The 61354-nt window shown below is 29.4% G+C and overlaps 1 protein-coding gene and 1 long non-coding RNA gene across 2 annotated transcripts; both read right to left on the minus strand.

Moving 5' to 3' along the window:
• Positions 1-42344: 42344 nt before the first annotated feature.
• LOC137836900 (zinc-finger homeodomain protein 9) lies at positions 42345-43923 on the minus strand. The gene has a single exon (XM_068645681.1). It carries the CDS (start codon positions 43654-43656, stop codon positions 42625-42627), a length of 1032 nt encoding a protein of 343 aa, XP_068501782.1. The 5' UTR covers positions 43657-43923; the 3' UTR covers positions 42345-42624.
• Positions 43924-51105: 7182 nt separating this feature from the next.
• Positions 51106-53326, minus strand: LOC137836901 (uncharacterized). The gene is made up of 3 exons (XR_011085350.1): positions 52935-53326; positions 52380-52554; positions 51106-51837 (listed from the first exon to the last, which is right to left on the minus strand). It is a non-coding gene; the product is annotated as an uncharacterized lncRNA (long non-coding RNA).
• Between the last annotated feature and the right edge of the window lie 8028 nt (positions 53327-61354).

Here is a 61354-nt window from a genome sequence, read left to right on the forward strand (position 1 = left end):
TGTTTGGTGAGTTTTTTTTATCCGTGTATAAAAATAATTTATAAATATAAGAGTACACATTACAATAAAAATGACTTTAGAAAATAAAAAAATTGTTGTCTAAATTGTAAAAGTTATTTAAATTTTAGGTAACGAATGGACAACGAATTTGTCTAGACAACTATTTTTTAGTGTAAACAACAAAATTTGAAAAATCATTGTGTAAAATATGATAATAGACAACACTTTTAGAAGTACTTTTAGATAACAAGTTTTTGGTGTTGGTTATCACTTTAAGCAATGATTTTTTTTTTTTACTTATCATTTTATGCTTATTCTTATATGCTATATTTTTTAAGTGTGAATTAAAAATGTGAAAATTTAGAAATACAACCATTTAAATAAATTTTACTATATTATTTTAAATTTTGTCCATACATTTAATGATCCTATTTTAAATCATTAAATTATAATATATGGTTTATAAAAGAAAATATGTTTTAGGTACTTTAGTTTATTATATGGTTGAATAAAAATGCTAAAAAAATTAAAATATTATCCGTAGACACACAGAAAAACAAGAAAGAATATGATATTCCATATAATATAAATTGCCTAGTTAATTATAATAAACCTTGCTTTGCCTAGTTAAAATAGTTAAAAGAAAATGAAGTAACAAGTGGTAATAATTATTCATTCATCTGAATATCAAACATAAAGGAGTGAATACAATCTCCAACACATGACAATTTCAAACTGATATTAAATTTTAGTTTTGGGATGAGTAAAAAAAGTCAAAGTGTATTACTTCATGAATTTAAATTTTTTACCTATTTTGTGATTATAATACGAAAAAGAACAATTTATTTATAAATTTGTGTTAATTTCATGATTCTAGGGCAAATGGAAGATGAAATGGCTAAAGAAGAATAGATAAGATGAAAATGAAAAGTTGGAACATTAAAAATTCGTCCAAGCACGCTCACTTCAAAGGAACTCACTCAAAACTCATCCAAGGCTCGCCCAGGCAAGTTCACTCCAGTGAAGTTGGGCTTTTCCTCGCCAAACTCGCCCAAACATGTAATAATTTGCCTAGGTGAGCTATCACTTAGCCCAACCCCAATTAGGTTAAATATGAGGCGTGAGACATAACCCTAGATATCATTGGGAGAATAGAAGAAGATAGAAAATCCTACAGGAGGCTGATGTCAAGGAGAAACATCTTGAATTTTCTTTTCTTGGTTTCCATGCTTGTAAATGCCAACATGAGTGGCTAATTCTTCCATTTGGGATTGAGAGTAATCTATTCAAACTTTTATGTATTGAGGTGATATTTATCTATAATATTTTAGTTCTTGATTAATAATTGGTATTATCATTTTATTCTCAAAGCTTGAATTATTCATGATTTCGACCCTTAGATTTGACAGGAAAGTACTTATAAGAATTTGACCTAAATGATAATGCTTACAATATTTAAATGATAGGAACAGATTTGAAATGTACAAATGTTACATGGACTAATACATACTTACAAACTCACTTAATTGACTTAAATGCATTAATATTCTACTATGATCACATAAAACATAAAACACTTACATATGAAATAGTCTAGGAACACATGAAGGAATCATACTAAAATAAGACCCACAATTCACTTTAAACTGGAACGAAATCTAACAAAAGTCAACCAAGATATAATAGTTGACCATTGTTGTCCCTTATCCAACTCATAAACGAGAGGTTAAAGTTTCGATAGTCGAGAAAGCACCACAAAGACCTTCCTATATACACTCAGATCCATAACCATTACTCCTTATATATCTTAAATTACCATGCATAACTTGGATTTTCACATTGTTATAAATGCTTGGACTTTTCATACATATGTCTACACTAACTTAGATTTCACACTACTAAATCATTGTTTAGAATTCTCACAACACACAAAATACACGAACTTGCATTCATATATTCCATATATACCTTCAAACAAACCATAACAACTCAAACAACACAACATCTCATAACTTGTAACTATGTAAGTTCATCCACACATATGATTTAATTCCCATATTTTCATAACACAACATACCATTCATCATCACAAGTTTCAAGATATATTTTTCCTTACATATACGCATACGATTTACACATGTAAAGTCATCACAATATCTCTTTATGACCTTTCTTAGAAGTTAAAAGTATATTCACCCTTTAAAGTTGATTCTTATCTAGTTTAAAATATAATATAATTATCTACAACTTTTATGTAAGTCATGGATTGGATTTTTTAAAATCTAAATTCAATAAAATTGTATTTAAAACCCATATCCATTTTAACTAGATCAAATTTATTTGGATTTTTTCAAATCCATTTAAAATAGATTAAATCTAGATTAAACCCACTTTGTCAATTAGAATAAATTCATCTCGATTTGGGCTCAGACTGACTCAGTTTGGCATGGGTCCGAGCCCACTCAGCTCAACATGGACTTTGGCCCACTCAGCTCGACAGGGAAACTAGTCGACTCGGCTCGACCTAAACCTAGGTCGACTTGGCTCTACATGGGCCCGGTACTAACTAGACTTTGTTTGGGTGCCGACTCGACTTGGGCTCTAGCCCACTCGACTCAACTTGGGCCCAAGTTGACTCAGCTCGACTTTGACTTGGGTCGACTCAACTTGACTTGGGCTCAGACCGATTCGACTCAACTTGGGTCCAGACCGACTCGGCTCGACTTTGGCTCGGACTGACTCAACTCAACTTGGACCCTGGTCGACTTGGGCTTGGGTCGACTCAACTCGACATGGGCTCGGGATGACTTAGCTCAACATGAACCCAGATTGACTAGGCTCAATTTGGGCCCAGACCAACTAAAAATCCAACCCAAAATTCATTTTGGATAATCCAAAAATGTATTCAATTTATATCTAATCCATATCCAATTAAATGAATTTTACTTAAAATTCAAAAATATGAATTTGGATTTAGATCTAACAATGAAATAAACCCTTCAAAATATCTTCCACACTATTGTGATTATCCTCACACTTGTGTGCGTAAACCTCTTATGTAATTTTTCTTCCAATAGGTCTTTCACGTTCTTTTGGATGAAGTCACATTGAATAAAACTTTAATGTAATTTTTATAGCATTGCATTTCTCACACCTATGTAAGGAGTAGCCACACATGTATAACGTACTTTAAAATTACTATTATAAATTTTTAATTTTATTTTCAATCAAATATAATTATTGCATATATTTCAATAATAAATTTAAATTAAAAAATCCTAATTTCTTCAAATATTTCAAAGATAATAATATACATAAATAAGTTGGTACATTAATTGATATCCCAATGCTCTTTAAATGCAACAGTTTTGTGACATATGAGTGAACTCTCAATTCTAATGCATTAGTTATATCACTAACATACTCAAATAAATCAAATCAATTAATGTAATATGGTATGAATAATGATCCACACATAAGATATCAATTGAAATATTTCACTTGAATTTCAAAATCCTATGATCAATATAAATCTTACGAGTACATAGATCCTAAAACACACTCTTACATAATAAATCAATAACAAAACAATCAAATTAATGAGTATTCTCTTTGTAAGTGTTCATAGAACTTAAATCCTTATTAAACAGTTTTTTTTTATCCTTAGAATATTCATAACTTTAAAAGCACATATAGCATTAAATAAAAATTTTATAACACATTTTTCACTCTTCTCCATTTCAACTCTTCACTATACAAATCATTAACAAAAGATTTTCCAGACTCTTCTCATGTTGTTTCTCCTAAAGTTATTTCAAATTACATATTTTAGATTTTTTTTAATGTCTTATCTAAAGTTATGTGTATAATATTTATTTTACATAATTTTGCAATGTAGATTTTGTAATGTCGTTTACTAAAGTTATTTTACATGCATAATTTGAAATATATTTGATTCTATTTTAGATTATGTATTAAAAAATACTCATTATTTCATTATTTGTCATTCGAAAATTTCCCTTCTTTTCTAACATATGTAGAATAGTAAAAAATAATGAAAGTATCATTCTATTTTGAAATGTGTTTTTTAAAATTATGTAAATGTTTTTTATTTTATATAATTTCAGATTATAAATTCTGAAATGTCTTTTATTATTATCCTGGAATTATTATTTTGAACATGTTTCTCTCTATTTTAAAAATGTATAAACTATATTTGATATATTTTTATTATATATTTCGGATTATCCTTTATTTACTATCTGAAAGGTGTAATTTAGAAAAAAAATTATACTTTCAAATAACATTTTCTTTAACATATACTAGGAATTTCAAAATTGTGTTATTTTTCATCAAATATATTTATGGGGTGCAGGAAGAAAAGTACGTGTAGAGAGAAAACCTCATTCATTGGTTATGCAAACTTCACGGGCCTTTTGTCTCATTAGAAAAGCAGTGCTTTGGGCTCTAGCCTTTCTTTGGAGGCTATTTTTTTCTTCACCCCATGATGTACTCATACACCTATAGGAGGTGTGGAAAAGTCTAAATTATCCATAATTAAGATTTTCAGATTATAAAATATAGAAACGTTTTCTACAATTCTAAATGTATTTTTGGATTTCTAAATTTAAAAATTTATTCTTTATTACATAATTTATAGTACATTTCTAAATCCAAAAATATATATTAACTATTATACAATCTAAAATACATTTTTAAATTGATATAATCTTAAACTTAGTAAAGGACAAAAAAATAGAAACAAATAGTTTTCAAAGTTATATACGTTAAAAAGAAACTAACAGCTTACTATTTATTCATTATAGTTTTAATTTGTTTTTATTTACAATCAACATAAATAGTAGGGCTTAAATATATGCCTATGTTAAAAATTAATTCAATTTAATTTTTTGTACTTTAAAAAATTATTCAATTGCTAATTTTATTAAATATACAATTTTATAATTAATTTTGTTCCACTAAATAATGATATGATAAATAAATCATTCACATTAGACATAATCTGATTATGTTAGGTCTTCACTCATAAAAAAAAAACTAAACTAAAAATAAGTTCTTTAATTAAATCATAGGTCAAAAAAATATTTACAAAAAAATAAAATTCATTTTTAAAGAATATTTAACACTAATCATTTGGATATGTTTGTCGGTTTTAGCGAATTTTAGTCCTAACCAAGTCATATGATACTCCTTATTGAAAAAGTAATTACTCCTTGTAGTTAATTCAGTTTTTCATGTGTTATTCGTATTTAAATTCCTTGATTTATTAAATGTATACTTTTTAAAATGATTATTAAAAAGCACAATAAATCTATCACACATGACAAAAATAGATTCTCTCAAATGGGATTTTTTTAAATATTATTTTAAAGTTAGAATATGCCACAAACTCTTAATAATAATATTAATAAATGGGTAATCAATACAAAAATGTTAGAAAAAATAAAGTTAAATTTTGGTTCTATACAGTACAAGAAAATTATCAAATAAAAATCAATTTTAGAAACCAAAATAATTAGTTATCAATTTTAGAAACCAAAATAATTAGTTGCAATAATAACTAAAGTAGAGATCATTTTAAAAACTAAAAAAAAATGTTTATAAATTAGTTTCTATTATGGTTAAATAGTTTATAATTTGGTATCTAATTAGCTATCAAGGTTTTAACTACCAATTATTTAGATTCTAAATTTGGTAGCAAAAACTTTGGTTGCTAATTAGATACCAATTTAGAAACCATTTAAGAATAATAAAAACTAATTTAGAAACGAAAAATTTATTTAGTCCCTAAAATAGTTTCTAATTTAGTCACTATATAGAAACTAATTATTTTTTGTCTCAAAAATTAGTTTCTATTTCATGATTTTCTTGTAACAATTTTGAAATAAATCCTTATATAAAGTTACTAAATAATTGAATCCTTTAAATATATTATATTAGGGATTCCATTATTAACTTGTTATATAAAAAAATAAATTTACTAAAATAAGTAGAAATAAGTTTTAATAAAAACTTATATTAATGACTAAACCGTATTCGAATGCTGGTAACTGAGAAAAGAAAAACTTCTATATTAATAATTTTTTGCTAAATTATATAAACTTATTGTTAATATAGATATAGAGCTCAATGGCATACAAGTAATACAATTAAATAGCTACTTAAACTTTATCTTTTTCTAAACAAGGTCGTTGTAATTTAACAAATAATAATGAGATTTAATCAATATTTTCCACAAATACAAGAGTTCTGATTTGAAGTATGTTGAGAGAACATCAATATGGTCAATCACCACAACCGAGATATTATTCGCTTTTAGAACTTAAAATTTCATCACGGTCTTGTTTTCAAAAGATGTTTCAATGAATTTAGAAAAGAATGTGTATATAAAATATCATTAATCAACTATTAAGCTGTGTGAGACTACATTGGATTGGACGTACCAGAACAATAAAAAGTTTTATAAAAAATGTTATTGACATAAAATTGTTAAACATTTTGTCACTTTTGGTAATAGTTTTTTTAACACAATAAATAACAGAGTCATTTCCCAAATAAACATATTTATTTTTGTGCAGTAATCTGATTTTTTTATAAAATTTTAAAGAGCTTTTTGGAAAACATTGAATCACTTATTGTGCTTGATCTTACCACCTTGATTAGGCATATAGGGTAGGTCATGAAGCAAAAGGCAATCTTAAACTCACTCTAACCTATATACAAGATCACCTAACTACACATTACAACCTTCAAAGCAAACTAGTTATTTTCTTCATCAAACACACACTAAGACTTGGCAGAGAAGAAACTTCATCCATCTTCAACAATCTATTAAATACTATTATAATATGAAAAAATATATAGTAATTACTACAAAGATAAATGATAAAGAAAATTTTTTAAATAATGAATTTGTGTACATAATATTATTAATCACAAACTTATTAAGTATATCATCATTTCAGGTATTTGACTTACTCCATCGAATCAGATATTTGACTTACTCCATTGAAGTCAAACACAACATACCCAATTCAATTCATTTATGTATGCATATGCATATCAAGTAAGTTGTTTGAATAGAAATATGTTGTGTAAGTCACTCTTACTTTATTTGGGCGACATTCATAAAAAAAGAGGAAATTTTACTAACCCTACCTTGCTCAAGTTATGACTCTCTTTATTAAGCAATATTCTATGTAGTTTGAGCATTACGTTAAAGATGTTTTCTTTGTTGAAAAAAAAGATAACAAATTCAGTCTCTTCCTCACTTTAATTATGAGTATGTCCCTTGAGCAATAATCTATACTACTTAAGTGAAAGAGGTAATACTTCTCTTTTTTTAAATAAAATAAGATTATTTTAAAATATTTTTTTAATATAAACTCATAAAATATTTATTCTTAAAGTATAATCCAAATAAGATTTCATAACAAAATATAAGTATAAATAAATTTATTATTCTAAAAAATAAATTCAAATAAGTTGCACCACAAAGTATAATTTTTTTAAAAAATAATCTATTTAAAAACAACTTTAGTTTCATAAATGTAAATAAAAAATATAAATATATAAAATCAAATTCTTTAAACAATTATTAATTGTTAATATTTCTCTCCCCAATACTTTTGTCACTTGATTTTATCCATTACATATTTTACTTGCAGGTATGTAATTTGATCATTCCAAATTTTAAAGAAAATAAATTATTTCAATATCTCTCATTCAAACTTTAATTCATTCCAAGTGGATGTTAGAACAATAATGCTCAACATCTAAAAGGAATAGTTATTAGTTTCTTTCAAGCTATAATATTGACAAAAAATGACATATATATAATAAAAGAATACATTTCACATAACAATTTTCCAAATCCAATTTTGACAATTTTATCCATTCTATAAGGTTTATAATTTTTAATACATTTTCACAATGCTTGGGTACAAAACTTATTTACTACAAGTAATCTTATTAAAGTTCACCATTCAAACCAAGATTTTGACTTTGCAAACAAAAGACAACATTATTAACCCAATAAATCCAAATATCTCAAATTATAATCTAAATAATTTAAAAAAATAGAGTCTTCTACATATTAAATATGCAATACCCATAACTAAATTCATCTATAGTTCAAAAGTAGCTTTCCTTATCCAATATTAGTTTGTTTTCCAAAAATAGAAATTGTAAGGTAGAATGAAGAGTTAAAAACACACCAAAATTTTGAACAATTTAAAGAAATATCACTTAATCAATAAAACACTTATTAGAAGATGAATTAGTTGAAATATGAACTTTCTTAATTGACTAGAGACATGTGAAACTTTAAAACCGTAAAAAGGTAAGATAAAGGAGTTAAAGAAGTAAAAGATAAATTTACTCTAAATCCAATTCTAAATTGTAAAATATGAAAAACTAAGTATGCAATTGATTTAGTTAATTTTACAGGCACAAAGTTATTCACAAACTAAATGGACAAAAAAATGATTTAGACTTCAATTTCTTTGTTAAAAAAAGACCAAATAGATAGATTAAGCAATCAAATTAATAATTTAGCATTTAATTTTCCATAATTGACAATAGATACAACATAAAAATCATTCATGGATTCAAACTATCATCAATAGAAAACTATAAATTTTCAAACATAGCTCTCATACTACAACATGCAAACTTTTATACACAAACCATTAATTAATTAACGATCTTAAGAAGTTGTGTGAAAATTTGAATTTTCAAATAGAGATTATTTTATGTCTTTTATATTATTTCCATAATCAATTAAGATATATTTTGCACACAAAAGTTGTGATACATTCAAGGACAAGTCATTATCTTCTTCAATATTCCAATGTTCTTTTAAAAGATTTCAATATATACACAAACCTAAGTTATGGTTTATGAAATTTGAAAATGAAATAGAAATAATTCACTTTCTTTTTTTATTAAAGTGGAATAAAATTATATGGATGGTCTCTATCATGTGATGGGTGGCTAAGGTTTTTTTCTTCCTTCCTTTCTTTTCAAACTTTAATACAACAAAACATAGTCGGACTTACTAGAGCTATGTTTCTTCCACATGTTTAGCCATTCATATAAATAGAAAAAACTAAACTAAAACATGAAACATGTGATTCAATTATAATTTCTTATTTCAAAATAAGTACCATGAGTAATTGAATTTTCATTTGGAATAACAAATTTTACCAAAAGTCATCATCTAAATTCCTTCACAAAATAGTTACTAATTACAACCATTCTATATCCTAAACACATGTTATTATTATCAATTCATAAGAAAGAAAATATAGAAATTATTTTTTTCATAAGTTTAAATTAATCCATGTACAAAATAACTTGCAAAAGTTTCAAATTTTTAATTTTTATTTTGAACTTGTACAAAAACTAATTTTGAATTATGGGAAAAGGAGAAATGTTAAAAAATCACATTATTTGAATTCTAAATTGAAATAATAGACATAATGTACTTGTTAATTTAAGAAAAATATTTTCAAAAAAAATTAATATATACACACTTTTCTGAGTTTTTTTATTTTATTTTCATGAAATTAATATGAAAAACAATATACGGGTCACTTTAGTAGTTTAATGATTTGAATTATTCCTTAAATCCTAAACCCTAAAATTTAAACACTTAAATTCGAACCTCTAAGCACGAAAAAGAGAGTTAAAAATTCATTAAAAAGGTATTTCAAAAAGGGAAAAAATGGAAACAATACACAAGTAATTCCAAAGGTGTTTTACAATTTTTTGATAGGTAGAGTTGATGCAATATACCCACCAAAAAGAGGAATTAATGGAGCACAAATTTTGAATTGAGATGAGAAAAAGCATGGGAAGGGGTGTTGGTGTAATTGTGTAATCCAAAAGAGTGGCATGTGAAACAAAGAGTGAAGAGCCCATTTGTCTAACCTAATAGGGCAAACCATTATGCCTCTTGTTGATGTTCAGATGCTTCTTCCTTACTTTCATAGATTCATTAGGGACCATGTGACACTCTATAGGCCCATAAGGTGCCATTAATTGGGGTTCTAAAGCACTTTTTTTCCTTCTCACTCTTGAAACTTAAGGGAACCTTCACCCTCCCTTGCACTTTCCCACTCTTTAGAGAACCTTGCAAACCCACTTGCATCTTTTCATCATCCTTTCAATTACATAGCATTTTTTCAACAATCAAAGTCAAGTGAACAACTTCCCAACTAAGATTGCTTAATTGATTAGATGAATAATTTTCTAATTCTTATAGTTTTATTCTTTTTGGTTTAACAAGTCGTTGTAATTTTTGAAATTTTTTTTAGAAAATTTCTTATGTTTTTGTAAAATATTAATATTGAATAAGTTTCTATAAATTTAGCAAACAAGAGAAAAAAGATTCCTAACGACTATTGATGAATGAGGTCAATTCATTTAAAAACTACGCTTTGTTAAAAGTTCTTAATTCTTAATATTAGGAAAAATATTCATCCATGAAATTACACTTAGAATTGTAACCATGAAAATGTTTTTACAAAAATATTCTTAATTATGAAACTATTATTATGGTATAAGAAAGATTGTGGTGGCTAATAAATCCCATTTATTTTCCATTAATTGTGGATCTTTTTTATATTTCGTAATTTGAGTTGGACTTGATATGGGCATACTAGAATATTATATGGTTGACTCTGTTATTGGGTGGCTCTTTATCCTATTTGGATGTTGTAGTAAATTTTAGGGAAATTTATAAATTTGGTGTGGATTTTTTTTCTTTTCAAAAGAAATGAGTAAGTTTAAAAAAAAATTATAAAAATAAACAAGTCGTGTGTGAAAGAACGATTTAATTCAAAGAAATCGTGTCATTTCGAAGATTTTTTTTTTAAAAATCAGAAGTCATACTTTAAAAGATGATTTTAATTTTTTTTTTAACTGAAAGCATGATTTCTGTTTTTTTTTTAATTATTTTTTTAACTGACTATTTTTTTGGTTTTCTAATATATTTTTTTGTTTTCAAAAAATTTAGTTTTTAATTTTAATATATTATTATTAAATATGTATTTAAATTACAATAATTAATTAATTAATTAAATTAACTAAATATTTATCTAAATTAAAAAATAAATTATCCAAATTATATTTAATTATGAATAATTAAATACATAATTTCACAAATAAATTAATTTATTACTTAAACTAAATAAATATTTGTTTAAATTATAATACTAAATTATAAATATTTCAATGTGATTAAGTTATTTGATATTAATACTCGTAGTGACAAAGTTTTTCATTCTCTCTCGGTTAGATGAGAGTTTCCTTCACTAGGTTGAGTTAAAATTAATACTGATGGTGCTACTAGGGTTTCTTCTGGTTTTACTGCTTGTGGTGGTATTTATCTTGGGAGTATGAGGGAGTTTATTGGTGATTTTTCTGTTTTCCTTGATATTCAAACTGCTTTGGTTGCCGAGTTTTTTATGGAGTTATACATGCTATTGAAGAAGCTAAAAAGATGGGTCTTACTAGTTTATGGATTGAATGTGATTTTGTCTTACTTTGTGCTGCTTGTACTGGTAGAACTAATGTTCCTTGGATTCTTCCTAATAGGTGAAACACTTGCCTCGATTAATGTGGGAAAATCAAGTTTAGAATTTCTCACTTTCGTGAAGGGAATGCATGTGCTGACAAACTTATCAACTTAGGATTTATAAATAGAGAACAATTTCATTGATATAGATTACCTAAGTATCATTTTTCTTAGGTTTTTATATACGGGTTTTGGTCTAATCCCCACATATTTGCTTGTATTTTCTTTCTTTATTTCTTTTTTTTTTAATAATACTTTTTTCATGTGGTGGCAGATGATTGTTGAAAGTTGATAAAATTGTCCAAAAGAAAGTAAAATTGTTCTGGACATGTAAATTAATAAGAATGATTTTTTCAGAGGAGTGTGATAATTATAATGTAGTTAGAAAAGGCGGTACATAAAATTTTGATAACTAATTAAATATTAATTTAAAAACTATTTATTAATAATATAAATTAATTTAAATATCAATAATTTATTAGTTTCTAAAATAGTATTTAATTTAGTTAATATAACAATTAATTAGTTTTGATTTCTAAAATAAATTTCTATTTAATGTTTTTCTAGTAATTTAATATTATCATAATATTTTGTTTTACAAAGTTAAATTGTTCACTATTTAAGTTTTTGTATGTATTTATTTGTATATGTGATTTCTTATATTTGTAATCTTAAGTTGTATGTTTATTTGTATGATATATGGGTTTAGAGAGGTGCATAGTTTAATAATGAAGATCGAGTTGTGTTTCGTCCATAAGGTTAAACGGATTATTATATTATAATTAAAAATAAATAAGAATGTGATGGTGTGAACTTACTAAATAGTGCTATAGAAATCAAAAATAGAGAAAATATTTTCTTATTTTACAAAGAGACATCTCTATCTTCATTAAAACAAACTTTCTTCTTCTTTTTCTATCTTTCTTCATCTATTTTATTAAAGCAAAAATCTAAAATGAAAATCGTCATCTTCCTACAACGTTTTAACTTAGCTCAACACAAGTAAAATATTTCCTCAATTTAGAAAATAATGTCTTTAAGTAAGTTTCTTTCTTCTTACTTTCCTTTTTTGGAGTAACATGGATGAGGATATCGTTAAGAGATGGAGTTAGATTTAATTTATAGCATGATATTTTGTATTATTAGTTTTTTTTTGAATTTGGGAAAATAAATTGTTATTGGTGATTTTAATTCTATTTTCTTTTCAAAGATGACTTGTTCTTAGTTTTCAAGAAACTCTAAGTTAAAGAAACAAAAATTCTTTTTTAAATTTAATTTATTTCTACTTAAAGATTGGAGTTTTGACTTCGAGAAATTTAGAATTTTTTGTTACTACAAGAAAAAAAGATTTTAACGAGGGTTATTTAGCTGAGGTTTATATAACTCTAGAAATTGATTTAATTAACAGAGGTTCTTATAATTTTGTTAAGTTCCAAAGATTATTCAAAAACCTCAGCAAAATAATAGAGGTTTTTTTAATCTTTGTTAAATTTCAAATGTTTATTTTAAAACCTCACCAAAATAATGAATATTTTTTAACCTTCATTGAATTTCAAAAGTTTATTCTAAAATCTCAACAAAATAACGGAATTTATAAAGTGTGTAATTAATTTTTTTTATTAAATATTACTCAACAAATTAGAATTTTGTTCAACAGAGTTTAATTTTGTTAAAGAATTAAAAAAAATTAAAAATATTTGCATAGATTATTTAAATAATTTGTATACTCATAATTCTAATTTGATTTAATAAGTATATGAGTAAATTTTTTAAAGTTACATTTAATGCTTGAAGTTAGTTATTTAGTGATAATTGAATTTTAAAAAGTATTTGTGTTGGATTTACATGAATGACACTTACCTATTTAGGTGGTGGTAATGTAATTGACCTAAATGTGTAGTGTGTATTAAAGAGTCGAGTCATTAATGAAATGATATATTTATTTTTAACTAACTACACGATTATTTTGAGGACTTTGTAATTTTGGTGAACATGCTGATGATATGTTTTATATGTCGTCAAGTCCTAAGTTAACTTTAACTTGGAACCTTAAACTTTTGAGGACCTCTAACGAAGTTAGGAAAGTAATTGATAGACTGATTCATGATTGTGTGACTCATTTTATACCTTTTTTTTCATGCAATAATAAAATTGATATGAAAATTTTAAATATTATGTCTTATATTCTTATATTAACTTTAGATAATATGGATTATGTGGTAATATGTGAAATGTTAGGATAAGTAGTAGCTTGTCTTTTAAATACTAGTAGGATTATATGTTAATTTATAATATTTTGAAATACTATTAATATATCCACCATATATATATATATATATATATATATATATATATATATATATAATGCAACAATAGGGGTGATAAAGTGAGACTTGTCTTGTGGGACGAGTTGTCAATTCACCACAAGTCAGGGTTGGTGTTTTTAACCCGTCATTTCTCTATGTTTTGTCCCGCCCAACTCTCTAAACTGGCGGACCAGAGACATAACGGGTTGACCTGTTAGTCTATTTTTTTCTTGAGTAATCTTTTGAGTCTAGTGTTCCTCAAAATCATTGAACATGGATTGGACCATGTCAATTGTAGCAAACTGTGTGATTAAATCAACAACGATGATGGCCAATGGACCATTACCTTGTAACTCAAAAAATTAAATTATGGGTGAATTTTTATGAGTGTTTTTAGTCTCAACAAATTCTTTGACAAAGGCTTTTGCATTAGAATTTTCCTTAATATTTACTTCAACATCAAGTTTAGCTTTAGGTTTTGCTACTACCTTAGTGTCAGCTTCTAAATGAGCTTTAAACTCTTTCTTTTGGAAAGCAATTCCCTCTTATTAATCTTAAATTACCTCAACCCTTTGAAAAAGGAGGCAAAATGTCTTTAATGGAGGTGTTGGTGAGGTGATAGAAACATTTTAAGTCCAACTCTATAGGGACATATTCCTAGATAAGGCTTGTGAAACATATTTTTTGAATAATATTGCTACGATTGTAAGTGGGTTTAAAGAGGGTGGTCATTTTGGTTGGTGTTGGCATGGTGTGTTTAAAAATGACATTTAAATGTCCTTTGAGTGGTCTTTAGGTCAATGGTGATAAACATGGAGTAATCTAGTTTGAGTACCACCAAAAGGTAGTGGTTGGGCTAATGTCTTGTGTACAAAGATATGTAGTGGTTTGGTTTTTAAGATGGTTTTGGATGTGGAGTTTATAAAGGAGTTGAAAATTAACTAATGGTAAAATTGATTGGGGTTGGGGTATATCCATCTTCTTGGTTCATATGTGTGCCTTTTGCTTCAAGGTTAGCTTGACCAACTTTTCATTAAGCTCAATTACCTCAAACTACTCAAAGTAATTAGGGTTCATGTGAGGTGGCTTCAAAATGTTTAGTTAGTAATTGAAACAAGAGTGAGATCACAATTCAGATAAACACTCAATTGTTAAAACTTTAATCCTATGTGCATCAAACACATGTTGAGTTCTCAAAAAATTGGTTGTTTCACAATGTCACTTCCTTGGATGATAATCCTTTAATGAACAATGAGACTAAATCGGTTGAATAACTTATTTAGAATGTTTTTCCTTCACATCATCTTGGTCAACAACACTGAATAATACATTTTAATAGTTTCTTCCTCCCTTCCTCGAATGTTTTGATGGAAGTTCACATATAGAATATGAGAAAAGTTGAAGGGGATGTCAACCATGATATGATAGATTAATGAAGATGAATATTCCTTGTCTGATGTGATGCTTTAATGTAGCATACGTAATCGCACGTAATCGTAATGAAGAAAGAGAGGTTTTGATGAACCCTAATTGTAGAGAAAAATAAATATAAAAGAAACTTTTATTCACTTGTATATTAGAGAGTAAAATACATGGTGTATATATAAGAAAAAGATTAAGACCTAGCTGAAACAGAAAAAGGAAAGTTGGGTCAAACAAACAAAGCCCAATAATAATAAAAAATAGAAAATTAAATATATTAACACCCCCCTCAAGCTGGGGAGTAGATATTTGTCAGGCCCAGCTTGGATTTGAGAGTAGAGAATTGTGCGGAAGCAAGGGGCTTGGTGAATACGTCAGCAACTTGCATTGCAGAAGTAATGGGTAGTAGTTTGAGGAGACCAGAGTTAAGTTTTTCACGAACTAGGTGGCAATCAATTTCGATATGCTTGGTTCGTTCATGAAAAACTTGATTGGAAGCTATTTGAAGGGCAGATTTGTTGTCACAGTACAGGGTTGCAGGCTGGGAGAGAGGAAGATGTAAATCCTGAAGGAGGTAAGACAACCATTGTAACTCACATGTGGTGGCGGCAAGGGCTCTATACTCGGCTTCAGAGGAGCTGCGGGAGATAGTTGACTGCTTCTTTGATTTCCATGATATTAGGGAGTCTCCTAAGTAGATGGAATATCCGGTGACAAATTTGCGTGTGGTAGGACATGTTGCCCAGTCAGAGTCACTAAAACCACAAAGGTGAAGTGAACTAGTGTGAGAAAAATATAGTCCTTCACCAGGGGTGCCCTTGAGGTAACGCAAAAGACGTGAGACAGCTTGCTGATGATGAGTTGTGGGTGCAGATATGAATTGGCTTAAATTGTTAACAGCGAAGGCGATGTCTGGTCGCGTGTTGGTTAAGTAAATTAGACGTCCAAGGAGTCTTCTGTATTGAGAAGTGGCATCAGCATCGAGAGGTGAGCCTTGGTCAGGAGAGAGACGGGAGGTGTGAGTCATAGGAGTGGCCACAGGTGCAGAGTCAAGCATGCCAGTTTCTTGAAGGAGATCAAGAGTATACTTGCGTTGACTTAAATGAAGACCAGTACTGTTGCGAGCAATTTCCAGTCCCAAAAAGTAAGTGAGATTACCTAAATTTTTTATCTTGAAGTGATGGTGAAGGGATGCAGTAATTGTATTGATTTCCTCCGTGTCATCACCAGTTAAGAGCAAGTCATCAACATAAACAAGAATAACAGTGAGTTTATCATTATTATATTTAAGAAAAAGAGAGTGATCAGCAACAAAAATAGAGTAATTATTTGATAAAAGAAAAGTAGAAAATTTGGCGTACCATTGGCGACCAGCTTGACGAAGGTCATACAAAGACCGTTGAAGCTTGCAAACATGCTGGGGAGAAGGAAGAGAGAGGCCAGGTGGGGGGTCATGTATATCTCTTCATGGAGATCACCATGAAGAAATGCATTATTGACATCAAGTTGTTTTAAAATCCAATTTTTGGTAGTGGCAATAGCAAGCAGAAGGCGGAGGGTAGTGAGTTTAGCAACAGGTGCAAAAGTGTCTAAGAAATCAAGTCCTTCAAGTTGGGTAAACCCTTTGGCAACAACTCTAGCTTTGTGGCGCTCAACAGTGCCATCAGAATGGTATTTGATTTTATATACCCATTTACAACCAATAGTTTTCTTTCCTGGAGGGAGAGGGGTAAGTTGCCAAGTATTGTTAGCAGCAAGAGCTTGAAGCTCATCTTGCATGACAGATTGCCAAGAAGCATGTTTGGAGGCTTCGTTATATGTCCGAGGTTCAGGATGAGAATTGATAGAGGAAATAACATTTCTAAAATTGGAAGATAAGGAATTGTAAGACAAGTAATTATGAATATGATATCTACTACTTACAGTGTTGGTTGCATTGTGGAAATCTGCAAGATAGGCAGGTTGTCGGTGAGGACGAGCTGATCTTCTTGGAAATTGGGGTGAGATACTTCCTGGAGATGTAGGCGGTGATAATTCTGATGGAGGTGCAATGTTGGATGCAGGAGCAGAGGCACTATTTGTTGGAAGATCATAGGATAATGAGGCTGGTGGAGGAACAATATTGGGTGCAGGAGTAGAGGCACATGGCTCGACAGGAGGTGCAGTATCAGAAAAAAAATCAAAAGCAGAATTATATGCATTAGAAATAGGGAGAGATAAAGTGTTAGGGTCCTTAGGCAAGCCACTGTCCAATTTATATGGAAAGTGGTTTTCATGAAAGATTACATGTCTTGATATCTCTATGCTATGAAACTTTAAATTTAAGATAATATAACCTTTTGTATTTTGCGGGAAGCCAAGAAAAATACCTTTGATAGATCTATCATTTAATTTTTTTTCTATGTGCAGTAATGGTACTAGCATAACAAAGACAACCAAACACTTTTAGAAAGGAAATGTCATATGGTTTTCCAAACAACTTTTCATGAGGAGTGATGTTATCAAGTAATGGAGTAGGAATAACATTTATTAAGAAAACAGCATGATTTACAACAAATTCCCAAAAAATAGGAGGAAGATTTGCTTGAAAAAGTAAAGCCCGGGTTACATTTAGTATGTGTTGATGTTTACGTTCTACAATGCCATTTTGTTGTGGTGTTTCAACACAAGATTTTTTATGTATAATTCCCTTTGAAGCATAAAAATTTGACATAGCAAACTCAACACCATTGTCAGTACGAATCGTTTTGATATTAGTTTTGAAATGATTTTGAACGAAAACAGTGAAGTTAATGATGTTCTGACGCACTTCAGATTTGTTATGCAACAGAATAACCCAAGTATAACGCGAGTAATCATCAACAATAGTCAAGAAATAACGAAAACCTTGCATAGAAATTATGGAACATGATTCCCAAATATCAAAGTGTACAAGATCAAAAATAGCAGAGGTAACAGTATTACTTAAAGTGAAAGGAAGTTTTCTCTGTTTTGCATGACTACAAGTGTCACATACATGATGAGTATCAACAGTAATAAAAGAGTATTGTTTGCTTAAGACATGTAATCTTTCATGTGAAGGGTGTCCTAGTCTATAATGCCATAGTGTTTTGTCTGTGATATTACAATTAATAAAAGGAGCAAAACAATGCGGTTTAGATTGACTAGAAGCAGGCAAGGTAGTGACAAGATACAAGCCAGCAGTGTCTTTAACTGTACCAATCCTCTCTTGAGTGAGATTGTCTTGTATAATGCAGTGGGTTGAAGTGAAAGTTAAAGTGCATTTAAGTTGGTGTGTGAGTTTAGAAACAGATATTAAGTTTAATTGAAAATGAGGCACGTATAACACATCAGACAAATAAAACTGATCAGAAAAACGTACTAAACCAAAATATGTGGCATAAACAGTTTGGCCATTTAGAAGACTAATTAAGACAGGTTTAATTTTAGTATAAGTAGTAAAAACGTTTAAATTGTGACAAACATGATCAATGGCACCAGAATCAATAATCCAAGATTCTTTTATAGAAGATAGTGAAGAGAGAAACTTACCTGTTGAAGAATGCTCAGTATTGGGGATTTCATCCGTAGAGATGCTGCCGACTTGATTAATTTGAGTGTGAAAGGCAGGATCCTCAAGGTTTTGCTGACGCAAAATGTTGGTAAGGAATTGACACTGTTGTGATGTAAGTTGAATCCCCTTTACATCCTGTTCTTTAGGAAAAAGCTCAGAAAAAGTGTCAGTAGTAATCATATTATTGGCTTGGGATGTCCAATTGGTGAATTTGTAGCCAGGAGGGAACCCATGCTTTTTATAACAGGTGTCAACAATGTGGCCAAGACGATTACAAAAAGTGCAGACTTTTCTAGTAAAAGAAAACTTTGAGGTTTTAACATTACCAGGAAAACCCACTTTGTGAAAACAAACAGCCTCGGTATGACTATATTTACCACAAAAATTGCATGTAATAGTGTGACTACTATTAAGACTATGAAGACTAGGGTTTTCATTAAACATTGCCTAAAAGATTTTTAAAACCAATCAAGATTTTGAAAGATAACAGAAAAAAAAAAATAACCAAGAACAGCAAAGAGGGAAATAAAAATCAGAGAGAAGCGCAGCAGAACTCTTCATTCGAAGAGCTCTGATACCATATTACGAAGTGGACTTTAAGCCTAACTCAATCCCATAAAACCGGCTCAATGGGGTGAGGTTTGCACCCACTTATATACTATGAAAGGCTCTCATCTCTAGTCGATGTGGGATCTCCAACACACCCCCTCACGCCGAGACTACCAACTCGTGCGTGGGACTATATATTATGGGTGGTCCGATAGCGGCCCGATAGCGGGTGGCCTGATAAGCCCAACAATTACTCGCTAGGATAGGCTCAACCTGGCTCTGATACCATATTACAGTAAATGAAGATGAATATTCTTTGTCTGATGTGATGCTTTAATGTAGCGTACGTAATCGCACGTAATCGTAATAAAGAAAGAGAGGTTTTGATGAACCCTAATTGTAGAGAAAAATAAATATAAAAGAAACTTTTATTCACTTGTATATTAGAGAGTAAAATACATGGTGTATATATAAGAAAAAGATTAAGACCTAGCTGAAACAGAAAAAGGAAAGTTGGGTCAAACAAACAAAGCCCAATAATAATAAAAAATAGAAAATTAAATATATTAACAATAGTCCTTAGACCTTAGTACAGTAAGGACTTATTACAAATTTGTTATCATATCTTCATATCTAGTGTGTGCATCTTATATATCATTTTCTTGTTAGTGAGTTTGGGCTTGAGCTTCTCACCAAATAAGACTTTATCAAGAGTGTCGATTTGTAGATATCTTTACTCATAACCCTTATAGTAACCTTTTCACAACCAATGGCCTCAGAAATGACTACTTGGTTCACTATTAGAGTTTGCCATAAAAAGCTTGGATATGATGTTTATTTTCCTCATAACTCATGCATGCCTCTGAAACCTCTTTATTAGGGCCAAAAATACAGTTTGACTTTTACATTGTGTTTAGATTAGGGAGAGGACGTGTGAGGATTTAAGGAAGTGGATGTGTGAGGATTTGAGAAGAAAATGTGAATAAAGTGAGTGTGTTGGGATTTGGATATGTTAGAGAGAATATGTGAGAAAAGTTTATTGAAATTTGTGAGTGGTGTGATGGTTGTGAGGGATTTTTTAATTTTTTTTAAATGTCTAAAATGTAAGTTTACAAATTTACCCTTATATTTAAAAATATTTAAATAATAAAATATGAGATATTTTTGTGTATATTTGAGTTAATTAAAATATTGTAAATTATTTTTAGTAGTATTGAATAATTTATTTTGGTACCATTGAATAATTTATTTCGATACCGTTGAATAATTATTTTCAAAAAAATACGAGTTACTTGACATTGTCGAAACATGGAAAGAATCATAAAAATAATATTATCTAATTATTATTTTTATTTATACATTTTGAAAGTTTTTCTATTCATTGAATTAGATTGTACGTAGATACATAATCATGTAGATATTTTATAGGACATTTTATAATAAAAAATGTTATATGTAAAGTGAATTTACAAAAAAATTATTTATAAAGAAGAGAAAATATATAGAACAAAGTATGAAATATCATATAATATGATGAAAAAATAAAAATAAAAATGTATTATTATATATATTATTAAATGAATGACACATCTATTTTATAATAACCCTTCCTTTTAGCCTTTGTTGTGTCATCCCAACCTAATATATTATTATATTAGTTATTAATAATAAATACAACTTTTTTTAACATTCCAATTAGTTAGAATGTTTCCTTCTCAGACCTCAAATCGTCACCACTCCCTCTCACCCAATGGCTCAAAATCACCAAGACCTAAATCTGGTCCCTAAACTTGTTCCATGCAAAGCCAAAAATAAAAGATGGGAAAATACCACCATCCTACATGACTTTCCCCTCCAATTTTTATATTTGAGGGGGACAAGAGAAATCATTGTTCGCAGTGATCCATTCTCCCCCCTTTCATGCATATCCCTTGATCCAAACCATAGTCTCATATTCTTCTTCTTCAACAATAGAGCTTTTGAAGCAAACAGAGCCTTAGAGAAGAAACCTTTTATGTTGCACCAAGCTAGGGTTGCTATAAGAACGAGACCTCTGGAACCAAGGTCATTAACATCAACAAAAGCATTCAATATTGATATGAATTTGGTGGTCTTTAGTAGTGCAGAAGAAATTAGAGTTCATCTTGTTGGTGTAAGCCATGGAGTTTTAGAAAGCTTTACAAGTGTAGTTGATAGCAAAAACTAAGTGTTGATATAAACTTTGTTTAGTAGTTGACAATGTTATAGTCTTTTGCTTCTATATTGTCCATGAAATCAAGTTGCCTTCGATGAAGTGACATTTTCGTGGGTCAAATTAGAAACTCAAACACAAACATATAACAGACATTATGTTATACCTAAACAAAATAAGGTATATAAAAGTATATCAATCATTTGTTAATTGATGGTGTTGCCCATTTTTCTTGATACTTGATGGTGTTGTATACATTGCATCTACTTCTACTTCTAGTATTTATATCTTCTACTTCTAGTATTTATATCTTCTAGATTTTGTCTTATCTTCATTTAGTATATAGTCTTCATTAAGTCATACAATACATTTAATTTTATTGTGCTTCTAGAAATTTATGTGAACACTTCATCATAAACTTTGAAAACTAATTTGTTTGTTTTATTTTTTTAATACACATGAATAAACTTTGATTAACATCAACTAAAACTTTAATTTATATATATATATATCCATAATTCTTTTTATTAATTTCCAGCTAATTAACATCTAGAAAAGTAGCCCATGTAAACAATGACCTAGTTTGTTTTTTCATAGTAATGCTGATTCCTCTAGAGCCTGCCCCATTGGTTCTTTTTTCCTTTTTATCTTCTTTGGACACGAATTTCAATACAACAAAACTCTAATTAGGGTCCCCTCCATGCATGTAAGTAAACGAAGTAAAATATTCTCTTACGTGTGTTTAATTAGCAGAAAAATTAATTAACTAATTAATTAATTAATAATTGATGGCAATCTCAATCTGAAATATGTGCAAGACAGAGGAAAACCAAGAATGCTCACAAGAATATTGAAGATTGAGATCGTTAGAGATAAGACATAAAAAATATGATGGACCACCACAATAGTAATGCACTAATCTTTATGCTGTTAAATAATTGTGTGGTCCATTATTGACTCATAGCAATAAATGGTCCTTTCCTCATTTTGTTGCTTTTGCTTAACTATTATTTCTTTTAATCATTTTTTTCTTTCTATTATTCTTTTGAGTTTATAATCATCATAGGGTTTTATACAATGAATTTCTTAGTAATTAGGGTTAATGTGACTCTCTGAATATATTTAGTAGTTTGTATTAGATGATTTTGTAAAACGTTTTACACTAATAGTTTATAACTTTTTTTTAAAGGAAAACACTTTTTGCATTTAATCATAATGTATTCAATCTTAAATTAGCAGAATAAAATAAAATTAGCAGAACTACATCAACTCAAATTACAAGAGTATTAGTTTATGTACTGTGATTTTACCTGAACATGGAAAACCCTAGAATGAAAAAGAAAAAGGAAGAAAAAAACAAAAGGTAGTGCTTTGAAAGCTAAGGGTGATTTGAACTTTAGATAAAGTAAATCCTAAGCAAAATTAACCAAAACTGTTATTTGGTAAATAAAATGTTAGTTTCAATATGTTGTTGTGTGGAACCAATTTACTGCTACTAATGATGAAATTTTGATGAACTAATAAGCAATCTCATGCATCAAAATGGAATGTTAGGTATAATGTTAGTGGGGTTATTATTTGTAACGGTTACAACATCCGTGGCAGATGCAGGGGACAAGTGCCCTTAAACTAAAGGCCTTGCTTCAAAAATCCATTTTCAAGTTGGTACATTTATTTTAAGTGACCTAATTATCATACATTTCATTTTCTAATCAACAAGTTAAAAACCTTTCGTAATTAACACATTTGTGCAAAAACATCAATACATGCTATGTTTATCATTACTTTTAACAACAGCTTCATTTATTTATTTTTATTTACTATAAACTATATCTAAGTTTGGTTATCAACATCTTTTCTTGGTTAATTAAATCCTTCTAGTTTTTTATTTTATTTTATTTTATTTCAAGTAAAAAAATTAAAATTAAGAAAATAAGCTACTTAGGTTGTTCTAAAGATTTTTTTAATTAGACAAGTTCTTTTATTTGCAAAATTTAGGGTTTTCTTCCTTTTTTTTTCTTTTCTATTCAAATAATTCTTGAATAGACTAAATCTTCAACCTAAAGCTTACCCACCAAAACATTCTTTCTTGAAATAAAAAAAAAAAACTCACATTTTTTTCTTTTCAAACACTAATCTCATATATAAAAAAATCCATAAAATTCAGTCAATTTTATAAAAAAAATCTAAATCTCATATATCTAAGATTACTTTACCTTATATTTACCATAAATCTCCTAAATATTTAAATATAAAAAATAAGAACTCATCCACTCGAATCTACTTTTCTGATCTAACATATATTTATTTATTAGTGTTGTGTTTACAAATATCAACAACTAACAAAAATATTAATAACCAACAACTAACAAGAATATATAGATGAAAATTGACAAAAGAATCAAATTTACTTTTTTTGAGAAAGGTGTACTTAACTAACTAAAACAACTTTAAAAAAAACCTAAAATGACACACATAACTCAAACCATAATGAAAGTATAAAACACAATTAGAAAGAAAATGTGTGTAATGTTGTAGGGTTTTCCAAAGTTATAGGAACTTTCTTGAAAATGACTCCATGACATGCTAGATATATATATATATATATATATATATATATATATATATAAAAATAAAATAAAATAAAAAAACGAACCACATCACTAACATTCATATATGAGGCTAAATGAGAATCCAAGCTTGGCACAGCACTAGATATAGTGCATTTCCCTTGTAAAGGACACATAGTGACACAAAGCAGGGTACTAATTAAAGAGGGACACTGAGAATCCAATGAAAATGGCTAGCCATGGTTTGATGCATAGAGAGTGCGTGTGAGAGAGAGTTTGCATACCATTTTTGCTAATCTTTTCCTTTTACCAAAGCTTCCCTGCCAGAACTGTAATGGTTTATTTTTGGAAACTTGCCAACTTCTCTTAAATAGTCGCACATGGACCATGTTCTCTTGCAAACCACACTTCTGGCTCACCCTCCTACAACTTCATTCTCTTCACCAAATACAACATCACTTTTTGGAAAATTAGGTTAATGAGCAAAATGCCACACGACACCTTACAATGGTACATGTTAAGGTTTAGTCTTGGATCGTTTTAAAGATATCGTCAGTAAAATTTTCGTTCTCTGACTGGTGTCTAGAATTCTTGCTAAGTATATATTCGATTTAATGATTCTTCTTTAGTTAGTAGTGTTCGGAAAGACAGTAGAAAATTCTTTATGATTTTAAATGTGTAGGTGGAAATGTACTTTTGTTCATTCTTATCCACCTTGTATGAGAGTTGGACCACCTCTTAAAGTGGGCCGATTTATTTTAATTGTTTCTTGTTGATAAAAAAAAAAACCTAAAATTTCTTCTAACTTTTTCATGCCTATATTGTGGATTTTACGACTTCAAAATGCCAAATTATAAATATATATAAAATTCATGTATGTGGGTATAAAAAAAAATATGTATAGAAATAAATTAGTAGATTAGAGAAGTTAAATTTAGCAATGGGAGGACTTGGATGTAGTTTTTCTCAAAAAAACTATGTTATTAAATTTATTCATTAATAGTTTTTATATATAATTTATTAGTGCCACAAGAGATAATTCTTGAGTTTTCACACTAGTTTTCACATTTAAAATTATTTTGAATAACTTAAAAATATTATAATTTGTTTTTATTATATAAAATGTTTGGCTGTATATAAGAAAATATAATAAAATAAAAGGCATTACATCGGTTTGTTTGACTTTAATAATTTAACTTAATTTTTATTTAAGAAAATCATTATATCAAATGATTATTTAATTTTAATATAAAAATGAGTGTTAACGACACTAAGTTGATATCATATTAATTAAATAATATTTTAAAGGTCAGTGTAACTCATGCTAGTTTATAATATTGTTCTTGTTAAATTTTATAAAAATATATAAGTATTTAATATACATGTGCTAGAGTCTATGGTTTATTTGTTTTAAGTTAACCCAAAGTTTCTCATTTTTCTTATCAAAATGACTAAAATTTCTAATAAAATAATAATTTTTTAATCTTTAAAATATCTCTAATTTAATTATTATAATAATTAATTATTTTTTATCTTTAAAATTAATTTCTATTTAATAAATTTTTTTAGTTATATATAAATTCTCTTGAGTCAAAAAATAAAAGCAGTCGAAGGTGGACTTTATTTGGGTGATGCGAATTCCCCTCAAGAGTTGACTTTTACCACTTGGCGCTTCCCCGTACCACACACTACATGCTCATTAAATTTCTCATATTTATTCGTAATATCACTTGTTTAAGATATTTTACATATAGATTAAGAAAATTAATAAAATAAAATTACATTCTAATAATTAAAAAAATTCTATATTTATTAGAAAATGAATTTTAATTTTGATCAATCTCGTAAAGTTTGTTTATAAAATAAAATTTATATTTACTTAGTATAATTAGTTCTTGTTTCAATCTGAAATTCAAACCAAATTATTTATACACTGCAAGAATCATTAGTAGAAGCTAATTTTAGAGAAAAAAACAATTAATTGTTATAGTGATCAAATTAGATATTGTTTTAAAAATTAAAAAAAATTATTAATTTGTAAATTAATTTCTATTATTGATAAATAGTTTTTTTTATCTAATTAGTTATTAAAATTATATGAATCAATTACTAAACGTTTCATAAAGAAAATTCAAAAGATGATTATGGAATAGAAAAATCTTTAATAAAACTTTTTATGTTCTCTAAACAAGAATTAAGAAACTTAAAAATAAGAAGAGACACTTTCTCGACTCTAGAAAAAATAATTAAGAAGCTAGATGCCATTAAAATATCAAAAGTAAATACAATTCAAGAAGATGAAGAACAAGTAAATAAAATACAATGAGGAAAAATACTCAATTTCCAACAAATCAAAGTAGTAGTACTATGCAATAATATAAAGATAGAAAATAAAATTAAAAAAATTAAAGTAAAAAAATTAGAAAATTAGGAAATTTTTATAGTCAATATGGTTATGAAAAGAAGAGTCCACCATCAACAATTCAAAATGAAAAATGGAAAAAACTTCCACTCCTAACAAGCAACCCATACAAAAGACAAAAGAAATAAATTCACAAAATAAGACGAAAAATAGTTACTTAAAATTGTAAGTTTAAAGAAAATTAAATAAATTACAAATAAATGAAGAATTAAAAACACTAACTACAAAATCTATTTTTTAAATAACTTAAAATGAAGACGAAAACATAGAAATAGAAGAGGAAGTGAGCTCAAAAGAAAAAGAATGTCGTGAAGATCACTGCGATGCCAGAGAAAATTGTGACTACATATATAAGATATGAATTATTATCTTTATTAATATTATAATTACAAATTATTAAATTAATATTTTTATTATTAATATATACTAATATATAATAAAAAAATTAACATTACAATTATCATAAATTATTAATATTTTTATTATAATTATTAGCATGATTATTTTAATATTATTATTATTAACTAAAATATTATTACATTAATTTATTAAATTAATATTTTCTTTATGTTATATATTCATACAAAATAAAATTATTTGTATTATTATTAAAAATTATTATTAGAGTAGGAAAATTATTATTATTATTATCATAATTATTTTCATTAGTATTATTAATATTATTGACGAAATTGACGCTCAGTTATCGACAATATTAAGTTGTGTTCAATTACCAACAGATAAGAAATTAATATGTTTTTTTTATTTTTCATATCAGTCACTACAATTTGTAAGTAAAATTTATAAATAATTAAAAAATTATCGGCAAACACAAATTCTTTGTTAATTTTTCCTGGATAATACATTTTCCAATATTTTTCCATGTCTTATTAAAGTCTTTTCATAAATAATTTATTTGATATTATTCTTATATATTATGTCATGCATAATATAAACGTTTTATTCATAACAGTATGAATTAAAATCTTGGTAGTTATTTACTTACCAATTAGTTAATTAGATACTAACTTAAAAATTAGTTTATAAATTTAAAATTTATTTTAGATATTAATAATTTTTTTTTCTAAAATAGTATCTAATTTATTAAATATAGTAACTAATTATTTGTTTGTCTCTAAAATTGGTCATTTTATTGCAGTGAACAATTCAACATGGTTTCATCCAATATTTTCTAACTCGATTCAAAAGAACTTTAATTAACAATATAAATCAACACAACCCATCATCAAAAAATCTTCAATCACGCAACATCCCTACATAAAATATAAATAATGTGACCAAGACAAAATTAAGCATTCAAATTTTTTACCATAGGGTTTTATCAAACATTTAACTAATTACTCTTACCTGACAACAAGTTATTTCAGCTAAACTCCAATAAGTCATATTCAATATACCCAAACTTGTCCACTATAAGAACCTTAAACATCAAACCAAAGATATCACTATGACTTTATTTTTATCTCTGCATACGCCACATGCAACACGTCTCCCTAGGCATGTAAATCACTCACGTGCAAAGAATCCAAGGGAAAAAGGGATGGAGTGACTTACTCTAAACAAAATTTTGATCGAATAGATATCTTTTATTTTTTGTTAACTTTGCAAGGGTATGTTTTGAATCTTGAAAGAATGAATGATCAACCCAAAATCTTAGAGACAAGATAAAGAGTACAAGTTTTAGAGAGGCTTTTTTATAAAATGAAGTTAGAATAGTTATGTTCTTCTATTTATAAGTCTTTTAACTTAATTAATAAAATATTCATACTTCATCCTATTAAAATAACTTCTACTCTTAAACATAATTTATTTGGTCCTTATAGCAATTGCTTTATGAAAATGATTAAACAAGTTCTAAAAGACTCATCCACAAAATTAGGATGCTTGAGCATCCAATCAATGCTTAAGCACTCATGCAACAAGTCATTCACTATCACACATTCAAGATACATGTACAACACCTCTACCATGCATAAGTATTCAAAATAACTCTTAAGTCACATGTCATATCACTTTATGAGTGTTTTTTCCAATGCTTAAGCTATATGCTTCCAAAGGATAGAAAATCGTCTTAAGCTCAGCACATCACTTGAGTGACTAGCACATCGCTTAAGTGAATAAAATTGTTAATACAATGATTGCATAACACTTTAGACTCACAACAACATGTTGCTTGAGCGATATTTAACCCAAAAACAACGTAAACATGTATTACACATGAAATTCTCAACGTCGTTAACCTATCAAATTTATTCTTTCTCATCCATATTCAATATTTCTTCACTCTCATGTAGATAGATACTTCCTCCTTTTACAATCATATACTATATCATCAACAAATATCACTTATCAAAACTACCAAAATATGATTAAGACGAAGTATTTGTTTCCCTTTTTTTTATCGACAAGAAAAAATAAATAAAGATGAACCACTTTAGGGGTGACCCAACCCTTATACAAACTATAACACAACAATTCCCCAAATCCCTTCTAAACAACCTAACCCTCACAAACTTAGAACCACAAACAACCCAACCAAAGGAGTAAATCTTGATAGAATAGAATATTAAGAATAGAATATTTTGTCATTATTGCTTATAATTAGTCCCTTGTAATTAGGCTGTCATTATTGCTTATAATTAGTCCCTTGTAATTAGGCTGGACAATAATCCACAATAATTGTATATATGATATTCAAGATGAATGAGAAGGGACGTGGGGGGATTCGATTATCTTACATGGTATCAGACTTGAAACTGATCCTTCCCTAAACACCGCAACACGCGCAGCAAACGAGCCAACGCCGTCCCTGCACATCCGCGCCGTTCTGATCGTCCCTCCTCCTACGATCGTCTGAACCTGTTTCCGGTGACCTCACCGCGCCGCGATCATTCCGCGCCGCCCCACCTCTCCTCCTCGTCTCGTTCTTTTCCGCATTCATGTCTGACTCTGATTCTTCTCCTTCAAACGACACTTCCCCACCCAACATGAAGAAATCTGATTTTCATCCCGCTCTTGCTGTCTCCAATATTAGGAACAACATTCCTATTATTCTTGAGATGGAAAAAGATCAATACGGAACCTGGGCCGAGCTTTTCCGCATCCATGCTCGATCCCATCGCGTCTTGCATCACATCGTTCCATTCACAACAACACCACCGCCGGCTTCTACTAGCGCCGACTATGAACAATGGATCACTCTTGATGCCACCGTTCTTCAGTGGATCTATTCCACCATCTCTACTGATCTGCTGACGACCATTCTGGAACCTGATTCCACTGCAGCAGCAGCCTGGAACCGTTTGGCAGACATTTTCCAAGACAATCAGAACGCTCGTGCTGTCACTCTTGAGCAAGAATTCTCTACCACTCGTATGGAGGATTTCGCCAATGTATCTGCCTACTGTCAGCGCCTCAAGATGCTCTCGGACCAGTTGAGGAATGTCGGCTCTCCTATCAACAACCACCGTCTGGTCCTTCAACTGATATCTGGTCTTCCAGAAGCTTACCGCAGCGTTGCAACCGTGATTCGATAGAGTAATCCTCTACCAGCCTTCTATCAGGCTCGCTCTATGCTTACTTTGGAAGAAGCAGGTATGGCTAAAATGACAAGCACGGGCTCTCATACTGTCTTGCACACCACTCAGCAGCAACCCTCTACCGACACCTCTCAGCAGAACACCTGTCACTCTGGCAACCGCTCTCACCCTCGTGGCAACCAAGGCCGCGGAGGTAGGCGTGGTAACCGCAGTGCATCTCGGTCTGGCGCTTCCAATACTCCTCCATCATGGTCCTCTCCTCCTTGGCAGCAACAACAACAGTATCCAGCCTGGCACCAATGGGGTTGGTCTCCACCACCATGGACCATGCCTCCGTGCCCATATCCCACATCTCAGTGGACACGCCCTACCGGTCCTCCGAAGCCAGGCATCCTAGGACAGCGTCCTCAGGCATATATTGCTACTACATCTCCGACACTGACAGACATCGAGGCAGCTATGCACACCATGTCTCTCCAGACTCCTGACGCTCCGTGGAACATGGATACTGGCGCATCAACTCACACATCAGCATCACAAGGTAATCTCTCGTCTTATCTTCCTTTAAGTAATCTCTCGTCTTATCTTCCTTTAAGTAATTCAAATCAGAAAGTCATTGTTGGTAATGGCCATAGTATTCCAATTCACGGCACCGGACACACACAAATAGCCACCCCTTACAAACCTCTACACTTAAACAATGTCCTACATGCCCCGAATATTATTAAAAATTTAATTTCTGTTAGGCGACTCACCACTGACAACAATGTCTCTGTTTCCTTTGACCCTTTCGGTTTTACTGTCTCTGATTTTCAGACAGGGATGCCTCTCATGAGATGTGACAGCCTTGGCGATCTATATCCAGTCACCACCTCCCCAAGTTTTGTTGGTCTTACGTCTAGTCTCTGGCACGGTCGCCTTGGTCATCCTGGCGCCCACGCTTTAAATTCCCTTCGCAATAATAAGTTCATATGTTGTGAACCTTTTAATTCTTCTGTTATTTGTGACTCTTGTGTTTTAGGCAAGCAGGTTAAATTGCCATTTCTTAACTCTCAAACAATAACTTTGATGCCCTTTGATATTTTACATAGTGATTTGTGGACTTCTCCAATTTTAAGTTCTGCTGGTCATAAATATTATGTTCTCTTCTTAGATGATTTTACAAATTTGAAATGTTTCAGTCACTTACTAATCTTATTCAAACACAATTTTCGCTAAGTGTAAAATCTTTTCAGTGTGACAATGGCGGTGAATATAATAATGAGCTATTCCAACAATATTGCGCCAACCATGGTCTTGTTTTTCGCTTCTCTTGTCCTCACACATCCTCACAAAATGGGAAAGCCGAACGAAAAATAAGAACCATTAATAATATGATGCGCACCATGCTAGCCCATTCTTCTGTTCCCCAATCATTTTGGCATCATGCCCTTCACATGGCAACTTACCTGTTAAATATTCTTCCCTACAAAACACTTCAAAATACGTCACCTACACAACTCCTATACCATCGTGATCCCACCTACACACACTTACGAGTCTTTGGTTGCCTATGTTATCCGTTACTCCCGTCATCTACCATTCACAAGCTACAACCTCGCTCTACCCCGTGTGTCTTTTTGGGTTATCCTTCCAATCATAGAGGTTACAAATGCTTTGATTTGTCAAACAGAAAATTAATAATTTCGAGGCATGTCATCTTTGATGAAACTCAATTTCCCTTCACCAAGATACACTCACCCTCACCCCCCTCTTATCACTTTCTAAACGATGCCCCACACCCCTACCTCATCCATCAGTGGCAAAATCAAATACCACCACCAGCCACACATAACCAATTACCAACCATCACTGACCAGCCACCCCCATCAACTAACCTACAATCATCGACCTTTACCCCTCCAATCAACCCACCCACTACAATCTCCAACAGCTCACCCCCACCAATTCAACCACCACCTACACGTACTATCACCACCCGTAGTATGCAAGGCATTACCAAACCCCGTAAACTATTTAACTTATCAATTTCTCACTCAAACCACTCCATCTCTCCATTACCCAAAAATCACAAAATAGCCCTATCAGACCCCAATTGGAAATCCGCAATGAAATCTGAATTTGATGCTCTTATTAGAAATAAGACGTGGGATTTAGTTCCTCGTCCTTGTGATGCCAATCTCATTCGATGCATGTGGATTTTCAAACATAAGAAAAATTCTGATGGCTCCTTTGAGCGCTATAAGGCTCGCCTTGTTTGTGATGGCAGGTCACAGGTTGCAGGTGTGGATTGTGATGAGACTTTCAGCCCGGTGGTCAAACCAGCTACTATTAGAACAGTACTCACCATTGCTCTCTCTAAATCCTGGCCCATTCATCAACTGGATGTCCAGAACGCTTTTCTACATGGTGATCTTCATGAGACTGTTTATATGCATCAACCATTAGGTTTCCATGATTCTCATCATCCAGATTATGTTTGTCGTCTGAAGAAATCACTCTATGGTCTCAAGCAAGCACCTAGAGCATGGTACCAACGCTTTGCAGACTATGTAACTACCATTGGGTTTCGACATAGCACATCAGACCACTCTCTCTTCATCTATCGACAACACTCTGACATGGCCTACATTCTTCTTTATATGGACGACATCATTCTTATTACCTCTACTCATGTCCTTCGCAAATCAATTATGTCATTATTGGCTACTGAATTTGCAATGAAAGATCTTGGTCCGTTGAGTTACTTTCTGGGCATCGCTGTCTCTCGCCACCCTGGCGGCATTTTTCTCAGTCAAAGCACCTATGCTTCTAAAATCCTTGAACGTGCTGGCATGACATCCTGCAAACCGACTGCCACACCTGTCGATACCAAACAGAAACTCAGCACGTCATCTGGCACTCCTTATGAGGATCCCTCTCTCTATCGCAGTCTTGCAGGAGCCTTACAGTACCTCACATTCACTAGACCTGACATCTCATATGCGGTTCAGCAAATCTGTCTCCACATGCATGCACCCACGACAGAACACATGCTTGCTCTCAAACGCATCCTTCGGTATGTCCAGGGCACCATACACTTTGGTCTACATTTATCACCATCCCCCATTACAAAACTCATCTCCTACACTGACGCTGATTGGGGTGGATGTCCTGACACCAGACGCTCCACATCTGGGTACTGTGTTTTTATGGGTGACAACCTTATATCTTGGTCTTCCAAAAGACAGCCCACTCTCTCCCGTTCCAGTGCAGAAGCAGAATACAAAGGTGTTGCTAATGTTGTATCTGAGTCATGTTGGCTTCGCAATCTCTTACTAGAGCTCCATTTTCCTATTCCTCAGGCCACTTTGGTGTATTGTGACAATGTCAGTGCAATGTATCTCTCTGGTAATCCTGTTCAACATCAGCGTACCAAGCACATTGAAATGGACATTCACTTTGTACGGGAAAAAGTAGCTCGTGGTCAAGCACGCGTACTTCATGTTCCATCTCGACATCAGATTGCAGATATCTTCACCAAAGGACTTCATCGTATTCTCTTCGATGATTTCCGGACCAGTCTCAGCGTCCGTGAACCTCCCGCTTCGACTACGGGGGTGTGATAGAATAGAATATTAAGAATAGAATATTTTGTCATTATTGCTTATAATTAGTCCCTTGTAATTAGGCTGGACAATAATCCACAATAATTGTATATATGATATTCAAGATGAATGAGAAGGGACGTGGGGGGATTCGATTATCTTACAAATCTCACAAAAGCTCACTTGATTGAAAACATACAAGCCACATGATCAATGCACTACTCAGAGTAAGTAAAACGAGCAGAAATAGTTTTAGATGTTACCCAAAACCAAACCTTTAATTGTGCCAAAGTGAACAATTCTAAAAGGTCGATCACTCCACCTTGAAAAATATGTTTATTCAAGTTCTTTTAGATTTCACTAACTACAACAATCCAAACACTACTCCAAACAACATTTACCTGGACAAGAGCATTTAACAAATTAAAATGCAAGAAGTGAGAAACTAGATCAACATTATCAACTAACACTATCCCCATCCATGCATACCACTGATTCCAGACTAGCCAAGCAATCCTGTATTCAAAAAACATGTTTTATTGACTCCACTGCCATCCTGCAAAAACTATAAAGGTTGCTATCAACCAAAACCCCACGTCTTTCCCTTATTTGACTTGAAGTGTGTCCCTATCTAACAATCCTTTAAAAATCTCTTCAACAATCCATAATTCAGGTAATCTTTCAACAACAAAAAAAATCAATTATGCACTAGTAACATTCCCTCTTAACAAATTATTCCATAAAAGAAAGAAGAAAAGAACTTTAAACATCCACAAGGTTGAATAAACATACCAAAACTAGAATCTAGTTGGTCCAATACTATCTTACTCTTTCAACTCCTCGGAATCTCAATTTGGCCAGTATTCTACTATCATAATCTTATTTAAAGTTAGAAAGAATAGCAAGAGAAAAAAAATAAACTAAGGATTTAAAATGAATTAAGAAAAAAAAAACATATAATTCCTATTCATAAATTTCATTTTCTATTTATTTTAAATTTTATTATTAAAATATTTTAGATCTTACTTAAATTCTAGATAATTTGAGATAGATGTAATATAAAATACATTACATCTCTTATCAAAGATGATTTTATTGAAATGGGTAGTAGAAATCATGGAAAATGTCAAAATTTAGTGAAATGTTATTTTTATCTTAAAGTTGCTCTTAAATAAATTTTATTAATATTTATATTTAGAATAGATAAAATTAAGGTATTTATTGAGAGAGAGTGTGCCATTTTAATAAAATTATTACAATAAACAACATATTTATTTTTACTTTTGTATTGTTTATAAAACTTAAACAATAGTTATTTTCTAAAATAATAAAAATACTTCTGTAAAATTCAAATTTAAATTATTAACTAAATTTGAAATAATGCGTACCCTTTCTTTCTCATTTATTATAAAAAAAAATTCAAACATATTAAGAAAAATAGTTAATTGCATTAAATTTGATGTTATTTTTCTGAAATATCCTTCTCATTAAATATCAAGTGAAATATAATTGAAATTAAGATTTTGAAGAAAAATTATGATGTAAAATAATTTTAAAAAATTATATTTGAGAAAAAATATATACCTTTTTAATGAGAAGTGAAGGAGTATTCGAGTATTAATAGAATGTGACATTTATTGTATCCTTTTGTAGTGCAATAACTGTGGTGTCTCAACACCCAAGAGAGCACCAACAGAGATATTTTTCTTTGCTTGCAACTACCAAGAGATCATATTCTGCACTTTCACATTTATTTTATTTTCATCCACAATTAAATAAAAAATATTTAATAAAAAAAATACTTAAGAGATATTTCAAAATTTATATTAAAAAAATAAACCTAGTACCTAAAAAATACCATCACATAAGCTTGGAAAGTTTACTATAGGTTAATCTTTTTAGAACAGATAAACCTATCAGGTTTTAGAGCAGAAAAAAACAAATAACCTACCACAAGCTCAATTTTTTTTTTATCAGCAATAAAAAATCAATAAATGAGAACCACTTCAGGGGTGGTCCAACCCTTTTACAAACACACATACAATTTAACTCCTAAACACCCAAAACCGCCGGTCAAAAGACCAATCAAACCAAGCGCTAACTAGCTTTACCACAAGCTCAATAGAAACGTGAAATAAATCTTTAATACTAGAAAAATCATTAAACAAAAATAATTTAAAAATAATTATTATTATATTAACTAAATTAGATATTATTTATTTTAATGTTAAGCTAATCATTGATCTAGTTGGATATTTCGCATCGGCTAAAAATTATAATATTCCATAGTATATAAGTGGGTGCAAACTTCGTCTCATCAAAACCAGCTTATAACATATTACATAGGTATGTATAAAGGTTGAACCACTCTTTAAGTGGTTCCTGTTATTCAATTCTTATTACTGATAAAAAAAATGGGTGGTCTAATAATGATCTGATAGCGGGTGATCTGATAAGCTGAATAATCGTTAAAATATATTCAAAAATAACTCTAATACTATATTAAAAAGTAAACTTTAAACCTAACTCAACCTTATAAAATCGGCGAATCTTCGAACATCTTGATATAACTAAAATTGTATTAATTTTCCTTAGTAAAACACAACATATTATAAAATATTGTGATTATTTTGATATGAAGTGAATGAATTATTGACATAGGTAGTAAGAGATGGTAGGTAGCTACTTAGCTATGGTGTAGTTGTGAATGAAAATTGTACTAAAATTACTTTAGAAAGTTACATGTGCATCGAATAAAGATACTGACACCATATAATATATACTTCATTTACCTGTACAGTGCAGGTGAACTTTATATAAACCAATAAACTTCTACGTATAATTTTTTTCTCACTTTTTCATTCTTTGTCAGTGCATGTATATCACTCACTTCTTCTATGACAAATGTCACCTCTCACATTTCATATTTACAAAAAAAACTAACATTATGGTAATTTTTTTATCAATTAAACTATGCAAAAACTGCACAAGAAAAGATGGATACAGAACTGAGAAGAAATTCTTCTGTCTGTCTCCTGGATTCTCCAATCAGTTCAAGTTTCTGTAAATATTTTATTTTTTTAACTTTTCTTCAGTGTTTTAAGAGTTATTTTGTTTAGATTATTTAGGTTAATTAACTTCATACTGTGAATGACATAGGCTTTGAGGATATTGTTATAAGAAGAAAACTTTGAAAAGTTTTTAAATTGCTTAACTTTTCTTGATTTAAATAGTTTCATATGGTAAAAAAAAAATTATTATAATTTTATGATCTAATTATATTTTTAATCCTGAAATTTAGAACGTATATTATTTTAAAAACATCTTTCAATTTCTTTTAAAAAAATTAAAAAATACAGTTTTTACTAAAAAAAATCATTAACTGAAAATTAATTTTAGAAAAAAAATAATCAATTATTTACTAAATAAGAGATAATTTTGTAAATTAAAAAATATTTTATCTAAAATAGTTTCTATTATTAAAAAAATTATAAACTAATTTTTAAATTGGTATTTAAATATTAGTTATTAGTTTTTAAAGTTTTAGTTACTAATTATTTTATATTTTAAGTTAATCTCTATTAATTTTTTAGAAGTTAATTTAAAATCTAAAGTACTAGTAGTTAAAATCTAGATAGCTAATTTATATATCAATTTAAAAATAATTTTATAATTTTTTTATTAATAATAAAAATTACTTTAAATATAAATAATTATTTAACCTTTAAAATAATATCTAATTTAGTTAATATAATAATTAATATTTTTATTTTTAGATTTAGTTGTTATTTAATATATATTTTTAGTGTTTAACTTTTTTAAATTTACATTATAAATTAAAAACAGTTTTTGTTAATCAAATTCACTATTTAAGAAATAAAAATGTATTTTGAAAATTCAGAGGAATAAAATTGAAATTTCTTAAATTTTATAGACTAAGAATACAACTAATATCACGAGTCTAAAAAAATCAGTGTTAGTGAAATACCTAGTTAATGAACTGCCATTATTGGAAGATTTGTTCCAATTATGTTTTACAATTAAACTAAAAATCTTATTTAAAAAATTGAAAATTCGATTTCACTTTTTATGATCACTTGGTCTTATATGAACACATGTTTTGAATTTAAAATGTGTGTGAATAACATGAACTTCACTTGATTTGATTTGATTCCTGATTTGGGAACCCTAATTGTGCCTAATTAGTAGCTAAATGTGGGTAGCAAGGGTAGGTGTTTGAACCTAGAAAAACAACAGTGTCTGAGCACGTGTGAAAAGATTTAACGTGCAGGCACGTTAGAAGACAGAGAAGAAGAGTGAAAGAGAGAATAAGGTTACAGAAAGAGGCATTACAGTAATCACCATTTAGAAAGCAATAGTAATGTATGGTCCATGAAGTTAGAAGAGGAAGAACAAAACCCTAATTAATCAAGTCATTTAGATTTTGAAGGGTCACATCAACACTTCCCATAGGTAATTTTTCTAGGTAGGGACACAAACTTCCCTATCAACACCATCACAACTAGAGGGTTCATCTTAGTTTTCTTCACACTCCAAATAAAGTTTATTTTCCATTCTAAGAAAAAAAAATACATTACTAATATATATATATATATATATATATATGACTTATTCCCTTAATCAACACTCATCAATAAAGCAATGTGGGTTTTGTAAAAGTGAGTGAGAATTATTTTAAAGATTAAATATGTTATTTTATTTCCTAATTATAATTTTTTTTTCAAATTTTAAATTATTCAGGTATCTATAGTATAGAAATGATTGAAATATTTTTTTTTATGTGAGATATTTATAGTATTTTTTATCAACAAGAAACAACTAAAATAAATCGATCTCACTTAAGGGTGGTCAAACTCTCATACAAAGTAAGAATGAACAAAAGTACATTTCCACCTACACATTTAAAATTATAAAAAAATCTCTTACTGTTTTCCCCAACACTATCAACTAAAGAAGAATCATTAAATCCAATACAAGGGTTCTAGATACCCGTCAAAGATATCTATAGTATACAAATGATTGAAATAATTTTTTCTGTATCTGAGATGATTGTTAAATTTTTATAAAATTCATTATTATTTTAATTACAGACTAAAGCTCATTATAATTACTTCTAACAGATTTATGAATTACTTCTAACAGATTTATGAAGTGGAATCTCAAATTGAATCAATTTCATATACAAAATGGCATATTCCAATCATATTTATACTACAAGCACATTAATGGTTTAAAGTTTGAACCAAAGACAAAAATCAATTTCGTATCACAATATAGGAACGAAAAAATATATTTAATCCTAAGGTTAAAAATTTCAATTTTTTTATAGAACATTTTTTTTAATTACATTTTTTCATTTATAAAATTTGAATTTTATACTTATTTAAAAGGGTCAAATTTGGCTCTACTTTGGAATTACATCATTTGTTCATCTATTTTAAGATTTAGGGTTTTATTCTATTTTCACAATTATCGAACTTTTTAAATATTTCAATCAAATAAAAATAATAATAATAATAGTAATAGTAATAATAATACATGAGATAGGAATGAAATGACAGGTTTTGTGCATTTAATTATGAGAGAATGTTAATTGTTTTATTGAGGCACATGAAAATGCTAAGGTTACTATTGATAAAGACAGGAGAATAGGGAAAGAATCTTTCTGTACTACCAACCTTATCATTAGTGTTACGCCACAATTTTTTTGCTAAAACCATATTTACAAATTCTAATTATCTATCTATAAAATAATATATATACTACTTTTCTGTCGTATATAACAAATATTTGGAATTTACTAACCATATATAAAATAAGATCAATTATCTCATTTTTAATTTTTAAAATATTAAAATATGCTTTCTAGTTTCTTCTTTCATTGATTCTCCCTAAGATTATAGCTTCACATGGAAGCATATCTCATTATGCAGATTTTTTTCTTTTCAATATGATCTTCTATGGAGATTTTTTTTTTTTTTTTTATCTTATACATTAGTTTATGCAAAGTAAAAAAAAAATACAAATTATAACTCAACTCCCTTATGCACGAAAATTAAAATTTCATTTCGAAATTTCTAAAATTTATCATCAGAATATATGTTTCAACCCATGATTGTTCTTCATGAAATTATTTCATCAAGAAGTTGATATCCTAATTAAGAAACCCAAAAAAAAAAAATATGTCGGTAGAATAATTTACAAATTAATAATTTGAAAAGTTCATAATATAATACAACTCAAATGCTACTTTGATTCCTGTAGTCTTTTCTTTCTCATTCATAAATCATATACAAACCCAAATATTAAAACTTTCACCAATAATGCATTTTTTTTCCTAAACTTTTCTATTATCAACTGAAACATTACCTAACATATAATGCATTCTTTCTACCAATTTAGTACATATTTGGTTTGAAATTATAAAGTACTTTTACAAATTTCAATGCATTCTTTTTAGCAATTTAGTGTATTTTCAGTTTAAAGTTAAAAAAGTATTTCCACAAATTCCGATACAAAATTACATGTTTAAGTTGAAGGAAGAAACAGGGTTTATTCTCAATTCTAGAATGAAAACAATTTTTTCTTTTTTCTATTTAAATATTTTATTTGTTGAAATTTTAACAAACTTTTGATCATGTATACCATTTTCTATATTCTTTTCTTCCTTGGTCTATTAAATAAACCCTTCATACAACCCGAATTGCTTGATAAAGATTAATTATATATCTATAAAATTGATGAATATTTCTCACATATAACAAAGGGAACAAAATGATTCTATCCACATAGTTCATTATATTTTTTTGGGTTGTTCTTTGTTAACATTTTTTATGCATATAAAGTGTCTATTGGAAGACATTATATTTACACTACTTTTATATATGGATCATCCCTTAAATATTTAAATTTATTTTTTTATTATGAACAAAAATTTCAGAAATCTTCCAACTCTTATACAACACATCTAAAGAGATATAATCTATTATGACTTGACTAACTTAATACCAAAACATAATTGAGTATATAGATATAATTGAGTATGGATGGAAAAAAAAAAACTTTTTTAAGAGAGGTGAAAGGCTCTTAGGTGATCTTTGGTGTAGTTTCATGACTTTGAATTATGGAAAAATTGCTTTGGGGGAGGCAAAAAGAAAATTATGAAAACAACATGATTAACCCTAGAATTAGGGTTATTAGCACATGCAAATGCAACTTAATGATGAAGGAAGAAGGGGTGAGTGAAATAATTTTGAAGGGCCTATAGTATTGTGAATAGTATACATGCAAGAAAGAGCACTCCTAATAAAACTTTTTTATAAAGCAAACAGAAAAAATGCAGATATTATTCGAATTTGTGTACACTGCATTTGGAATCAAAGTGTGGCAAACACTACTAATTCAAACAGTGCATTATTACTGTTTCATTTAGTGGGGGAATTGATACAACATTCTTCATGAACTCCACAAAAATAAAAATTATTATTATTAATAATAATAATAATAATAAATATCCCTGTTTTTAAGGGGCAATTAAAGGCCTAGGACAAGCCCATGCCTGGGTTGTTAGGAGCACCATGACCCCAACACCAAAACAAGATTAGTGACTTCATCAATCACCAAAATCCAAAACCAAAATTCATGCATGGTGGACCCAACACACAAGTGAAATAAAATAATAAATTAAATAAAAGGGGTTTACCAAAAACAAAATGCACCCATAATGTGAAGGCTGGTACACACAACACAACACAACAACACCACACCTTCTGACCTGTCCCTCTCTCACTAATCTTTATCTTTCTCTCCATTATTTAAATACATGCTATGCTACTCAATATTATTATTATTATTATTATTAGTATTAATTAATGATAAAGTGCTATTCATCTACTTGCCTTAAAAGGAAAGAGTGTACAAACATTTCCCAAGATCACATGCACTTGCATAAGAAAAATGGGTACTTAGATTACAAACACTATTAAATAACATTATCTTTATAAAGTAGGATTAGGATTCTCCCAAAACCATTACTCAAACAAGGAAACTAACTACCCTCTTGTTTTTAGCATATTTGTAGGTTGACTCAACAACAACACTTGATTAAGGAGAATAATTAAGAGGATAACAAGGTTTGTGTTGAAATAATCATTGCCCACATCACCACAAAGTACACTTTTTTTCCTTACTTGGATTAGATTACCCAAAATCTCACAATATAGTATAATGCTTCTTTGATTATTAGCTTTGTTCTTAGAAGAATATGTAATAGAATAAGAAGATTGTTACCAATTAAGAACCGCCCTTAACACTTTCTGCCTCTATCTATCGGACACAAGATGTGAAGAAAACAATAATTACTTATTCCATTTGTGACTGGAGAAAGAGAAAAAAGTGCACAATTCTTAACCCTATCATCATCATCATCTTCTCACCCAAAAAGAACACTAAAACAGAATATATAACACAAAGCAAATCCAATCCCAAAGGCCAAAAGTGAGAGAGAGTGAGAAGATGAAAAGGAAAAAAGAGAGAGAGAATAACAGAAGTAGTGATCATTATTACTTAATACTAAGCATTTAACTACAATAACTAAGCAGCAGAGTGAAACAAGAAAATTAAATTCCCTAAGGGTATCATCAAAACCAAATCTCTCCCATGTCAAGAAGGTGATCATCTCATTAATTAACCAAAACTAAACAATTAAATGAAAATAGAAAAAAAACGACTAATTAAGTAATTAACCGGTACCACCTCTTAATTACTCTATCATCTAAACATATGATTATTCTCAATATTTTTTTTTTTTTTGCATTTTTTTTAAGAAGAAGAAGAGCCATTTGTTCCACCACCGTTTGTTCCACTGTCATTCTCGTACTCGTTCACATCATGAGAAGAACTGAGGTTGTGGTTGTGGTCGTGGTCGTGGTCGTTGTTGGTGTTGCCGTTGATTCCAGCACCGTGCTCGTGTTCGAGGCCATTAACGTTGCTTCTGATGACGGTAGCTTTGTTTACATTGGCGACATGGTTGATCCCGTTAGCAGAGACAATAGCAGAGTTGCCATTAAGGTTGTCTTTTTTGGCCAAGGTGTTCTTGTTGTTATGCATCCACACTTTGAGGACTCCCCTGTCCACACCAATCTCGTTGCAAAACTCCATAACCATGTTTTCGTCGCGCTTCTGCATCTTCCACCCCACTTTGTCGGCGAACTCGTGCATCTTCTCCTTCTGCTCCTGGCTGAATTTCGTGCGGAAGCGCTTCCGGGAGTGATGCGCCATGGCCGGAGCGGCGGTGTTTTCCGGCGCCACGGAGAGGCCGCCGCCGCTGGAGAGGGCGAGGAGCATGTGGGGTGCGGAGGGGTAGGAGGAGATCGGCGGCGGAGAGGAGGAGTTCGGACTCCGGTGAGGCGGAGGCGGAGGAGGGTGGTGGCGGTGGTGGGGCTGGTACTCCAGGACATGATGCGTCGCCGGAGAAATTGGCGGCTCCTCTGGCTCGCGGCGGTGGAAGTTACGGTGGCAGCCGCAGGCGGCGCATTTGATGGAGCTGGGGTCGTCGGGGGTGGCCGCCGGCGACGGCATGAACTCGCCGCAGCCGTCGAGGGCGTGGCCGCCTAAGCTGGCCACGTGGTTCTTCAAGCATTCCTTGTAAACCACCACGGCGGCGGCGCGGTGGTTTGCATGGTGGCGCTTCAAGACCCCGTTGGAGAAAGACACCGGCTTTGGACTCGGGTTCGAGTTTCCGGCGGCTTGGTGGATCCGGGTCGGAGTCTCGATGTCGAGTTCCGGCGATTTGGCGGCTGCGTTTGTCGCAGTGACGGTTGTTGGCGGCGGCGTTGGTGTTATTATCTCCATCCTTCTAATAACAACAATAATCACAAGAATTAAACCAAAACCTTCACTTTCTGTGACGGCTTCATGAAAAGTGCTGCCCAAACTTAAAAATGAGCTTGTTGCTTATGTTGGGTGCGGAGAAAAGTAAATTGAAGAGAGAAAAAAAAAAAAAAAAGGTTATGAATGTTTCTTGTTGAAGTTGAAGGGAAGAAAGATGAAGAAGAAAATTGAAGAGAAGAGGAAAGAAAAAGAAGATGTTGATGATGTTTTTGAGTGAGGACTGTTGATAATGTGGTTGTCCCTTCTTAACCACTTGTTTTTTTAACCCTGGTTCTAATCTATGGTTAAGTTATTGACCCTACTTGGGGGTTAGATGTGAGTAATAAATATACCCTCCCTTCTCCTCCTGTACTATTTATTACTTCTACTTATTATTATTATTATTATTTATTTATTCTATTAAATAAATAAATATAAAAATTTACACAATGAAACATTTTGAATATAAAGAAAATGTTTGGCATTATTGTTATTATTATTGGTTGTTAAAGTATTATAGATTGAAAAGAATGATTAGGAATGAGTGAAGAAATGAAAGTAATGAATGGTGAGTTGACTGTGTGGCTGTAAACCATGTTGTGTTAATCTTTCTCTCAACAAAGGAACTCATTATTCTGCTTCTATTAGGGAAGCTAATTCATAACTCAATCATCTTGTTTTTATTTTTGAAAAAATAAATTAATTAACTCTTTTTAATCATATTATTTTTTAGCATCCATAATATTTAGTGTCCAAATATTTATAATCAATATTCTCAGTGAAATTGTCTCTGTTTTAAGGGAAATAAATCTAATAAATATCACTCCAACCAATAATATATTAGCATTATTTGATGCTTTAGTTTTCAATTAAATTATTTGTATTTTAGTTTATTTAGAAATTAATTATTGAAAAAAAAATATTTATCATTACTTTTAATCTATTTAAAAATGTTAAAGTACAATCTTTATAAAATAAAGATAATAATAATTTATTTTCTTAATGGATATGCATTATTATCACATCTTCAATGTATTGTTTTAATTATTTTTTTCTCACTCTTCAATGAAGGAACACAGAAGCATCAGATATATTTTCCTATCACCCTGATATTCAAAATAGGATGCATTGTAATAGCAAGATTTATATTATATTAGAACATTAAACCATAGACTAAACAAAAAAAATTATTTGTTTATTTATTAAATTTATTAAAATTTTGTTTTAAAATTACCAATAGTTAATAAGATATATTAATGAAAGCAAAAATATATATACTTGATTTCATTGCAATTTTTTCTTATTACTCTCTTTACTCAACCTTTTACTTTTTATTAATTTAATTCTCTTACTATGTTAATTACATATTTTTAATTTATTTATTAGTTTATATTTAATTTTTATATGTCATTAAATTTAATATTTAATAAAGAGAATACAAGTTGAGGTAGGAGTATATAGCACTTAAGTTAATATTTATTATTAAATTAATATAAAATCAAAATTTTACAATAATTGGAACCAAATTAATAAGAAAATGAAAAAATTTAAAGGACAATAAAAGAGAAAAAAAAATACCACTAAACCAGTATACTTTCCCCATTCCATATTTATTGTCATTTAAAATTTGTACGTAGATTAAGAAAAATAATAATTACTCTAAGATAGTGAAATTTATTATGGCCCAGTTTTATTGAAGTGTGTTACCATCTTTTTAATTTTTTAAAAAATATATTCCAATATAAAAATATTAATTGGAAACTAAATATAAAATAAAATATTTTGAAAAAGAAAACATCAATAAAAAACAATTTTTAAAAAATACTAAAATACAACTACTTGAATATGATGAGAGTCTTTTGGTGTCTAAATTTATAAGACACTAATTAACTCATTAGATCTTGAATTAAAATATGAAAAACATATCTCAAAAATGTAAATTGATAAACACATAAATGTGAAATTATATAAACTAGAGTATAATTACATCATCACATCATAAACATTATGAAATATTTTTTTTATTTTCTTTGTTTCATTTAATTTTAATGATGTAAGCATGGTATTGTTTTGTGTACCTTATTAATTTTTGACATAAATACCCTTTAGAAATTGAAAAATATAACTGTGTTTACATAAGTTTCGTGAACCGTCACTGTTGGTCAACCATAGTTACTTATAATCACAATTAAGGACGTAAGAAGGGTTGAAATCATGCGTGACACGTGTTAATCTTGATCCACATGATGACACGTGTGAGTCAGCCATGCAGAACCAAAGTCAAAGTTACTAAACACCGTAGAAGCTACATAAAGACATTAATGGAGTAATTAATTGAAAAATAAAATAATCAAATCAAATACTAAAAAGATAAGAGGAAAACACAGGGTTTGTTTAATGTAAAAAACAAAGAACATAGATTCAGATAAAAGAAAAAAAAAATGGAAGTTGATAATTTATTTTAGATAATGAATTATGATTACATGAAAATAGTCTTAGTGTCTCTAAAACTTATTAAGTAATTTTAAAGATAGTTGGATATAATGTAATTACCTTTTTTTCACCATTTTTTTCTTCATCTCTTTCTTTAAAATATTCTTTCCATTCATTTTTTAGTGTTATTTAAGGATTTTTTTAAAAACAAAAAATACAATAATTTTTGTAACATCAATACAATATTTTTATTTCTAAATTAGTAATAGATTTAGAATGTTGTTTTATTATTAAAAAAATATTACTAAATAAATTGAACAACATTCCTTATGTATTGATATGTAAAAATATTATTAAAAACTAATACCAACATAAAATATATTTAATATTTAATAAAATATTACTAAATCATATTAATACAAGTTCATATTTTAGTAAAAGAAAATGTTAATAAATACATTGCTTGTTGTTTGTCATTCCTACCATAAGATAAAGGAGGAACTGATTTGCACAAAGAAGGTATGTTATGTTTCGCTCTTAAAATTTGCAAGAATTGGTGAAGTGAATAAAAGATATAACTATAGAAGCTCTCTGTTCAATCTTTGCTTCATACCATGGCTCTGTCTTTGTGGTTTTCTTTCTTTCTCAATTCATTCCAGTCACCATGGAAGAAGGTAACATTCTATTATTTTCTTTTTCTTCACTTAGATTTTACTTCACACACTTGATTATGCATAGGGATGAGTATTCACAGCTCCACTGAACTTGCAGGTTAGGAGTTGTGTTTCTCCAACATCTGATATTTGCAATATTTAAATGATTATAATGTTTTTATGCTTAATTTTCAGTAAATTTTAGTTTAAGAATATATATAAAAAAAAAAGTAACTTTATAAGAAAAATATTGTATTTTTCAATGAAGTTATGCAGACCACAGACCAGTCAATTTATCTGCATGATCTGGTAGAGCAAATAATAAATTAGAAAAATACGAAATTAGAAATCTGACGTCCTAGTTATGCGAATTTTTCATTATGATTATTGATTTTTTCTCTCAGACTCATCAGATTGCAGATGTCCTAGAATGTTGTACACTACTGTTCTTTATAATTGAGGGTACTGTTTAAATTGTTCTTTTAACCTTTTTCTTTTCAAGTTTTTTCTTGAAATTCATTATGAAGTTCTTGGTATTATGCAAGTTTTGGATAATTTTGTAAAAAAGTAGAATTTTGTACAAATTAACTTGCATATAAGTTATTCTTATTTTAATCTATGAATCTGAGTAGGCCACATTAGCTGTATTCTATTTGTCCTGTTCACAATGCAAGGGTGCTTCAAAGCATCTTGCAGATGCTGAGATGAACTTATTCGTCTTGTTCAGATATAAACTTCATTGACAATCACAAAATTTTTGAGTTTGTTGCATCTACAATTCTGATTGGACCTTGTTTCACTAATGTCAAGGTGCTGCAACAAGGAACGGAGAGGCTGCATTGTGAATAGATTCAAATCACTATTTAATCACATGTACTTCTTTCTTGCCATTTCTATGAATTAATTGAATGTCATAAGAATCTAACTCAGTTTTTGGTTCTGCTTTTTTTTATCTTATTATGGCAAAATGACTCATTCTAAAGAGCATGACCATGACTTTGAGCTTTTCCCTTCTGAGTTTTTCTTTTCAAAATTTTCAGAAAACAATACAAAAGATTGGAAGGAAACAGCCATCACCTAAGAATAGGACAAATACTGAAATTAAATCTAAAGGTACCCTTCAGCTCCAAAATTTAAATAGGTTATGTCCATGAAATTTTTCTAATGGATATAGCCAAATTAAAATAGATGCATAGATTGGATTTTGAAACCAACAACAAACTTGGCCGCCCAACTTATTTGAACCTACTCACCTCTTAAAATGGCTCATTTTACACTAACTCATCAATCTTACGACGTGATTTGTTTCATATCTTCCTAGAAGCTACATGTGACATAACATGTAATAAGCACTCTATTGAATTTTAGGCAGTAAAAAAAGAGGTGATATCATACTATGGATTAATGCTAAATGAGCACATGTATTTGGTGCAGAATGTAACTATCCACACAATGGTGTATAGACAATCAGAAAATACTGAAATTATCCAATGGAATGATAAGTATACTTGTGAACAGCAAACTTCAAAATAACAATCAATAGTTGTTCTAGTTGTTCTTGTCCCTAGGGTAAAGTCTACACTTGATGTACGAGGTTGTCAACGTTTTCCTTGCAAAAAGACATAATCTGTATAAATTTAGAATCCTTTAACATCAACCAAAGTACAGAAGTAAAAGCATTGACCCTATTCAAGAAGTTCTTTGTACATTGATAACAAACTACTTTTAGATATAGCTTATCGCATTTTCTTCGACACAAGATTCATAACTTTGGACCGGTCAAACAAGAAAAATCAAGGAAGAAGAATGATGGTACTTAATTGAAAGGAACCTATTCATCATCTTCTCGGATGCACTGTTGTACAGTTAAATCTATAATCCAAGTACTAAAATAAATTCATATAAAAAAAATTAAGATCCATTGCTTTAGATGATGAAATATAAGAAAACTCCAAAATTAATAGAAGCACTCACTAGTATAAAAAAAACATACTAGGATTCTAGCAAACATCTAAGAAGGAATATGCATACACACACATATATAACAAATAAATCAATTCATGTTGTCAACAAAAATTAAAACTGATAGACTTATGAAATAAAAAGATGTCAAATTACAAGCACTTAATATAGTGAGATTAGAAAACATAATAGAGATTCTTGTTAAAGAAAAAACAAATATAATCTTGGACAGATGTCTTTAGACCAGAATGAGAAAATGAAAAGATCTTCATTATTTGTTACAAAGAATACCCTTGAGGTTCATCTGTCGTTAGTTCTATATACCCACAACTTTTTATTATATGGAATGCTAAGCCATAAAAAGTTAAATTAATGCAAGATAAAAAAGAATCTAACCTAGCCCAAGCTCGGTAGGAGGGAGGGTAAGCACCCATAGAAGAGTCATGTTGTCATTTTTCTCAATGAATTTCCACATTGGTTAAAATTGTGATATTGATATCTGCTGTTATATAACTCCTAAAACAATTGACAACAAAGGAAAGAAACCAAAACCAATCATCTGAGCAGTAGTGACATTTTAGACTCCATTTCCACCATTGCCTTTGATATAATAATGGCCAGAGGACAATTTGCTAGACTCTGCATTTCTTTTTTAGAAGTTGTCAATTTTATTTTATACAGTAAGATATTGTAGCAATCAATCATAGTATTTTACAAAAATTCTAGACATTTTGACTTCCAAAACAAAATTAAGGACAGAAAAAACAATTAGTTAATTAATTTTAATGTAAAGTGTGATATGGGATATCCAAAAGAATGAAGTGAGACAAGTAGGCAACAACATAGTTCATTTTTTTATTCATGGCTAGTCAGTTTTTGGAAGCATACTTGCCTGCAAATTATCCATTAGATATTCAGAAAGATGATGGCCTAGAGTGACAATGCTTTGTTCAGAAAGTATAGTAGGTTTCGAATCCACTGTAACAAGCATTCTCAGGAGAGAGCCACTATTGCCCAAAGAAGACTTTTGCAGCGGTTGTACAAAATCAGGATGAGAAATAATTCTTTTAAAAAGTTTCTAAATGAGCTAAGGAAGCACCAGAAAAAGTAAACAGAAAAAATGTCAACACAAGAAAACTCAACAAAATGTGTCAACTTACTATCTGATCAATTATTACTTTTTCTATCATCTGTGGAACAAGAGAATTGTCACCCATCTGTGCAATGTTTGATCAAAGAACTGTTGTCATTGACTTTAAAGTTTGGCAAAGTGTGTCAGTCTTAAAACCAGAGGAACAAATTTCTGCAAAATTACAAAGAGTAACATTTCTGAATCTCCGATGACTGAAGACTACCAAAAGTGGGTTTGGAAAGATTCATAAACATAGCTATTTCAATCACCAAAGAGTACTCAAGCAACTTTTTCTTTGTCTGGCATGAATACAAACTTCCTATTGCTAACATGTTATATGTACATGACAATGAAAAATATTTTCTTCAATTCAGTAACTGTGCTAACTCGAGCATGGAAATAATGCTCTATATAAATACTGTGATTTAGAAGTTACCAAGAAGAAAGATATAGGTAATAGGAAAGCAAAGTGGATGACTACAAATACCAATGTAGATATGGTGAAGGGTAACCCATTATTGGGCTTGCATTTTATGAGTTAACAAATAAAGAAGAATAGTGGCTACAGTGGGATGGAATTGGAGGGAGAGGAAGACGAGAGAACAAGAGTATAAGAGAATGCATAGCTGGCAGAAGGAGTGGGAGAGGGAGATGCGAGGATCATGCTAGGGGTGAGAGAGGATGATTATATTTGAAGGAGGGTAACAGAATGAGAGGTATGAGGATGCTTGAGTGAAAAATATCTGGCTAGGCTGAGTGAAGGAGTTCTTCCACATAAAAGGGAATATTTTTATTTCAATTTTCATTTAGTAAGGAGCTCTGCCCCAGCAATGGTTTAGTTGTCCCTAATTCTATATTGTAACAGAAGTTTCACCTATAGTTAATCATATTTCAGTATCAATACTATTCAATTTTTGGGTCGTATCAGACAGAGCATAAGCCCTGCCGATTTCAACCCGTCAGTCCTTTCTGATCACAACTACTGAGCATAATTGACAAAAACACTGAATTGGAAAAGTGAAACAAGAAATGGATATTATCAAAAGTTATAATGTTTTTTAAAAGCGCTTAGACAAAGATAGAAAAGAAAAGAGGATGAGAAAACATCTCCTTGCTGTTTATGTTATTTGCTTTTAAAACACTTAATTTGGAGACCATTTTCAAAAACTTAACAAATATTAGATTATAAATTGATAGTACCGGGGTAGAGTTGTTTTAGAAAATAGTTTTAAATAATATAAACAAAGTACGAAGTGAATCAAACATGCCTTTATAGAAGTTACCCTTGTATTTTAAATGTTACAGAGAGGTGAAATTTTATAATATAGAGAATGAATGCCTGAGACAGGGTGAAAATCCAAGATTCATACACATTTTTCACCCTTTCTATTGTACAATGCTAATTTCAGAACCATTTCATAAATTAAATATATCCCTTTACAGCTCAATTTTTTTTTTCTATGAATGAGAACTGACACTTAATGTCTTTTACTGTCGTGATCAAGACTTGGAAGCAGAACTAAATGATGTGTGGTTTGCCTATCCATCACGCCCAAGTCATCAAGATAGCAGCTTCCTTTTATGTTCTGGCATTACAAATGGTCTAGCATCCGGTAAATAATCAACCAAATTATACTGCACTGTTCATCTTTAGGGAATTACATTGAAAACGAATCCAGGATCAAAGTCTCCAAGTGGAAATTTGACACAACAGACCCTAGTTAATAATACTAACAGAACCATTATTCCAAAAATTAATACAATAAATTACAAGATATAGCGAACATCATCAACTCACCCCTCATGAAGGATGGAACAAAATTAAAGCTAAAGTATCTATATTAACAAATCAAGAAAAAAATGAAGTTTGAGTTTATCACAAACCTATGCAAGCAGTTGTACCCCCAGCTAGTGCATTAGTACTCAAATCCCTCAGTGTTATAGTTTTGCATGAGAAGAATATTCCTGGGGTGTCAATTTTTCCTAGAAAATAAAACCAAAAAACATAAAAATCAAGTCCATTATAAACCAAAGTTCACAATGTGAAAACAATAGCTTTTTCAGAGAATTTTTAAAGTATAAAATCAGTTTAATGAAAAGCTAGTTTTACATAGTGAACTAATCACAATTTCACAAATCTATATAAGTTAGCTAGCTTCGATGATAATACCCACTTTAAAGATCATATCATCTCCGATACACGATTAGTTGGCTAATAGCGTAAAACTATGATTCACAGTGTCTCTAAGTCATTAAACTCAATCAATTACAAAATTATCATTGGGAGTTGTAAATGTTATCAATTGTTCATTTTGTATAAAACCGTGGTTGTATAAATTAACAGTGTTCATCATCATAAATTTCCCCGGCTTCTATCTTTTATCCATTCAAATGAAGCATATTCCATTGTGAACTTAAATCATTCAATTTAAAGGAAAAGATAAGACATATAGAGAGCCTGGGAATGGAACACACATGTTGTCTCTAATCAAGGATGAATTTTTGGGCAAGCCACAGATTCATACCTTTCTACAAAACAACATTCTGCAGGATTTGCTCAAATCATGCCCTTTCACTCTTCATTTCAGTAGCTTAATGGACATAAACTACTTATAAAATATCAAAACTTTTTCTACTCAGTCTCCTCATCTTCCTCTACTCCAAAATCCAACCCAGAAATTTTCGTCTTCCCTATGTTAACTGCAATAATTCAAACATCAAATAAAACACTGAGCAAGCAAGGGGCAAGGAATTGGTCCAGATATATAATATAATGTATTGAACAAATTCAACTGGTGGCAATATTTGTGCTTAAGCTCATGCATTCATCAAACTTCATCCAAATAAAATCTGGGAAAGGAAATAGCAATTTCCCGCAAACACCATCGTGGTGTTGCTGTTGATGAACTCATACAAATTATTTCCAATATCAATGCTTTAAGAGTGAAGCAGTATGGAAAGTTTGTCAAAAGCGCTTCTCATTATCAAAATGGTAATTTAATAGTCCAAAAGAATGCAAGAACATCATAATATAATCAAAAGTATAGGGTTTACGATTTTCCCCAGATTGCAGAACACACATTTTATAATTGCTAGAGAATCACTACCACGCCGCAGCTTCCATTAATTCAAATTAACAACAAAACCTCAATTCCCAGTCTCTCTTCCGTCAACCTCAATCTCCGCCACCACCACCAAGCCAAGGAGTCCCACTAGCGCGCCCTTTACCTCCTCCACAAACCGGAATTAGCTCTGAATTCCACTTCACAAACGCACTCTTACAAATCCCTTCTCTCCAACCAAATTTGCCACAACTCGCAGATTCAACAACTTCTTCTCGGTCCCAACACCGGTGCCACCTCCCTCCTCCAACGGCGCGTGGGTGAACGGAAAACGAAAACCCTAACTTCGGGTTTTGTGCTTTTCAGTTTTCAAACCTTTTAATTTTCGCGGTAATGCTGAGCAGGATTTTTGTTAGTAGATGTAAATATATTTATATTTTCTAAAAAAAATGAAATTTACAAATCTAACCATATTTTCTAAAAAATATTATTTATTCTCAATTATATAATTTCTAAAAGGTAACTCAAAACCTAACTCAACATCATAAAATCGATTTATCGACTTATAAGGTGACTTTTGCACCCACTTATATACTATGAAATGTCTTAATCTCTAGTCCATGTTTCATAAATTTAGAATGAGACAATATCGTCACAACACGAATTCTTAAAACAAAATATCAATTATTTTTAACCAACAGCTTACAATTAAGTTTAGAATATATACTCATTTGAATATAGTCATCTTTCAAAATCAAGTTATTTCAAGACAATTATATTTTATTCTAGGGTTGAACTCTTATGACATTTGATAAAGGACTATCTATTATCTTCAACCCACATTCATTCAAGCATAACTCAACAAATTTAGTCATAATCTCTCTTATATGACTTATTATTTGACAAAAATTCAAATTTTATTTATCTAATTTTTAATCATTATCAATGAGTGATCCGTCAAATAACATTAAATCGATGTATAAGTAGTGAGACAAATTTTTTTCTAGTGTAGAGAAATAAACTTCTTTTAAGTGTAATTTTTCTTTAACTACAATATTACATGATAATGTATGATGTGATTGAATTTAAATTTTAGTTGCAAAATATTTGAGTTTCTCATAAAAGTGGAACGCTCTACAAATCGAAAGGGAATGTTAGCATCCCTAAACATGTTTATTAATTCCTCTTGACATAATTCTTTATCAAATCTTTTATAAACTTAAATTTAATGATTTTAGCTATTATTTTCTTTTAAAAAAAATCTGCCTTTAAGCTAAAGTGTGTTTTGAGACTAGAGTTAAAATTTAGTAGAAGAATTATTATTTTGAAAAAATAAATTGTTTATTCTATATTTAAATTTTTGTAACTTATATATTTAATAATTTTTTCTTTTCAGTTTTATAATTTCTTTTCTTATATAAAAAATATATGTATTTGCATATAAAAAACTACTCATTTTAAAATTATTTTCCAACAAACTTAATAAAAAAACAAATTTGAAAAGTTATATAAAGGGATTGAAGGTGGAAAACGCAAGTAGGGCAAGTCAAGCAATTCAAGCTATACAAGTGATCTTGATGCAAATACCAATGATACAGTGATCATCTGATTAAACTTTTAGAGCGTTTTATACAAGTGATCTTGATGTAAATACCAATGATACAGTGAGCATCTGATTAAACTTTTAGAGCGTTTAGTTTTCTTGGGTTGAGTGCTAAACAATTGTATTTCTTCACATTGTGAAGTAACACCCTTACAATAGAGCGTTCTTTGTTTTCTTTAATGTTTTTAATTTCAATGAGAGGTTAAGAAGGGATAACTTAGAGAATTTTAATTACTCATTATGGCCTGAAGAGGTTTAATTACTTGTTGTAACTTGGAGTTGGGTGTTTTCTCGTTGTGTCCTATAAAAGTTTGATTACTCATTGTAACGTATTTTGGTTAGTGGAAACTCTTAAGTAGTTGTCTCAATGAGACTGGATGTATCCCGAATTTAGGTGAACAAAGATAAATTATTGGGTGTTATTCTCTCTTTTCTCTTGCTAGTTGGTTTGCTTTGTTTGATTTGACAATCTCCTTAAACATTTCTCCTAAACAATCTAAATTATTTTTATTAAACGATCTATTAGACAATCTAGTTTTATCCACATCGAAAATAGTCTAAGGCTTCATCAACCCCCTTCTAAAGCCAATTGCACCTACAAGTGTCGACTTAGTTGACACTAACTTATATGCTATAAATTTGTGTGCCTTCGTGACAACAAAATGGAATCGTAAATTATTTTTAATATAACGGTCTAGGTTTAAAAATGATAAATCTCCTCACTCACAATTTTCTTATCTTACTTTTTATATAAATATCCTTACACATGTCTCTTTATTTATACTCATAAATCTCCTCACACCACTTCTTCATCCACATTCATCTCTTTCATCCACACACATCTCCTTCCCCCACACACATCTCTTCATCTCCTTTATTCACACTAATTTACTTCATCCACATTAATCTCCTTCATCAACACTCATCTCCTTCATCCACTACAATTTTTTTTTCTTTTTTTTTCTACTTTACTTTATTAAAGATGAAGGTGTTTTGTGAGATTTTCTTTTTTGAAATTACTATTATTAACATTGATCAAACCAATGCAATTTTAATTAATATTAAAATATAAATTTTTAACATTAACTAAATTGATGCTAAATTAAATAAATTTTAAAATAAACTAAGTATTAACATCATTTTAAAGTCGATCTTCAAATGCCAACACTAATAAATTAATGTTAATGGTTTTAGAATCATGAGATAAATCTGACACTATTGATTAATTATCGTCGATTTTTATTTATTAGTATTTATTTTTTGTCAATGCTAAATATTTTCTTTTATAATTAACTAAAAAAATGGTAGGTTAAAGTTATATTTGTCTACATATCAAATTTAAATGGATTTGTGAATATGTTTGGGTGAAATGATTGCATTTTTGTTATCATGGATTTTCTTCTTGTAGTTTTGTAGTAATAGTTGAAACAAGCCATGGTAGAAAATTTGGAACCCATGCTTATGGCTCAGAAAATAATGATTGCATTATTTTTGGCCTGACTTGAAGTTAAAGATGAAGATGATGGGAAGAAGAAAAATGTAGGCATATAGGTAGGGTTGTAGGAAAGAGACATGCTGAGGATCAAAGTGTGTTATTTAAGAATCAATTTTATACTAAATCGTAATGTTTAAGGATCAATTTTATATTAAGTTGTATAATTAATTATTATTTTGTAACTTTTTTGCATGTGTAAATTTAAATTATATTTTTTAAGAATTAGTTTGTGTTCTGTTTACCCATTCAAGAACTGAATTTTATTTATCATAAAATATATAAATTGCATCATAACCACCAATGTGTACAATTTTTTTAACATTTATGATGATTTCTCTTATTAAAATATATGTTTTTTTTCAAACAATTAAGAAGATTAATGTTATGCATAAAGAATGTTAACGTAATATTCTTTAAAAAAATTAAAAAATTTGTAAACATAATATTCATGTTAGTTAGTGCAATTTATTGTAATAAAAATAATAAGAAAATAAGAGAAAGTTAGTGATTGGGGCATTAGGAGAAGCTAAAAAAAATTAGATATATTTATTAATTAATGGACTAATGAGTTTACTAATTAAATAATTGCGAGTTGATATTTATTTACTAATTAAGTGTTTAATTTAGATTTTGGGATATTGGAAGAAACCACTAAAAATTGGTTAAAAGATCCAGTTAGTTTATAGCGGATTCTTTTTTTTATGTGATTTGTCATTCTTTTCAATAGAGATTTGGTTTGGAGGTATGTAGAGTCTGAAGAATGTATGTTGGTCAAGTATTAAACAGGTTAACCTTGACCACTTGATGTATAAGGGTTAGGACACTCCTAAATTATCGATATAAAGATTGGGATACCAGGATACCCTTGAAGTGTCTGTATAAAGATTGGGACACCTAGTGTGTCATTTTATTTTATTTATTTATTCTGATAAAAAAAGATTTTATTAGCTTTTAATATTTTTTTATAACATTACAAGAAAATCACGAAATAGAAACTATTTTTTTTAGTCACTAAATTAACTAAATTAGATGTTATTTTTTAAACTATAAAAATTATTGATATGTAAAATAATTTTTATTATAAATAAATAATATATAAATTATTATCTAATTAGTTACTAATGTTTTAGTTGATAACTACAACTTGATAACTGATTAAAAATTAATTTAAAAATTATTCATTAATGATAGAAATTATATTAGATATTAATAATTTTTTAATCTTTAAAATAGTATTTAATTAATAAATATAGTGATTAATTTTTTTTATCTTTAAAATTGATCTTTATTTAATGATTTTTATATAGTATAATTTTTACTTAAAATAACTTGTTTGGTAAAATAATTAGATACATTAATTAATCTATATTATCTTATGGACTTTATTGTCTATTGAATTTCCAATCTTGTTTAATACTTTTGTTGGATATTGGAACACAAATAATGAATAAAAACTATATTAATGATTAATACCTTTTTGTTAATTAACCAATCCAAATTAACAAGAAATATGCATGATTAATCATATATATTCCTTTTTGAATTTAAATTTCTAAGAAAGTATTGGATATGTGATGGCATAAAATTCTTTAGAGTTGAAATCTTGAAATGGCTATGATATTTGTTTCACTTTCTTATCACTTAATTGTTGACCATTATTTTTGGGTGGTGGCTTAGGTTTGTTTATTTTCCAAAAAAGTCAAAATGTTATCAAACTAATTAATCAATCATGTTATCAAAATGTTGCCCTAATTCAATTCAATTCCTATCTATCTTATCCTTGTCGGAGCGTCGGCAATACACTGCCAAATCAAGTAGATTATTAACAATATTTCACCATTTTTTTCAGCATTCAAACTCATAAACAAATAACCTAGCTTTTACAAGAATAAGAGAGAAATTGAAACAAGAAAAAAAAAACTAATGTCATCATATTGACTACATTAGATATTATTTTATAAAATAAAAAGTTATTGATATCTAAATTAATTTATATTATTAATAAAAACTTATAAACTAGTGTCCAATTAGCTATTAGGATTTTAGCTACCAAAATTAGTAGTTAAAATCTTAGTAACTAATTAAATACAAATTTAAAAAATAATTTATAATTTTTTTATTAATAATAGAAATTTGTAAAATGAGATTTGCACTCACTGATATACCTTAAGTTGATTTTATCTCTAGTTGATGTGAGTCTCTAATACACCAGTGCGTGATACTAGATATTTATGGGTGATTCGATAGCAATCCGATAACAGGTAACATAATAGGCCCAACGAATCTAAGATAAGTTTGATACAATCTTAAAAACTAGACTTAAACCTAACTCAACCTTACAAAATTGATTTTTAAAATGAACTTTACACTCATTTATATAATATGAATCGACCTTATATATCTAGTTGATGTGGATCTCCAAACATTATCTTTTAAATTATGAATGATTTTTTTGTTAATTACTTTTTTTTAATTCTTCGGAGTATTATTGTGATTATTGTAATTGGTAAGGAGTGAAATACATTTTTCGTGATTAGGATTTCTCACATTTTTCGTGAAGGTAATGCATGTACTGACAAACTTGCTAACTTAGATTATTATACCAGTAAAATGTTTCTCTATAAATTTTTTTGGTATAATAATCTAGTCTATTCTTAGAATTCTTTATTAATAGGTATAAATTACCTAGGTATCATTTTTCTTAGGTTTTTTATATATGGGTTTTGGCATAGTCCCCCATATTTGCTTGTATTTTCTTTCTTTATTTCTTTTTTTCCTTTTTTAATAATACTTTTTTCATGTGGTGTCAGATGAATGTTAATATTTGAAGTGTCAACCTAATTGAAATGTCAAGTTTCATAGTGATGTCTAATATGAAAGCATTTATATAAAAGCAAGTATAATATTCTACATAAACATTTGTCTCCCTTATAGGCAAATAACTCATAACATTTTAAAAGTAACATATGTGTTTAAATCTTACTAAAATTATCTAAAAATATAATTTTTCAGGAAAGTAAATTATAAATTTTTCAAGCACAACTCAACCACTGTCACAATCCATATGTACCAAAATAAAGGGTCAATTGCAGTCATTTTTTTACCACAAAGATGAAAAAAATGTTTGACAAAGTGTATAAACACCGTTTCAAATGACAACATCATCCTAAAAAATACGGTGACAATTTTTAAAATAAAAAAAACATCTAGGCAACAATTATATTTATAAACGTTGTCTATTTGAAAACAGAGAATATAGATGACAGTTATGTTGAGAAACTGTAGCCTATTGTGCTCATTATATTCTATAACACTCTAGGGTAGATAATGATCAAAACAGTTAAATCATATGTTGTTAGTTTTAGTTTTAAAAATTTTGACTGTACACATTATTTTATAATTTTGCTTGCTTCATTATACATTGTTTTATAAGTATTTATATTTTTTTTTTGAATTATTATTGAATTTGATCAAGATTTTAAATAATACAAGTTAACTAAGAGGATGGGACGTAATAAACAAATTTAACCTAAAACAAAGCCAAATAAACAACAATTTTGACTAAACTGTAGTCTATGGGATACTATAGACGACAATTTTGACTAAAACCGTAGTTTATGAGATACTATAGGTAACGGTTCAACAACAACTATTGTTTATACTCTCTTTTTTTGTCCCATTTAAATTATAACTATTCATTTAACTAGAGGTAGAAAACAAGATGTTAAATTACACTCACTAGTGTACTATGATAAGTATGCATTATGCATACCACTTTTGGTTTCCCTGAATTGTAGTAGTATGAGTAATTGTCAAGCACCAACCAACATAATAGTATTTGTTCAACCATTGTCTTATCATTCTTTTGTTTGTAGTGTAAACCCTACAAGGATGAGTGCAACTCAACATGTGTAGGACAATCTAAATCCAAATGGCAAGGAAAGAAAAGTAGGGTTTTGTGTCCAAACCATGGTTTTCAATCCACCTCACCTATCTATGCATGTGCCCCACAAATCCCATGAGAGAGAAACCCTCTATCATTCAAATAATATCACAACTGTTCTCTAATAATTCATCACTCATTGCTTCAAAACCCTCTAAGAAATTAAACATTTCAAATAATAATACTCATTCAAAATTCTCTTTTAAATTACAAGACTAAAATCAATAGGGTTTTATCCAATTCATATACGAAAAAGAAAGTGTAAGGATTAAACTGTAAAATAAATTTGTACATAAAACCATATTTTTTTTATGGTGTTTTGGAATGGAGGATCGGTGGGGATGGTGTTTTTTCTTAGGGATCAAATGCCATTATTTCATGTCTCAAACTTCCAACTACTTAGAACAAATCACACTATAATAATAGTATATAAATATTAATTAACTTTCTTGTCTATTAAATAATTTTAAAAATATTGATTTCTTCAAATGTATGTGGTTAAGCCAACGGGTGGTGTCCTCTGATAGCGAAGGGTTACCCCAACTTTTAAAGGTATATATCATAACAATTTTATTTATGGTCAATTCAACTTGTGGCCACAATGAGACAACCCCAAGATACGAATGCAAAACAAGTCTTCATATATAGTTGTCCACAATTTTTCTATCAGAAAATGTGTAATAATATATATATATATATATATATATATATATATTATTAATTTAAGAATATTTTATGATTTTTTATGAATCAATGTAGTAAACAATTAATTTATCAAAATATTAATATCTTTTAAAAATATTGATATCTTTTAAAAATATTGATATCTTTTTATAGTTATTGTGTGATTGAGAATTTATTATCATCCTAAAAATTATAATTAATAATTAAAATATAATTAATATTTGATTTAATAATATAATAGTTTAAATATTATATTTTATTTAATCATGTAATTGTGAGTTCATTTGAATTCTATAATAAAATATTCAATAATTACCCTATTAAAAATTAAATTATTTAATTGTTAGTTGATTCAAAAGATTCACAATAATGGTTAGAAGACTTCAAATTGACTAAATATAAAAATATTTTACCGTATATAAGTGGGTACAAACCTTATTTTTTAAGCCGATTTTATAACATTGAATTAGACTTAAAGTTTAGTTCTTAATATGGTATGAGAATCATTTAGAATTTATATCTCAATTAGAGTTTGTTAGACTTATCAAATCATCCGTTATCGACTTGTTATCACACTAATCATAAATATATAATCTCACGCTTACTTTATAAATGATTTTATAAATTTGAGTATGACTTAAATTTCATTTCTTAATAACATTTGAATATTTTAAATTGATTTTTTTCATGTGACTTCCAATAATCATATTCAA

This window comes from Phaseolus vulgaris, chromosome 4 (assembly GCF_000499845.2).
Source record: "Phaseolus vulgaris cultivar G19833 chromosome 4, P. vulgaris v2.0, whole genome shotgun sequence".
NCBI classification, from domain to species: Eukaryota; Viridiplantae; Streptophyta; class Magnoliopsida; order Fabales; family Fabaceae; genus Phaseolus; species Phaseolus vulgaris.

What these genes read in the sequence shown, in the direction of transcription:
- LOC137836900 (XM_068645681.1), bottom strand. Translation starts at nt 43,656, where the DNA reads ATGGAGATAATAACACCAACGCCGCCGCCAACAACCGTCACTGCGACA.